This window comes from Lynx rufus, unplaced genomic scaffold, assembly GCF_022079265.1.
Source record: "Lynx rufus isolate CCGP_SWC_20201006 ecotype Redwood Valley unplaced genomic scaffold, mLynRuf1.p SCAF_5, whole genome shotgun sequence".
Lineage (NCBI taxonomy): Eukaryota > Metazoa > Chordata > Mammalia > Carnivora > Felidae > Lynx > Lynx rufus.
This window is the reverse complement of record NW_025814867.1, coordinates 71,275,728-71,331,570: the sequence shown is the minus strand read 5'-3', so window position 1 is coordinate 71,331,570 and position 55,843 is coordinate 71,275,728. Positions and strand designations below refer to the sequence as shown.

Sequence of the window (55,843 nt, the reverse complement as noted above, 5' to 3'; positions counted from 1 at the left end):
GAGTAAAATATTATTTAAAACCATGAAAAATTGTGAACAATTTAAGTGTTCCCCCAGAGGAGAGGGCTTAGATAAATTATGGTATGTGGACAGGATGGAATATGATATAGTCATTAAAGATTGTTTTAGAAAAATACTTACACAGACTTATTCACCAGTATATAAAAATATTTTCATAAATTATGTGTAATACATATATTTTATTTCTGGATGACGATATTACATGTGATTTTTTTTCCTTTGTACTTCTCGGTTTTCACATTTTCTATATTGAGCATGTATTTCTACAATGAGAAAATATAATACATAGTTTATTTTTAAAATTTTTATATGTTTAATTATTTATTTTGAGAGAGAGAGAGGGAGGGAGAGAGTCCTAATGCTGACAGCACAGAGCTTGACATGGGCTCAAACTTACAAACCTACTGTGAGTCATGACCTGACCTAAAATCAAGAGTCAGAGGCTAACCCACTGAGCCACCCAGGCGCCCCACATAGTTTATATTTTTAAATTCTTAATAAAACATATACATGTCTATTACCAATACTGGCTCGTAAGTACTATAATTTACAATGGTGTCAAGGCATTAACCAGAGGGATGAAATTTTAAGGATGAATTTCAAGCATCAACCAGCATGTGGAGGGTGAAAGCCTTTACCACTTTTAAGATCTATTCATATGTTCATTCAACAAATACCTATTTAAGGAGAAATCTTTTAATGGTAAAGTGTGCAACTTGAAATCTGAAGACCATAGTTCAAGTCTAGACTATGCCACTTAATAGCTATGTGAAATCCTTAACTACTAAAATCATTTTTGAGCATAGGGAATCTCAAAGGGAACTTTCACTTTATATTGTTTGAATTTTTAAAATCATCATAGTAAAAATCATGATTAGTTCTGTAAACAATAATTACATGCTTAATGTAATTATTGTATTATATATATATTTAAAAATTTTTTAGTGTTTATTCATTTTTGAGAGAGAGAGAGAGAGAGAGAGAGAGAGAGAGAAGGGCACAGAGAGAGACACAGAATATGAAGAAGGCTGCAGGCTCTGAGCTGTCAGCAGAGTGGGATATGGGGCTCGAACCCACGAACTGTGAGATCATGACCTGAGCCGAAGTCGGATGCTTAACCAACTGGGCCACCCAGGTGCCCCTAATTATTGTATTTTAAAGTAAAAATCACATTGTTATAAATTATATTATAATAAATATTTTAATATAATAAGTAATAAATAATTTAATTCATTGCTCTTCTTTTAATGGAGCAGACTTTGTAAGCAAAGACCAACAGAGTAAACATAAGACAAAAACTGGGGTGCCTGGTGGCTCAGTCTATTAAGTGTCCAACTCTTGATATCCACTCAGGTTGTGATCTTGGGGTCTTAAGATCGAGCCCCATTTGGGCTCCACGGTGAACATGGAACCTGCTCGGGATTCTCTCTCTCTCTCTGCCCCTCCCCTGCTCGTTTTCTCTCTCTCTCTAAAAGTAAATAAATAGTTTTTTAAAAAGAAGAAAAAATATATAAAGGCTAAAACAGATACAGATTAACAAAAACTAAAATGTAATTGTTCCAAAACCTTACAAATTTGACATACCACTGCCAATCTGTTCAAGAATGTAAAAAATGGGTGCCTGGGTGGCTCAGTCAGTTGAATGTTTGACTCATGGTTTTGGCTCAGGTCATGATCCCAGGGTTGTGGGATCAAGCTTGCAATTGGACTCTGCACTGAGGATGGAGCCTGCTTAAGATTCTCAGATTCTCTCTCTCTCTCTCTCTCTCTCCCTCCCTCCTTTGGTCTGCCCCTCCCCTACTTGTGAGCACACTTTCGAGAATGTCAAAAACAAGAGAAGACATAAAGCAAGGGGGAAATAACTCCAGATATATACTATAAATACCAATAAATTTGAAAACTTAAATGAAGTGTAAAATTTCTCGGAAGCCATCAAATACCAAAATTGTCCCAAGGAAAAAAAAGAAAAATTGACTAAGTTAATAAGCATTCAAAAAACTGAAATGGCAATTTCCAGTGTGTGTGTGTTTTTAAAAGCCAGGCCTAGATCATTTTAGAGGTGACTTTTTACCAAATCTTTTAAAAAGAGATTAATCTTATCTCAAACTTTTTTTTTTTTTTCTTTCCTGAGAACAGAAGAGAAGAAACAGCCAACTCACTTAGAAGAATAGAATAACCTTGAGGTGCAGCTGGGTGGCTCAGCTGGTTAAGTGTCCAGTTCTTGATTTCTGCTCAGGTCATGATGTTGTGCTTTGTGGAATTGAGCCCTGGGTAGGGCTCTGCACTGTCAGCAAGGAGCCTGCTTGGGATTCTCTCCCTCTCTCTCTCTCTCTCTCTCTGCCCCTCCCTGGCTTGCCTGTGTGTTCTCTCTCTTTCTCTCTCTCTCTCAAAATAAATAAATAAACTTAAAAAGAAAGAAAGGATAACCTTGATACCACACTGGATAGGCGATATAAGTAAGGAAAATTACACTTAAGCAAGTTCCCTGACAGGAACTGGTTCCCTTTGGGATTTTGGCTGGGGGATGGGCGAGGGAGATGGCGCGGGCGAGGGAGATGGCGCTGGCGAGCGCCTTTGTTCCCCACCAAGCTGAGCTCTGTCGTCCGGGACTCAGCAACTCTCCCTCCCGTTGTCCTCCAGCTTTCCCAGAAAAATTACACTTAAGAACACAGAGGCAAACATTCTCTATGAAACGTTAGCTAGCTGAATCCAACATTAGATTAAAAGCTTTTAGGGTGGCTAGATGGCTCAGTCGGTTCAGATTCTGACTCTTGATTTCTGCTCAGGTCGTGGTCTCTCAGTTTGTGGGATCGAGGCCTGCATCGGGCTCTATGCTGACAGTGTGAAGCCTGCTTGGGATTCTCTCTCCCTCTCTCTCTGCCCCTCCCCCACTCACGCTTTCAGTCTCTCTCAAAATAAACAAAATAAAACAAAGTTTTTGTCTAAATAGGATTTTCCTAGGAATACATAGATAATTCAACATCTGAAAATCAACCAATGTAATTTATATTAGCAGAGTAAGGGAGAAACCTCACATATTTATCTTAATAGGTACAGAAAAAGTCATTGCTTAAGTTTAACACCTACTTATAATAAAAGTTCTTAGAAAACTAAGGAAACTGATAAAACTACCTACCAAAACCTATAGTAGATATACTTTAAATATACTTACTGGGGAAACTTTAGGAGTCTTACATCTAAGACTAGAAACAAACAAACAAAAAGAATGCCTGCTATTGCTACTTCTCCTCATTAATAATGGTGCTCATTAGTAATAATAGTGGAAGTTACTACCAAATTCTGTGATAAGAAAAAAAGAGCTATTAGGGACATTTAATTCCTTAAATTTATGTCATTTATAGCAGATTATATGATTATTTACATTACAAATTAAGCAAAGATAGCTATTAGAACTAAGAAGACAAAAAAAGAGCTATTAGGGACATTTAATTCCTTAAATTTATGTCATTTATAGCAGATTATATGATTATTTACATTACAAATTAAGCAAAGATAGCTATTAGAACTAAGAAGACAAAAACCTGAACAAGGTATTTGTATACAAAATCAATGGTTAAAAAACCAGAAGCCTTCCTATATACCTGTAATAACCAGTTAGAAAATAAACATGTCAAAGCAACCCAAACTGTAAAGAATCCAGGCATTGACTTTACAAAAACTACAAATGACCTTTATGAAAAAATTTAAAAGAACGTTAAAAAGAGACATAAGAGGAGAAATACACAATTTTTACAAAAGGAAAGATTTTAACATTGTAAAGATGTTAATTCCCTCCAAAATGATTTATAATTTTCATGTAATTACAACAAGACTTTAGATGGAATTAGAACTAATCCTAAATTTACATGGAAGAAGAAAAAAGTCCACCAATAACTAAAAAGTTCTCAAAAAGAATAGTAGAGGAGGGGCACTTGGCTGGCTCAGTCAGAAGAGCATGCAACTCTTGATGTCGGGGTTGTGAGTTCAAGCCCCACGTTGAGTTTAGAGATTATTAAAAAAAAAAAAAAAAAAGAGTAGAGGACATAAGTTCACACTACCTGATGTTAAGACATATTGCAAAGCCCTAATATTTTAAGCATCCTGTATCTGTTAAAGCCTGTGATACTGTTGCTAGAACAGAGGAATATAATAAGTACAAAGATTCATATACCAGTCATGCCCATGAGGAGTTGATATATGATAAAATTGATATCATGATCACTGGGGGAAGATGCATTATTTAACAAATAGTATTAGGGAAATTGTCACATTTGAATGAAAAAACAAACAACCTGAATCATACTAACACACAAAGAAACTCAGATGTAGACATGAAGGGTATATCCAGAAAATTATTAGGGGAAAATGTAGGAAAATAATTTTATGACACTGGGGTTAGAGAAGATTCTGTAAACAAAATGCAGAAAGCATAACTTGTAAAGGGAAAATGTAATGGATCTATCTACATTAAAGATTTCTGTTCAACAAAAGACATTAGTAACATAATAATCTGGGAATTTTTTTTGCAGTGTATATAGAAAACAAAGGACTGATATTTACAATTTATAAAGAACTTTTGAAAATCGACCAGGAGAGGCAGTCCACAAAATAAGAAACCAAAATGTCTCATAAGCATACGGACATTTCCAATCTTGTTAGCAATCAGATAATGCAAACTCAAATAGTAATAATGTACTACTTTATGCCCCTACGATCTGCAGAAAATTAAAAAGTGGTATGATACTAATTTTTGGTGAGGATGTAGGGAAATATGGTCTGCTGATGGGAATATAAACTTTAGCTACTCTGGATAATATTTTGGAAGTATTTCAATCACAGGTATACTATGTGTATGTATATAACTCAACCCACCCACAGACCCCCAAAGAAAACCAAAACAAACCCAAAAAACTTCAACACATAAAAGAATGTTATGACAGTCTCGTGCATTAAAAAAATACTTAGAAGTGCAAAAGTCACTCAGTTTGATATTTAACTGAATTGACTTCAGAAAGGTGACAGAGAAGCGTTTTCTACCTTATGTGGTAAATCTCTTTGAGGACAAGAACCGTAGTTTATTTATTCTTATATTCCTGAACTTGATAGTAAATATCCTATAGCTATTTGTCAAACTGAAGAGTAGTGAAATAGACGTTTTTAAGGAGCTGCAGAGTCCATGAACTGTTTGAGAAAAATTTAGTAACATTACATCCACTGTCCATGGTTACAGTCACACAATTATAGTTAGCAAACAGGGATCAAATATCAAAGTCATATGCTTTGGTCCAGTACTCTCTAATATGTCATTTTCTCTCTTTAGGTGTCTGGTATAACATTTTGTGAAAAAAATGGGCACATTAAAAAAATTTTTTTTTAAATATTTATTAATTTTTTGGGACAGAGGAGAGAGACAGAAAGAGAGAGAGAGACAGAGAGAGAGAGAGAGAATGAGTTAGGGAGGGTCAGAAAGAGGGAGGCACGGAATCTGAGCCAGGCTCCAGGCTCTGAGCTGTCAGCACAGAGCCCAACATGGGGCCTGAACTCATGAACTATGAGATCATGACCTGAGCTGAAGTTGGAGGCTTAACCAACTGAGCCACCCAAGTGCCCCCCAAATAGGGCACATTTTATTTTTCTAAAGAAAATTTTTTGAAGTGTAGTGGGGAGTTAGTTTTGTTTATTCTAGCTTAAAAAACATTTGACTAATGGTATTAGAGAACCATTTTTCTAAGCTATAAACAAGAAGCTTAGATCAGGATTTTGTATTCTCAAATTTTAGTCTTTGATGTATCACCTACACTCCTTTTTCCATGCCCATGTATCATTATTATTTACTTCATATTTTTCTTCAAATCAATTTGTTTTTTTCTTAAAAAATCAGTTTTGTCCTAAGTAAAAATATTAATAATCAGATTTGATGTGATAGTTAACATATAATTTACAACCATGAAAATAAAACTTATACCACATACAATTATGTTTATATGTTGTGCACTTTGAGTTTGGATTAGATGACCTCTGAGGTCCCTCCCAGATAGACTAAGATTCTTTCATTCTAGGTTAGTTCCTCTACCTGAGCATTTTAATTATTCAGTAAAGAAAACTGATCAGTGCCATAAGGAACTTAACTATAATCTTGTAACCATAAAGAAGTATTTATTAAGATCTGTGCCATGATATTCTGCTTCATAAAATCCAAGATAGATATGCTGAAATTTATAAATTCAGTACAGCCAAACAGCTGTTAGATTGGAACATATAAAATATTTATAGTGTATAGAAAAAAGTGATGTGGTATATGGTATGAAGGAAGTAACTTATTTTAAGTTAGGGGAATAGAAGAATTAAAGAAAAATTTACTCTCACCTTGTTCATTGGGAAAACTTTACTCTTTTAGACCTTCTGGAGACTCAAATGGAGGTGTGTAAGAGTTGCAAAGATGAGGGTAGTTAACCATAGATTTTGTCTGAGGAATATGTTTCAGAAACAGGAATAAGGCCATAAAAAGAAGAGGCAACCCTAATAAAACGAACAGGGTAGACAGCAGAAGAGAATTTAATGTTCTCAAACTTCAGCCAATCAAAATTCAGAACAGAATGGTGAATGGCCTTTAAATAGAGAATTAAAGAAGAAAAAATTACCCACCAGAAATTACATTTGATGGGTATGATTCCAATTCTTGGTCTCAGGTTACTCTGAAAAAGAAGGGCAACAAAAGTGTCAATTGTTTCAACTATAATGTTTTTTGGTAGTGGACACTATCTGGGTAAGATTAAAAACTAGAAAACTTTTGAGTTTTCATTCAAAACCTACTTTTTATTAAAAATTTCAGGGCATAAGTCATTCAGCTCAATATTTTTAGCAAGAGAAAGCCTATCCAAGTTATATTCATTTGCTTTTTTAAAACCAAAAATAAGTAACAATTTTAAAGGTTTTGGTAACAAAGATTCTTTAAAAAAACTGTGTAAATAGTGGTGCCTGGGTGGCTCAGTCGGTTAATCATCTCACTCTTGATCTCGGCTTAGATCTTGATCTCTTGAGTTCAAGCCCCGTGTTGGAGCATGGAGCCTACTTAAAAAACAAAAACTGTCTAAATAATCATCCTTCTTTAACTGTGGGAATAATACTAGTAGATAATATAATATTCCTATGTAGCAAAGTGAGAAAATTGCTTCTTTTTAGAAGAAATTACTCTTCACAAATGTGATTTATTTTGGGTTTGAGTAGTTACCTGTTTAACACTAAGATTATTAAGGAGAATGAACTTAAGGAAGTGTGGTAACTGATGCTTTAAAATGCAAAGTCTTTATCCAGGAAAATTATTTTTCCATCACTTGTATGGAAGTAGGCTTCAAACAACTGTTACTCTTAAAATTTTTAGTTTTTAAATTTACAAATTGAACATATCACTTCATATAAACGTGAATTACATATCATAACTTTTAGTGATTTTGTTTTTTTGTTTTTTTGAGAGAGCACAAGTGAGCAAGGGGCCAAGGGGAGCAGAGAGAGAGAGAGAGAGAGAGAGAATCCCACAGGGGAAAAAGAGGGAAAAAGAGAGAAAGAGAGAGAAAGAGAGAGAGAGGCGGGACTTACCTGAAGCGGGGTTCATGCTCATCCCATGTGTGTCTCAAACTCATGAACCCGGACATCATGACTTGAGTTGAAGTCAGATGCTTAATGACTGAGCCATCCAGGCACCTGACAACTTTAAGCTTTGTGAATTTATATTATACAATACAAATGTACACATTCTTCTTAGATTTGAATGTTGTCTTAAAAGATTAATTTATGGAAAGTTAAACCAATATAAGGAGTATATGTAAATCCATAACCGAAGTACCATGTCTAAAAATTCTTGTAAATACTCTATCTTTGGTCATCAGAACTGAAAGTTACAGGTAAAGAAATATATATCCCCAAATTTCATTTTAATTTATAGGAATGAGACTGCTAATTGTAGGGTAAACCTGACCAACCAAATTTGCTTCTCCACTGGGATTAACATTTGGCCTTAACTACTTGTTTTCACTTAAATTCTTAACGAGTATTGATATTTGGTAAGCCAATCTACTTTCTGAATGTGGCCATTTGATTTTTTACTTATTTTTAAGGCTTTTTTTTTTTGAGAGAGAGAGAGAGAATGAACATGAGTGGGGGAGAAACAGAGAGAGGAGGGGGGAAGGGGAGACAGAGAATATCCCAAGCAGGCTCCATGCTCAGCCCAACACGAAGCTTGAACTCACAAACTCATGACCTGAGCCAAAATCAAGAGTTGGATGCTTAACTGACTGATCCACTCAGGCACCCCATGGCCATTTGATTTTTATTAGCTTTTTCAAATTATAGCTTGTAGTGCTTTTAGACATAAAAATTCTACTAAAAAACTAATCATAGTAGTTTGGGAAATATATTAAACTTCTTGCAAAAGGTAGTTATACTGACAAAAACAAGCAAAGTAAGGTTAATGGTAAAGTGCCAGGAATTAAGTAACACAGTGCTTTGCAAATCAGATTTAAAAATTAGGGACAGTGTTAGTCTATTGGAAAAAAAAAAAAAACAACCAAAAAATAAAAACTTGTATATATTACACCTGCCAACAACTCAGCAATCACCTAACAGGCTATAGGCCCTGTGAAATGGAGAAACTGGTTAATACGTGATGACACGTATTCAGGAAACCGAAGACAGGTGATTTTAAACGGTAAAACTGGCAAATTTGCAGGCAGGAAGAGAAGCTTTTGAGTAGTGCACAATCACTTCCAAATTTTGGAGTACAGGGGAAATTTGGAATTTCATAAGTAATAACTAATAGTAACGTGAAGACAAAAAAAAAAGCAAGAAAAAAAATGGCCCAACACTACTGCCAAGAATTCTTGATGCCAAGAATTCTATTGTAGTGCTAATAAACATCATTATCAGTTATGTATTCTTAGACTTGAAATGTGGTTCAAGTCACAAAAGAGATCAGTGGAATTGTTTCTGAGGAGAAAAAACCCAGAGTAACGAGAAAAATTTCTTTTTAAGTAGGGTTGTTTTTTTTTTTTTTTTTCAACGTTTATTTATTTTTGGGACAGAGAGAGACAGAGCATGAACGGGGGAGGGGCAGAGAGAGAGGGAGACACAGAATGGGAAACAGGCTCCAGGCTCTGAGCCATCAGCCCAGAGCCCAACGCGGGGCTCGAACTCACGGACTGCGAGATCGTGACCTGGCTGAAGTCGGACGCTTAACCGACTGCGCCACCCAGGCGCCCCGTAAGTAGGGTTGTTTTTACAAAGAAGTTTTTTAAGCTAGAAATATAGACCAGCTATCCAAGCAATTTGTGGTGTCATCAACTTATCTGAAAGCTGAGTCAAAGTAAAAAGTTTTTATTGGACAAACTGTCAGTGAGATGTGGCCTTAAGCTGCAGATTCATCAAAAAGTACAAAATTATATATGGTTCTGAAACTTGGATTAATATTTCCTGAGGTTTCCTTACAATCACTTTGATTACTAATGTGATCAAATGTAAAGCAGTAAAATACAGAACTGAGGAAAAAAAAAAAAACAAAACCAAGGCATTACTTATTTAAAGTTTGTTTCCTGAAAATAAAATTCCTGAAGCTGGATGTATATCAAAAAAGCATAAAAACAGAATTACCAAGAAGGTAGCCGAGTGGCTAAGTCAAGTAGTCATGGAAAACACACCAAGGACAAACCTTAGATCTTAATGTAACATGGTGTAATGGAAACAACACTAGACTAGAAGCCAAATAACTTGGATTCCACTCCTGTCTGCTACAACTGATGTTGTGACCTTGGCCTATTTCTACAATAGAAAACTGGAGGGTTTACACCAAATGGTTTCTAAGATTCCCTGCCTGTTTAAACCACTATGATTTTAAGTCTTCTAAGAAACATTTCTATCAGGTAACCCTACCTGGAATGTTCCAATCAGATGAGTTTCTAGGAATATAACTATACAATATATGACAATTGTAGAGATAAAAATGGTTTTTAAAAAACTTGTTGCTGCCACCATTTTCAAAATAGGCTACATTTCCACGGTTCTTGTAGTGGGAGAACCATATGTTGTAAATTGGTCTCTTCAACTATATCAATATTCCTGAACAAGAATATTGTTAGCAGCAGTGTTTATTGGAGTCCAATGATAGACAAAATTCTATTTTTGTGATACTGCTATTTAAGAAGCTGCTATTGAATTGTAGTTGTTATGTCTCTTCCTCCCATCCTCCAATTCATATGTTGAAGTCCTGAGCCCCAGTACCTCAAAATATGAGCTTATTTGGGGATAAGGTCTTTACTAGGTTAAAATAAGATCATTAGCGTTAGCACTAATCCAGTTATGACTGGTGACCTTATAAAAGGGGAAATTTGGGAGACAGACTTGTACACAAAGAGAACAGCACGTGAATAAAGACCGCCATCTACAAGCCAAGAAGAAAGGCCAGGAACACCTTATCTCTCAGATCTTCATAATTCTATGTTAACACTACAGTGTTAATATACCCACTATAGTGGGTTTTCTGAGTCAATAAATGATTTGACATCGGAAGTTTGGGCTGACTTTGCTGTTGCATAACTTAAAATAAATTGTGAACAGGTTGTGAGTTATAAAATGTTACTTTTTATTGTCAATGCCCTTACCAGTTCCTCCTCACTCCTATCTTAAATTATTTAACTCATGGATAGGGGTTGAAACAGAATAAAATAAAGACTGCCAACAAAACTGGATCTTCGCTTCCTATTGTAACATTTGCCTCCTAGTGTTATTAAAAGAATTACACAGATGGAGAGTCTACTGACAGCCTTGAGGATAATTCCTGATGGGGCATGCAAGAGGGAGAGTCTGGGTTCTTATTAATGGGAGTATCAGTGGACTTAATTGTATGTTACGTTGCATTTTAATGACTTTATATATAAAAAACTGAGCTTGTCTTTAGTTTAAAAAAGTTAATAGCACTCATAGTTACAGAAGGAAAACTGTGGTCTAGTTTCTTTAGTATATCTCTTTCTCATCAATTCATGAAATCAGAGCTTATGTAAGAAACAAGACAACACCAATAGTGGTTAAAACTATGAACTACCTGCATTGAAAATACCACATTTAGGATACCATTATAAATGTAATGAAAAATGGAGCAATGCTAAGAAAATGGGACAATTAAAAAAAATCTTACTTGTTAAAGACGATTCTCATAAGTTGCTTAAAATCATCTATTTTAACATCTCCAAAAGTCAAATTTATTATTTTACATTAATATTATGGCAGTTAAAGAAAATAATCAAGTTGTCTCATGGACTGGAAGGTGACTTATTAATTCCCTCTCATTTCCAAACCTCATCAAACAGTCACTACATTTATGAGGTAAGTCAGCTGCATGCTTAAAATCTAGATGAATTTTAAGATCTTCAATTTGTCCTGTTGAATATTCACAGTATTGACATAAATAAATCCCTTCAGATAAATGTGAATTTAAATGTTTGCAATATTCTAGCATACTTGAAAAGCCTTTCCCACAGTCATCACAAACATGAGGAAAAATTTTAGTATGTTCAATAGCAACATGCCTGTTAACATTTGTATGAAGTCTACTCCGAAAACCACATACTTGACATACAAAGAAGTTTTTACATTTGTCAAAGGTAATTTTGCTTAAGAGGCTATACTGTCCATGTTCTCCATTGTTATACTTATCACTTAACTCAATTAATTTACATGCATGTTCATTTACCACGTGGCTATGCAAGTCTTCTGGATCATTTGTTTCATGTTCACAAAACTGACACAAGTACTGTTCATCACAGCTGTGCTCCTGGAAATGTAGGTAGAGTTCACTGCTTGAGGAGAACTGTACATCACACTGCTCACACCAATAAAGGTGGTCACTAAAATGGGTGTCTGCAATGTGCTGGCTGAGGTTCTCAAAAATCACTGTTTTATAATCACAGTATTTACAAATGTAGGGATCCTCTTCATGCAGTTTGGCGTGCTCGATCAGAAGCACGTTGGTAGAGAAACTTTCCTTGCATACTCGACATACATTTGAATCAGTACGCTTATGCTTCAGGATCATATGCTGCTTTAAGTCAGAAAAATATTTGCTGTTGAACTCACAAAGTTCACATTTATAGAGGCCACTGCTATTAGCTCTCAGTAAAGGCCACTTCTGCTGGGCAGTCACATTCAAAGCTTGGCTCTTGTCAAGAATTTTGCAAAGTTTAGATGGCGGCTCCTCATCAGTTTGGTCTTGGAGACTCTCAGAGGAATTGTTTTCTGTTTCTATATCATAATCTTCAGAAATTGCATGCACTTCTGCAGCAATTGGAACATCTTCAGCGGTGTGAACTTCTATAGGACTCTCTTCTTGAGTTTGTTGGTTGACTGATTCAGGTGAGTCACACTCTTCATCACAAATTTCAATATCAGCAGATTTTTCTGAAAAAATGTAATAAGTCTATTATTATCATTAAATAAGACCTATTAAATAAATAATTGGTACAAAATTTATTTTACACATTTTATTAATGTATATAAAATAAATAAATGCGATTAACTAGTTTCCCTAACCTGTAGAAAAGGCAGTGTGGTCTAGAATTCTAAGTACAGGACTGGGAACCAGGTAGTTCTGATTTCTATTTCTGGCCTTGATCCCATCTGTAAATTTTGGCAGGTCATTTGATGTCTCTGTATCAGAATCATCATCTGTAGAAAGAGATTTGGAAAAATACTTATTATTTATACCAAAGTATTAAATATTAATTATTACTAAAGCACTAAGCGTTTTCAATATAATTTTGAATTCTGATAGGAACTAAAGGACTTAGATTTAGCCAGGAAAAGAGATGTTATCCATATACCACAGATACCCAAAAAATCTGTCCAATCAAGCAACTGCTTTTGCTTCCATGCGCCCCATTTGTACTACAATCTACTTTTTAAAGTTACTTAGGAATTTTAAGTTTAAATTTCTGACTTTGAATAAACCTTTATTCCCTTAGCCCAGCCCCAATGTTTTAAAGTTAGCATGGGGAAACTGAAATACAGGTCAATAGAAAAAGCTGGGCTTCAACATCATGTCAGTGTTGTTTTTAATAGACTTTAAATTTTTAGAAGTTCTCAGAAAAAAATTTGAGAAGATTGTACGCAGAATTCCCACATAACCTGAATTCAGTTTCTCTATTCTCTTACAAAAAGATGGTACATTTGTTCCAATTAATAACCAATACTGATAAGATGGTATTAACTAAAGTCCATACTTATCCAGATTTCCTTAGTTTTTACCTAATGTCCTTTTTCTGTTCCAAGATCCTAAGATTCCACATTACATTCAGTTGTCATCTCTCTCTAGGCCTCTGTTAGCTGTGGCAGTTTCTCAGACTTTCCTTGTTTTTGATGATCATGACAGTTTTGAGGAGTACAAGTCAGGTATTTTGTAGGATGTCCCATTAATGAAATGTTGTTTTTTTCATGATTAGACTGGGATTATGGGTTACTGGAGGTAGACCAGAGAGGCAAACTACCATTTTTACCACATCATATAAAGGGTACACACTATTAACATGATTTATTACTATAGACTGATTACCTGGTTGAAGTAGTATTTAGCAGGTTTCTCTGCTGTAAAGTCACTCTTTTACTTTGGAAGGAAGTCCCTGCTTGCAGTCCTTACTTAAGGAGTGGGAAGTCATGCTCCACCTCCTTGAGGGAGGAGTGTTTATATAAATAACTTGGAATTCTTCTGTATAGATTGCTTTCTTACATGAGGGTGCCTGGGTGGCTTGGTCGGTTGAGCATCCGACTCTTGATTTCAGCTCAGGTCATGAACTCATGGTTCCTGAGTTTGAGCCCTACATCAGGCTCTGTGCTGACAGTGCAGAGCCTGCTTGGGATTCTCTCCCCCTCCCCATGCATGCTCTCTTTCTCTTTTAAAATAAATAAATAAACTTAAAAAAAAAAGATTTCTTTCTTATTTACTTAGTCATATCAGTATGAACTCATGTGTATTTATTTTATACTTTGGGTTATAATTCTTTTTTTTTTTTTTTTCCTCTCTAATTGTTTCAGCTTTGGCTGCTGGGAGCTCTTTCAGTCAGCCCGTGTTTCTTTGACATACCTGTATTGTGTGTGTATGTGTGTTTTGAGTACCTCCTTATTTTCTGGCACTACAAAATGCTCCAGTCTCATATATTTCCTGCTTCAGAACGAGAATCAGCCATTTCTCTAAGTACCAGTTCTTTTTACTGGAGAATGGTTTTAGAAACCAAAATCTGGGCACTGGTGTGCTCACTCCTACTGGGGTGTCATTTCTTTTAGGCCCTCTCAGCTAACAGACCAAAAATGTGTGTACACTGCCAGATATACAGAGACATATCTATAAATATCTCTGTATGTAACCATCTATGTCTCTATTAAGCCAAACAGGAGTTCACACAGATGTCTCCAACGCCTCATGTTTTTTAAAAATTTATGTTTCTGTGTCTATGAGAGGAGTTCAAGGAAACTGGCAGTTTTGATGGTTGCAAAGAAAGAACAAATGCAAGTTGTTGTCATTTACCCAATGCTCTAGAAAAGCCTTAATAGAAGATGCAACATTGAAAAACACTAAATCACTCATCCTGTTTCTTCCTTCCATTAGCCCTCTAGACTACAGCTAAGTGGAAGAACTGTATGTAATACTATTCTTAACCTTTCTTCATAAATCTTCCCAACTCTGGATTGTCTCACTTTGCCATCAACTCCTAGCCACCTAAAATGGACTTAGGAGAATGTGCTTTTTATTTATAGGTCTGAAATAACATTAAAAATAAAAAATTCACATACTTGTTTTCTTACAAAAAATTGTTTCCTTACATTTAAACAAATTTAAACACTTGCCCACTTAGAAATCATCATTTTCACCCACATTTTCAAAGAAATACAAATACATAAAAGCAACTTAAAGAATATTTTGGAAAATATTAGATATACCTTTGTTGTCAAAATATTTTAAGTCTGGTTGTCTCATAGAACAAACACTGTAACAATGATCAGAAAAAATTCCATTGAATCCATCTGCAATTCTGCTTATTCCAGAGGAATCTGAACACAAGAGCAAAATTTTACAAATTCCAGGTAAACATACATACACTTAACAGCCATCCCATTATCCAACATATTTTCATATTTGAAATTTTCATATTTGTAATAAAGTATTAACATTTCCCTTAATTCTGAAAGCTTCTACATTTCAGACCTGATACTGAACTGAGCTTTGAAAGAACCACAAATTACACAATTTACAATATAACACCTTGAAGCACACAAAAATAGACTTGCCTTACAGTCAGAATTCCACAAATTATAAATATGTGATAATGTATTAACTGCAAAAAACATTGAATTAACTACCAAGATCTGCCATATAGTGAAGACAAAACCCAAGGCATAGGGGAAATGGTCTGAGGATCAGTTAGGGCTTCTGAAGAGTCATTTCAAGTCTTGTCTGGGATGAGCTGGCAAGCGCTGAACTAGATTTAATCTCCTCAGATATGAAGAATGTGTAGCTTGGGTGGGTTAACAGGTATGCTAGAGACTGTCTCAAATACATGTGGTCACAAAGACTTCTCTTCTTAAGACCTCTCTTGCTGCCAAGACAGCAGAGCCAACCTCAACCAAAAGATCTAAAATAATACAATCAAAATGGAAGTTCACATTTCTGAAAATAATGTACAGGATAAAACATTTTTTTCCGTAATCATGCAAAATATCTCCCACCAAGGTTAATGTTGTGCCTTAAGAACAAGTCTGGGAATCACACAGACAAATCTCAATTATGCTGTATAAGCATGCAACCTTGGGTATCTAATTTTAAGTATCTATCAACCATTAAATTGTATTAAATAATGTTTGTAAAGTTCCGATGTGTGCCTAGCACATGGTAGACAATGAACAATGTATATTCAGAGAATTTAAAGTTTTCTCTTACCTGAAAACGGACCCAGATATTTAACTGTTATTTGATCCATTTATGAGAAAATGGGTAAGAATACAATTGTATGGGAATTAATCCATGGCCCAACTTTAAAAGTCTACTGACCTGAGTAACGAGAAGGGTGTAATGTCTTCCTTTTTCTTTTTTTAGGATATTCATTCATATCTTTTCAATCTGAAAATGGAAAAATTTAACAAAAGTATCAAAAATAAAAACTGTTAATATTTTATAAAAATTCCACCTAACCAAAGAATTTATTGGCAATAAGAAATGTGTGTGCCACTTGAAAACCTATTTCCTAAGAGAAATGTTAAATAATGCTTCCATTTGTATTTTGGATTTATTTTTCTGATCAAGTTTAAAAGTAGGACACCAATATCTGCGGTTTTTTTTTTTTTTTTTTCTCTTGGCGAGGTTGAGAAATCCATTTCAAATGTTGATGTAATTGTGAATACTGGACAATTACAATAAGCCGTACTCTTAGCTTTTATTTAAAAAAAATTGCTCTTATGGTACCATGTTAAGAATAAAACAAGTCCATTTCTTACAACTGAGAATATTTTGATACACTTTTCAATCTAAAGGTGGATATAATGCCTTCAAAAAATACTGTCACAAATCTTTATCTCCTGACTTTCAAAAAATATACTCATCACATAGAAGCTCAGAATACAATTTTCAAGAAAAAATCCTTTTCTTACTTGTAAGGTCACATTCAACACTCTACTGAGAACAAAACAGGTAGCAATCATTTAATGATTAATCATTTACTCAAACAATTAATCAAATCATCATTAAGTGATTGAATTTCCACAGACTGTTACAAAATTGACTAATTGGTTTTGCCACATTCCACTTACTTGGTATAATTCTTAATACTGTGGTGAGGAGAAATGAATTACAGGGAAGTTTTCACAGATGGTAAAAAAATAGCCTGTAGCAAAATACACAACAGAAGTCATATAAGCAAAAATGTAGTTCACTTCTGAGACTCAAGAATACAATGGCACCAGGTCTTTAATTAACTGGAAAATTATATGGAAATAATTCAAGTATAAATAAGCTTTTGGATATACTGTATAAACACTAAAAATTGATAAATATATATGTGTCATATTTCTCTGAAATAAACTTACCTTCTAAAGCTATAGCTATATTTTAACACCAAAACAGGAATATAAATCAGCCTACTTTATTCAGCCATAATGAAAGCAAATAGAATGAAAGCAAACCAAATCAGACTTCAAACTGTTTCAGTCCTTATAGATTATCCAACAATATAAGAACAACGACCACTTACTGAGCACCAATCACGTAACAGGTTGTGCACCTACTTTATCTTATTTAATCCTATAACATGATAAATGTACAACAGTCTCTCAAAATTATTTACCCCTTGTTATTGATGAGGAAACTGAAGCATAGTAAGATTAAATAAAGACAATTCTTAATAACTGGTAGAGTTGGAATTTGAATAAAGATCAAATTTTAAAGCACATGCTTTGAAAACAAATAGGGAAATAAAGAGATCACCCCAATTCAAGTAACAGATTAGTGTCAGAATCAGAACTACCTCTTCCATTTCAGGTTAGTGTTCCTTCACTGTAGAAATGGGCAAGTAAGGAATGTCAGAAAAAGATATTGAAGTTTTCTCCGCCAGCTTTACATGCTGCTTTTCTTACCATCAAAGCAATATATATAGCAGGTAGAACTTGGTACCATTAGTGAGACCATCTCATTTCTAATGATAAGTGTACATACTGTCTGCTGCTTCACTAGGTTCTGGGTGTATTAATTAGCACTACAGGTGATGTGATAACACAGTATTAAGACAGTGCTTTTTAGTTTACTGAACATTTCTCGATCTTATTTTACTGATGAGGAAACAGATTCAGGGAAAGTCAAGTCATCTAAGTTGCAGAACCAGAGATGAAAAAGCATGCCTTCTGAGTTCTGAACAACTAACTCTGTGTAAGTAATTTTCATTGCTAATCACTATTACCAGTAAGTTACATCTTGGTTCCAGTTCTTACTTAGCCACCAACGGGAGGAAGGGAAGGAAATCACCCAAAGAAACAGACAACAGTGAGATTTATAGAAATATCTATCTATTATATCTATCTATCTATCATGCCTCACCTACCACAAATAGCATTCCTTGAACCCTTCCCAGTCAAGTGCCTTAAAAAATAAAAAATTTCCTTGGGGCGCCTGGGTGGCGCAGTCGGTTAAGCGTCCGACTTCAGCCAGGTCACGATCTTGCGGTCCGTGAGTTCGAGCCCCGCGTCGGGCTCTGGGCTGATGGCTCAGAGCCTGGAGCCTGTTTCCGATTCTGTGTCTCCCTCTCTCTCTGCCCCTCCCCCGTTCATGCTCTGTCTCTCTCTGTCCCAAAAATAAAATAAAAACTTTGAAAAAAAAAAAAATAAATAAAAAATTTCCGATTATGTAATAAACTAAAATTTCAAGACTTATTCCTAATACCTCTTCTGTATGCTTCTAAAATTTAAAAAGCCCAGAGCATCACACTTCATGTCTTAAATGCTCTAAAACTGTCAGCCAAACATTATAGTATCTTCTTGCAATTTCAGAATACACTTCAAATTCTTTCCAACCAGAAGAATAAAAAAGTAAGGAAAGGAAACCAAGCATAGCATTAAAATTGATGTTGCAAGCTGGCATGGATTCAGGTGAGAGGAAGAGGATCATCTTGATCAGGAAAGGTCTGACTCCTACTCAGGGCTGAACAATATCCAAACATTTATCAGACCCCCCCCCCCCCCCCCCCGCTTTGGCAGGATGCTAAGATGCCTACTCAAGACCAAAAATGCTATCCATCCTTCATTTCAGCAAATATTCTTATGGACTTTTTGTATACATAACTACCCTGATGAAGAAGTTTGGCTTTTTACTCAGAGATGTCACATAAACATTTGCTCACTAGTCTTCCTCTCATGGGTAAGATTCTGAATCACATGCAACTTATCATTCACTCCCTCTTCTCCACTTAAACTGCACATGTAATACATGTCACTGCAGGAAAATTAAGAAAAGGTTTAGAAACCAAGTTAATTAAATCACCTAGAATCTATTCACCCAGAAAAACCATTAGCATTTTGGGGTATAGACATCTAGGCATTTCCCTATGTTAAGATATATATAAACATTTTACATTTTTGTAAAAATGTATATGTTTCATGTTTGACACATGAAACAATTTTTTTTAAAAGCAACTTACAAAATACATATCAGCCTCTTTCCACCTGTCATTTTTTTTCAATAAGAATGTACAAAACACCACATTAACAGGCAGTTAGTACCTGTATCAAAAATATCAACATTTAAGGCCTTTCACTCAGTGTAAATATTCTCTAGCAGATACAAAAATAAGGCAAGTATTTACAATCAAAAGCTCTATTTTTACAACAGCATTTTAACAGCAAGTTCTTTTCTAGCCTCATTTCAAAATAAGTATATAAACTCCAGATGTTAAAAGAACTGAAACATAAAAATGTTTCGGGAGAGTCTTTGAACTAGAACCAACTGTGTGCCCAACTTGAGTGTCAGTCTTTCCTGAAATACAAATTTTTATCTCTTTGTAAAGAGAGAAACTGCTTCAAATTACTTGCGTCCCAGGTTATGCTGAAAAAGAAAACCAAAGGGGTGTATAAGCACCCTAACGAGGGGCCGAGGCCACCGCCCGGAGACTGGAGCGCCAGAACCAACGCCTGCTTTCTGCGGCTGTGGCTCGGGGCGAACAAGGGATGCGCCGCCAGAGGGTCTCGAAGCCGCCCCGCACGACCGGGGGCGGGAGCCCAGCCGCCGTAGGACACGACTGTCGGAGGGGCCGCGCAGGAGCGTCCGGGACCCAGCCGCCTCCACGCCCGTGCCACGCGCCAGGCCCACAGGGGCCGGGTGACCAGCGGGGACTCCCAAACCCCGGCCCCAAAGGCGCCATAAGGAAAAGAGCCGCAGGGGGCCTAGGCGTCCTCCCCGGGAGGGGGAACTGCCTTCGGGATGGGGGAGGGGCCGGCATCCCGCCATAAAACGGAGACAGGGTTTCAGTTTAAAAGACGCCGTCCGGTCTTCCATGTCCTCTCGCGTGGGAGGCTGCGCCCGCACACCGCCGGCCCGCTCTTCCCTCACACTCACCGGGACCCCAGGGCCTGTCCGGCCAGCCCAGGCGCAGCTTCGAGGCGGCGGCGGCCAAGGCGCCCGAGCGCGGGAGGAGGGGCCGCGCCACTGTGGCCCTCGCGCTCCCGGGCGCTCCTGCAGGGCAGCCCCTCTCCCTCCCGCGCGCCTCACGCCCTGCCAGCCAGGCCCCAGGCCCAGGCTTGGCTGCCGCACTCACCGCCTCGCTCCGCGCCTGCGCCGCGCACCTCAGGGGCCCGCCGACTAGGCGGGGAGGTGACTAGGTGAGAGTGAGAGGGGGGAGGGCTGGGGGGGGGGGATCCGGCTGCGAGGCCACGCCGCACTCCAGACCTGGGAGGGACCACCGGCCTTTAGCCCCGGGGGTGGCCCATCGGCCCGCGCCCCCTGCTGGCACCTCTGCGCCGCCGCAGGCTGCTTCCGGACGGGGTACCGCCCCTCCCATGCGGAGCGGGTGATTCCACTCCCTAGAATTGCTCCCGACGAGGCCACCAAGGGGACTCCCCCCGCCCCGGGCGGGCTTTCAGCCCTTTCTCCCGCCCCTAGAGAAGTGGGAGAAGCGCAGCTTGCCAGCGGCCCCTTTCCCACCCAGCTCCTCCAGGGGGCGTGCTAGAGTGGTCTGGGACGGGTTAGGCGTGGCAAATGGCATTTCAACCCCCAGAGTGGCAGATGCTTGCTGCGTATGTAAAGGGAGACGGCAGAGTCACGGTTTTACCGAGGCCCCTTCAAAGAACTACGCAGGGCTGTGATGCTGTTTACCAGGGCAAGAAGGTGAAAATCTTGAAGATCGATGAGTCGTTACTAGGCTTCAGTGGGAAGCCTTGATTCAAGAAATCCCGGTGGAATGAATGTGAAATAATAGGGGATTGGATTTGATTATTTAATTCTTTTCCCGACTGTGAGCTTCTAGGAGCAGATGTAGAGAGGATTAAATTGAACAAACATAAGTAAATTTGTGAACACGGTTTCATAAATGATCTCTGTATAAGTGTGGTCATATGTTTAATCTTTAATAGTAAATTGAAGTTGTCAGTCCCAATTTACAAATTAGAAAAGCAAAGGACTAGACACTAGATTTTATTCATTTTTGTAACCTCAGCACCCGGGTTACAATAATTGTTGAGTAGATAAATAAGGCCCATGTGGATTATCACATGCTCAAGGTCACTCGGATAGTTAGGGCTGCAATCTGTGTCTTTTCATCCATGGCCATTGTGCTTTTTCTGATTACCATTGCTACCCAACCAAACGCTGGAGAGTAATAATCACAGACCTTACTCCGATCCCTCCAGCTGTATCCCAGAAGATAAAGCCTTATTTTAAAGAGACAGTTTGTGAGGCTCAATTTTTATGACCTCAACTTTTAAGTGTATGCTCAGCCCAAATAAGTGAATGTTTACGAATGCAGCCATGGCCTGAATAAAGTAAGAAGAGATTTAGTGGTATCTTTTAATCCTAGTGTAGTTAGTACCTGCCACCGAATAGGGAATGGACACGTTTGTTGAATTTATGAAGAACAGTATGCCTCCTTCTCTCCTCTGGCTGGGCTGTTTCCGGATGTGACACAGTGGAAGCCACAAGGGGGTGGTATGGGACCATTTTAAGTTACTGTTTTGCTCACGCTTAGCCTTGTGCCAAACGAAATCATTACATTTTAGGCTGAAGTTTTATTTCAAAACATTTTGCAGTAAGAGAAAACCCCACCCCCCCACTTCAGCGCATTACTTAAACAAACAAACCCACATGATTTTCCCTTAACCAGAGAAGTAAATAAGAGCATCACAATGTTTACATGTCCTTTAGCATAATCACAAGGCAGAGGCTACTTGATGTTCTTTGATTAGGTGGAGTATGTTTTCCAGTTTCATTTTTTGCCTCTCCCTTTTCCAATCCTTCCTCTTAAAGGGAGGGTGTGGCGGCAGGGATGAAACCCTCAGATCTCAAAAAAGTACCAAGTTGTAGAGTTTGCGATCTATAATTTTGACTAAAGGGCTATTGAATCATCCTTTCTTCCAACTTTTTAAAATCACATTTGTAGCACAGCTTAATTTTTTCCTGATTAGAAAAGGCATACATCTTTATTCCATAATAGAGACATTAGAAAGCTATGAGTAACAAAAGGAAAAGGTATCATAATCCTACAACCAGAGCTAACTAATGGTAACATTTTGCTCAAGAGCTGTACATTTTTAAAAAATCTATATCCATCTAGAATTTGTTTTAAAAATTTGGATATTATTGTTTATGTTATTCTATAACAGCTTTTCCCCCCACTCAAATATGGCATGGATATTTTTTATGCTATTAATGTTAATGGCACCTTGGAATTCTACTATAAGCAACCATACAGTTAAATAGTGGATGGTTAGGTTGTTTCTATTTTAAAAAATGCTTGCCAATTTGCTAAGTAAAATACAGTATTCCATTTTAATTTATATATATATTTTTTGTGAACTTGAATGTTTTCTCGTGTTTATTGGCCATTTATATTTCTCTTGAGAATTTGCAGTTGGTATTCTTTGTCCATTTTTTTATAGGCTATTTATCTTTTTAAAGAAAATGGAAATTTTTAGCCTTTTACCTGAGATATATATTGCATATATTTCTTTCTAGTTTGTTGTTTGCTTTTCAATTTTGTTAATGGTGCAAATGTTTTAAACTTTTGTGAAATCGTGTCTATTAATCTTTTCCTTTACAGATTCTATTATTGGCCTTATGCTGAAATAAACTTTTCTTCTATCCAATATCTAGTTGCATTTTTTACTTTAGCTATTTAGTTTGTAATTTATTTTGGGGTGTGAGATGAAGAGAACTCTCTCACCCTCTTTCTGTCATAATACTTTTTTCACATTTATCTCCATCTTGGATAGCAGACTGAAATTAAATTTGTAAGAGTAGCTTCATCTGATGCTCAATTAACTTCTTAAGGCATTGGTTTTCAAACTTTAACTGCATCAGAATCACTAGCAGGTCTTGTCATACTGTAAGTTTCTGTGCACTAGCCCCAGTTTCTCATTGGATAAATCTGGGCTGGAGCTGAGTGCTGCTGATGTTGTTGACCTTAGGATCATGCTTTGAGAGCCACTATCCTAAGGCTTTCCCCACCCAACCCCATCCTAGCAAATAGGCTTTTCACTCTTCCACAGACAGGCTCTAGCTTTTCTTGCCTGTGTGGTTCAGCATGTTTTTTCTACCAGCAATTTCTTTACCTTGTTTCTGTCTGTAAGATCAAGCTCACAGTTTATCTATTCTGTGAAATCTTTGACTTTCCCTAGCAGGGATATCTTATCACTCTTCAGAGACTCAACAGTATTTGGTACATTGGTCCAATTACACCAGAGATGCATTTACTGTGAAGGAAACAATGCTTAAGCCTCAAGTCCCCTCAATTGCACGAGCCTCTTCCAAAATGAGGTATTTGTAATTTTATATTCTTGTGTAATTTTGTATTTAAATTAAATCACATTTTGTATTTATAATTTTATATTCTTTTTCTTAATTTGGCTCCCCCAATTTGCATAAACTTCCTTTCTCACAAACATTGGCTTCACCCCTGTTTATCATATTGTTTCTCCACAGACTTTGAATTCTGGTTGTATTATATTCCAGTCTGCTCCATCTCCCTGCTTAGCAGTGTCTTGCATAGACCCTTATTCATTTTTAATTAAAAAAAGTGTTTTATTTTTGTATGTTAACTAGCTTGGATCTAAATTAAAAAATAAAGTAAATGTTTTCTTTTTTAAAAAATATTTATTTATGGGGTGCCTGGGTGGCTCAGTCGGTTAAGCATCTGACGTTGGCTCAGGTCATGATCTCAGTTTGTGGGTTTGAGCCCCGCATTGGGCTGAATGCTGACACCTCAAAGCCTAGGGCCTGCTTTGGATTGTGTCTCCTTCTCTCTCTGCCTCTCCTCTGCTCATGCTCTGTCTCTCAAAAATAAATAAATGTTAAAAAAATTTTTTTTAAATATTTATTTATTTTTGAGAGAGTAGGGAGGGCCAGAGAGAGAGGGAGACAGAGAATCCGAAGCAGGCTCTGCACCATCAATGCAGAGCCCAATGTGGGGCATGAACCCATGAACTGTGAGATCATGACCTGAGCAGAAGTCAAATGCTTAACCGACTAAGCCACCCGGTGCCCAACTCATTCATTTTTTAGGTAAAATATTCACTGCACATATACCTTTGGTCCAGCACTATACTAGGTACTAGGGATACAGTGTGATCCGGATAGACATATGCTTGCCTTGCTGCTCTTTATAGTACAGTAGGGAAGATAGGCAATTAGATGGCACTAGAATGTGATGACTAAACTTATATAAAGTAAGTGAAAAATGTTATGGGGCCATATGACAGGTTGCCTTACTTGGTCTAAAAGGATGGGGCAGGTAGAGAATCTAGGTATTCAACTTATTGTCCTGGCCACCTAGCTTGCTGATGCTAGTGCAGACCTGACCGAGTGACATACTTATGACTCAGACATGAGGCAGCTGTATGCCATAGCCTAGTGTCAGGGACCTTACATCCCCAATAGAGACAACTGGACTCCATAATTTTGAACCACTGAGACAGAGGTCCTCTAAACAGCCAGCCCAGTGCTTTTTTTGTGTAAGTTTATTTATTTTTGAGAGACAGAGAGAATGCTAGTGTGAGAGGGGCAGAGAGAGAGGGAAACACAGAATCCAAAGCAGGTTCCAGGCTCTGAGCTGCCAGCACAGAGCCCGACCCAGGGCCTGAATTCACCAACCACGAGATCATGACCTGAGCCGAAGTTGGACACTCAACTGACTGAGCCATCCAGGCGCCCCAGCCCAATGCTTTCAAAACCAGCAACCAGATGTACGTAGTCAGCCCACTCACACTCTGCTTCCTTAAAATGGAACAGAGACAGTCTTTTAGCTTTAAAAGACACTCCATCTTCCCTTCCCTGAACCTTATCACTGACAGTCTACCTAGACTGTATTCTGGATCAAGTTCTCTGCTTGGCTATCAAACTTTTCCACTCAGTGCTGAATCTTCAACTGCTATTAGTCTTTATTTTTTCTTTAATGGAATGAACAAATTAATGAATGATAAAATCTGACTAGACTTCCTTATTATAATATTAATAATAACTTGTATACTGTACAGCACTTTTTATTTTCTAGAGTACTGACCTTACGGCATCTGGGAATGAAGGTCAAGAGTTGTATCCATTTGATAGATTTAAACTCAGACATATATACCTGCAAAGATCTGAAGACTGAACCATATTAAGGGAGATTGAGATTAATAGATGACAAAGAGGAAGCATTTTCCCAGTAAATAGGTATATTTGTTGTCCCTAGGAAGAAAACTCATTGATTGTATAGATTTGCGGAAGGTCTTACTATTGTTGCACAATATCCAATGTCTGGTGCTCTCTGCTTTCAGGCATACAGGAGATTATACTCCCTGCCCTGTTTAAAGTTAGGTAGAACCACATGATGTGCATTGGCCATTGAGATGTCTGTACAAGTGTTATGTGTTACTTCTAGGTGGAAGCATTTCATTTCTAGCACTTGCTTCCCTAGTCTCCCCTTCCTCTGACTGAAGAGCTATCAGCACTCATAACAGACATGACATGAACAAGAAATTTTGTTGTATGAAATTGATAAGCTTTGGGATTGTTATTGAAGAATCACTAATTCATCAATAATCACTGACTGATATACGGGCTGAATTTATACATTCCCTTCATTGTGGTCTGAGGCGAAAGAACAGAATCTATTAAAATCTGTATTCCATTAGAGTGTCTTTGGACTTTAAGTTCAATTATTTATTCAATTAACAAGCATTTATGAAAGCCTACCATTTGTAAGATAACTATAGTAGCCACTGTGGAGGGGAAAAAACAAAACTATGTTTTTGATTACTTTTATGGCAGTCTTACCAGGTCACACTGAAAATCCATGTAAATCTATTAGAACTATAATTTTCTTGTAGTATTTTCATGTAGCACTTCTCACATTTCACACCAAGTGGTGCCATATACCAAATGATAACCATGGGGGCTGCTTTTGATGATTGGGAATATCCAGATGACTTACCTATTTCAAACTTTGACTAGCCCAAAATGAATAGCATTGTTTTCCTTGTTGGCAATGGGAGTCAAAAAGCTGAAGGCATAATTATTCATTATGAATGCTAATCACCATAAAATACCACTTCTGGGAGGGGGTGGATAGGAGCTCTGTGGCATCTTCCCAAGTGGACAGTATGCTTTGTGAAGGTAAGAAATGAGTCTGCCTTGTTGAATGTAGATCCTGAAGCCTAGCACAATGTTGACACAGAGTAATCACTTAATATTTATTGTGTGAATGAAGGAAAAAAGGAAAGGATGTCTGAAATCTGTACCACAGGTAAATATTGGTAAAATGTTTAGCTCATTTTGTGTGTTCAAACTATGTTTAATAGTAAAAATTTACTTAGTCCCATTCCTTCTCACTTTAAGCTTTCCTCCAAAATGTGTTTTGAAATGTGAAATTCATTCTGAAATAGAAAAATTGATATGGATCCTTAAGAGAGGGTAACATCGAAGCAAGTTTAGCTTAGTGACTCCATGAAATGTAATAACATTGGTATCATTGAAGTCCCAGAAGAAGAAGAGAGAGAAAATGGAGTTTATTTGAGGAAATTATAGCTGAAAACTTCCCTAATCTGGGGAAGGAAACAGACTTCCAAATCCAGGAGGCAGAGAGAACTGCCATCAAAATCAACAAAACCAGGCCAACACCAAGACATATTGTAATCAAAATTGCAAAATACAGAGATAAAAAAAAATCCTAAAAGCAGCAAGGCAAAAGAAGTCCCTAACTTATAAGGGAAGAAGCACATGTCTACTCGGAAACGTGGCAGGCCAGAAGGAAGTGGCATGATATATTCAATGTGCCGAATGGGAAAAATATGCAGCCAAGAACACTTTATTCAGCATGGCTATCATTCAGAATAGGAGAGATAAAGAGTTTTCCAGGCAAAAACTGAAGGAGTTCATGACCACTAAATCAGCCCTGCAAGAAATATTATAGGGGACTCTTTAAGTGGGAAAGAAAGACCCAAAGCAACAAAGACTAGAAAGGAACTGAGAAAATCTCCAGAAACATTGACTTTACTGGTAATACGATGGCACTAAATTTATATCTAGCAAGAATCAGTCTGAATGTAAATGGACTAAATGCCCCAATTGAAAGACATAGGGTATCAGAATGGATAAAAAAGCAAGAAAGATGTATCTATATGCTGCCTGCAAGAGACTCATTTTCAACCTAAAGACACCTGTAGATTGAAAGTGGGGGGATGGAGAACAATTTATCATGCTAATGGATGTCAAAAGAAAGCTGGAGTAGCCATACTTATATCAGATAAACTAGATTTAAAATTTGTTTTTTAACGTTTATTTATTTTTGAGACAGAGAGAGAGAGAGCATGAACAGAGGAGGGTCAGAGAAAGAGGGAGACACAGAATCTGAAACAGGCTCTAGGCTCTGAGCTGTCAGCAGAGCCTGACGCAGGGCTCGAACCCACGGACCGTGAGATCATGACCTGAGCAGAAGTCAGACGCTTAACTGACTGAGCCACCCAGGCGCCCCAAGATAAACTAGATTTTAAACCAAAGACTGTAACAAGAGATGAAGAAGACCACTTTATCATAATAAAGGTATTTATCCAACAAGAAGACCTAACGATTGTAAATATTTATGCCTCCAACTTGGAATAGCTAAATATGTAAAATGATTAATAAACAAATAAATTAATTGATAATAATACAATAATAGTAGGGGACTATAATACCCCACCTATATCAATGGACAGATAATCTAAGCAGAAAACCAACAAGGAAACAATGACTTTGAATGACACACTGGACCAGATGGACTTAACAGATATTCAGAGCATTTCATCCTAACGCAGCAAAATACACATTCTTTTCATGTGCACATGGGATATTCTGCAGAATAGATCACATACTGGGTCACAAACCAGACCTCAACAAATACAGAAAGATTGAGATCATACCATGCATATTTTCCAACCACAATGAAATTTTGAAGTCAAAACCACACACACAAAAAAAAAGTTTGGAAAGACCACAAATACATGGAGGTTGAAGAACATCCTACTAAAGAATGAATGCGTTAACCAGAAAACTAAAGAAGAAATAAAAAAAAAATACATAGAAGCAAATAAATATGAAATCATGACAAGTCTAAAACCTTTGAGATGCAGCAAAAGCAGTCATAAGAGGGAAGTATATAGCAATACAGGTCTACCTGAAGAAGCAAGAAAAATCTGAAATATACAACCTAACCTTACACTTAAAAGAAATAGAAAAAGAACAGCAAATGAAGCCTAAAGCCAGCAGAAGAAGGGAAATAATAAATATTACAGCAGAAAAAGATGATATATAAATTAAAAAAAAACCCAAAAAACCGAGTAGAACAGATCAATGAAACTAGGAGCTGGTTCTTTGAAAAAATTAATAAAGTTGATAACCCCCTATCCAGACTTATCAAAAAGAAAAGAGAAAGGACCCAAATAAATAAAATCATGAATGAGACAGAAGAGATGACAACCAATACTACAGAAATACAAACAATTAGAATATTATAAAAAATTATAATGCTAATAGTAATCTGGAAGAAATGGATAAAGCTAGAAACATATAAACTACCAAAACTGAAACAGGAAGACATAGGAAATTTGAACAGACTGAAAACCAGCAAAGAAGTTGAATCAATAGTAAAAAATCTCCCAACAAACAAAAGTCCAGTGGCAATCTGGAAGAAATGGATAAAGCTAGAAACATATAAACTACCAAAACTGAAACAGGAAGAAATAGGAAATTTGAACAGACTGAAAACCAGCAAAGAAGTTGAATCAATAATAAAAAATCTCCCAACAAACAAAAGTCCAGGGCCAGATGGCTTCCTAGGGGAATTCTATCAAACATTTAAAAGAGTTAATACCCATTCTTCTTAAACTGTCCTGAAAAATAGAAATGGAAGGAAAACTTCCCAAATTATTCTACAGTGCCAGCATTACCTTGATTTAAAAACCATACAAAGACTGCACTAAAAAGGAGAATTACAGGCCAATATCCATGATGAAAATGGATGTAAAAATTCTCAACAAAATACTGGCATATCAAATCCAACAGTACATTAAAAGAATCATTCACCAAAATCAAATGGGGTTTATTCCTAGGTTGCAAGGGTGGTTCAATATTCACAAATCAATAGACGTGATACACCACATTAACAAAAGAAAAGAACCACAGGATCCTGTCAATAGATCCAGAAAGCATCTAACAAAGTACAGCATTCATTTTCCCCCCAACATTTTGTATCTTTAATAACATACACAATGGTTACCAACCATATTCATAATGAAAGTTATTCATAAAATATACCTAAAAATAACATTTTCCCACTTTTTGGTGTGAAAATGTTGAGAATGTCCCAGTGGGGGGTGGGGGTGGGTTGAGTAGGAAGATGGGGTTGGAATAGGGGGCCCTTGATTCCCTACAGCCTGAACCCCCATATCCCCTCCCTCCACCTGGGCTCCAGCACAACTCTTCAGCAGGAATAGAGAGACCAGAGGGTCTATATGACTCCATGGCTGGGACAAATCTCTGGGTTATGATATAGTGTTCCACTTAAGTGAGGTCATGACAGAGTAGGGGGTGGGGAAAGGATCAAAGAAAAGTGGGTGGGGAAAGAAACCAAAAGCCAAACAATCCTCTTTCCCTTATTCTTTACCCCCATGTCTTTCAGCAAGAAGACCTGGGAGTGGACAAGGGTGTGTACTGGTTGTGGGAAGGGGATGTTAAGGCAACAGACTTCCTGACCTCACTTGCTGCCCTAGTTTCTGGCCTTCAACCTTTGCATCTGGAGAGCCAGGGCTGGGGGAGGGGCGGGAAGTGGGGAAGGTCTAGGGGATCTGGAGGAGGGTCTTGCTTTGCCCTTTCCCCTCGTAAAATTCAGGCTCCCCTGCCACTTTCTTGGCTCAGAGAGAGGCCTGGGGATTCTAAAAATGAGAGGGAATGATAAGAGAGATAAACCATTAAGAACTATATAAATATGCATCTTAAATAGGCCAAAGAAATTAATTGTAGAGAACCTCTGATATAAACAGGGCAGAAAGGAAGTGAGGGAACGGAGGGTGGCTCCTGTCCTCGGGGAATCATGGGAATGGGGAAGGAGAAGAAAGTGGCGAGGAGAGAGAAAGAGGCTCCTCCCCTCATCCACCACTTTCTCCTCAGCTCCTCTCAAATAACATCCAGGAGAGCAGGTTATCTACCCCACTTCTCTCTCTGCAAATGTCAGATGGTTCTGAGCAGGCCCCACAAGATAGGAGGAAGCTGCTCCCTTGGGAAGAGCAGGGGTGGGACGGGGCCAGGTTGGGGATGAAGGAGGGAAGGAGGGGCAGTTGGGCTGGCTGGTCCCTGCCCCCTTTATCCTGGTTGCTCCTTACTTACCTGAGCCTCCACAGAGATCCCTCATTGAGCCTGGGGGTGAGCAAGGCATGTGCCAATGTTAAACAAAAGTTAAAAGGATGAGAGGGTAGAGAATTACTAGCATGTATAGCTGAGCCAGCTCACCTTCTCACTGTCATGGAGAAGCCCTTTGGGGGTTAGCCCTCCCCCCCTCCACCCTCACCCAGAGAAGCTGTGCGTGCGCTGGGCTGTGGGTCCCATCAGATGGTGGAGGTTTTGTCTGTCCCATCTGTGGTGGGAAAGGGAGGAAGGGAGGAAGATCAGGAACTGGTGGGAGGCCCAAGATAAGGTAGCCTGTCATCCCAGTCAGGTCCTCCCTGGAGGCTGGGCTCCCCTGGGGACCCCTCAGGATCCTCTGAGTTGCTCAGTTCAGAAGTGGAAATGATCCTGGGTAGGTGGGAGCTGGGTCAGGGAAAGAGGAAATGCTCACCACCCAAGGTGTGTTCTGTCATGGTCAGACAAAAAGACTTCAGAGTGATCAGGCCCAGGGACCATGAGAATGGCCTGGGGTGAGAAATGGACAGGGAGAGAATGGGTGCTCTGCACAGAGCTGCGGCTCTGGCTAGACATGTTGTTGCTGCCTCTGGAGTTGGCAAACCACAGGTTCTGTGGGCTCTGACTCCCAAGGCTGGGGCTAGTGTGGGCATGTCGGGGAAAGACGCCCCCAATGCCTGAAGGGCTCAGATGGCCCATCCTGCCAGGCGGGAAGGCCTGGGGAGGCATGGGGAACCACCGCTGGGTCCCCCCCGGCCATCCCTATCCACACAGACCCAGGTACAGGAAGCGAGTTGGAGCCGAATGCCCAGCCTTTCTGCTGCTGGTAGTTCTGCATCTCTAATGTGGCTTTGTGTGGGACCATCCCGAGGAACTTCAGCACTTGCTGTTTCTAAGACAGCAGCTGTTTCTTCTGCATCTCCGTGAATGCCTCATGAGTCAGGCACTTTTCAGTGAGCTGGAGGTAACTGGTGATGTTCTCCTGGTCTGGTCGGGACACCAAGAGCCGGGTGCACACTTTGCCCATCACTGGTATAAACTGGCTGGGGATGTCTCCATTGCCAATGGGAGCCTTCGCTGGCTCACTGCCATCAGTGGGAGCTGGAGTATAGCTCTTTTTATTCTTGATAAAAGCCCTCAACAAAGTAGGGATAGAGAGAACATACCTCAACATCATAAAGGCCATATACAAAAGACCCACAGCTAATACAATCCTCAATGGGGAAAAACTGAGAGTTTATCCTCTATGGTCGAAAACAAGGCAGGGATGTCCACTCTCACCACTGTTATTTAACATAGTCTTGAAATTCCTAGCCCCAGAAATGAGACAACAAAAAGAAATATAAGGCATGGATATATAAAGCATGGAAATATAAAGCATGGAAGAAGTCAAACTTGACTATTTGCAGATGACATGATACTCTATCTAGAGAACCCAAAAGACTCCACCAAAAACCAACCAGAACTTGGGCACCTGCGTGGCTCAGTTGGATAAGCGTCCAGCTTCGGCTCAGGTCATAATCTCATGGTTCGTTGGTTTGAGCCCCGCGTCAGGCTCTGTGTTGACCACTCAGAGCCTGGATCTTGCTTCGTATTCTGTGTATCCCTCCCCCTCTCTCTCTCTGCCCCTCTCTCTCAAAAATAAATAAACATTAAAAAAAAAACCCATCCAGAACTGATATACGATTTTAGCGAAGTCATTGTACAGAAATCTGTTGCATTTCTATATACCAATAATGAAACAGCAGACAGAGACATCAAGGAATTGATCCCTTTTACAATTGTAATTACAATTACAATTCTAAAACCTATATAAGACATCTAGCAATAAACCTAACCAAAGAGGTAAAAGATCTATATACTCTGAAAACTATAGAAAACTTATGAAAGAGATTGAAGAGGACACAAATAAACGGAAAAACATTCCATGCTCATGGATTGGAAGAACAAACATTGTTAAAGTGTCTATACTACCCAAAGCAATCTACACATTTAATAAAATCCTTATCAAAATATCACCAGCATTTTTCACAGAGCTGGAATAAACAATCCTAAAATTTATATGTAACCACAAAAGACCCCAAATAGCAAAAGCAATCTTGAAAAAGCAAAACAAAGCTGGAGGCATCACAATTCCGGACCTCAAGCTATATTACAAAGCTGAAGTGATCAAGACAGTACGGTACGGGCACAAAAACAAATACATAGGTCAGTGGGACATAATGGAAAATTCAGAAATGGACCCACAACTCTATAGTCAACTGACCTTTGGCAAAGCAGGAAAGATTATCCAATGGAAAAAGGTCAGTCTCTTTAACAAATGGTGTTGGGAACAACTGGACAGCAACGTACATAAGAATGACACTGGATCACTTTCTTACACCATACGCAAAAATAGATTCAAAATGGTGAAACACCTAAATGTGAGACAGAAAATCATCAAAATCCTAGAGGAAAACACAGGCAGCAACTGCTTTGGCATGAGCCATAGCAACTTACGAGACATGTCTCTCGAGGCAAGGGCAATGAAAGCAAACATTAACTGTTGGGACTTCATCAAGATAAAAAGCTTCTGCACTTTCACTTTTTTTTTCAGAGAAAAAAAGTCAGAGAAAAGACAAATACCATATGATTTCACTTATACGTGGAATTTAAGAAACAAAATAGATGAAAATAGGGGAAAGGGAAAAAAAGAGACTCATCTATAGAGAACAAACTGAGTGTTGCTAGAGGGAAGGTGGGTGGAAGTGAATGATGGGTATTAAGGAGGGCACTTGTGCTGAGCACTGGGTGTTATATGTAAGTGATGAAAAACTAAATTCTACTCCTGAAACTAATATTACACTATATGCTAAATAACTAGAATTTAAATAAAAACTTGAAACATTAAAAAAAAGAATTTTTAAAGAGATTACGTCATTGATTTGTTCATAAAAATGATGGGGTTTGATATATTCAAAGGTTAGTTTATTTGGATGAGAATCTCACTTAAATTTATTTTTTCCATTTCTTTTAAAGATTTTTTTTGATGTTTATTTTTGAGAGAGACAGACAGAATGTGAGTGGGTTGGGGCAGAGAGACAGGGAGGCACAGAATCTGAAGCAGGCTGCAGGCTCTGAGCTGTCAGCACAGAGCCCAACGCGGGGCTCGAACTCATGAGCTGTGAGATCATGACCTGAGTTGAAGTTGGACGCTCAACTGACTGAGCCACCCAGGTGCCCCTATTTTCTCCATTTCTAAAAAATGTTTATTTATTTATTTTGAGAGAGATAGAACTAGCAGGGGAGGTGCAGAGAGAGTGGGAGACAGATAATTCCAACTGTGAGATTGTGACCTGAGCTGAAATCAAGAGTAGGTTGTTTAACTGAGCCACCCAGGACACCCTATTTTTTCTATTTTTTTTTTTAAATTTTAAATGTTTACTTATTTATTTTGAGAGAAAGGGGGAACACAAGTGGGGAAGGGCAGAGAGAGAGAGAGAGAGAGAGAGAGAGAGGTAGAGAGGGAGAGAATCCCAAGCAGGCTCCATGCTCTCAGTGCAGAGCCCAATGTGGGGCTTGATCTCACAAACTGTGAGATCGTGACCTAAGCCAAAGTCGGATGCTTAACTAAGTGAGTTATCTAGGCGCCCCTACTTTTTCCATTTTTAATCTGCATGCTCTTTGGGTATTTTTCATAGCTTTTATAAACTTTTTCAAATGTACATTACAGAGAATAATCAATGAACCCTCATATACTCAGCATACCATTTTCAGTAATTATCAAGCCACACTTTGCTTGCTTTATCTTTTCTTTTTCCTTTTGCTCTCCCACCCTCCCTTACTTCCTTTTATCCTTTCTCACTTGTCTCAAGCATTTTAAGAAGATCATAGGTCATTTCAGTCCTATGTAATTTTCTATAGAATATGGACATTTTCACACCTAATAAAAAGAACATTAATCCCTCAGTATCATCAAAGACACAAATTTCTGTTCTCCTAAATATCGTTTTTCAGTTGGTTTGTTCAAAAACAAGATCCAATAAAGCCCATAATGAAAACTAGTTGTCATGTTTATATAGTCTCAATTAAGTCAGAGAAATCCCCTTCCCACATTTTTCATATCATTGATTTATGAAAGATAAATTTTTTACTTTCATATATTCAAATTTTGTTACAAACAGATCTCCAAAGATTTGTACTTTAAGGAATATTTCCAGCTCTTAGTCTTTGCCAGTTTACAAAAAGCAGGCAGAATTTCAAAACACAATAACCAGTCTTATGGGGTGGGGATGTGGAGAGGGAATTACTCTGTTTCTATTAATTTATTTGGCTTCATGATATTAAGCTGAGAGGGAAATCTCATTTTTCAAGGAGAAACTAAACATTATTGAGCGCAGCATAATTCATTCTGTCACATTTTCCTAGCTTATCACTATTAACCCTTCTTCCTTCTCTGGTTGCTTCATTTTTACATCTATAAGGACCTCTGAAAATTAAAGGTTAAATGCAAATCAAGATAAATTGAGACTGAGATTTTCAGTTCCCTATCTTGCCTTCTTCCTTATGAACTAAATCCTGACTTGATGTGAGGCCAAATGTATTTTCCAGACTTCCTTGAAGGTAGAGGTAGTATTAAAATAGGTCTGGCCAATAAGAAGTAAGCACAGTTGGTTGTGAGGAGGAATCAAGGAAACCTTTTAAAAAATGGAGACAAAACAGTTCACAGAGAAAGAAATAGAGATGGCCCTTAAATATATGAAAAAAATGCTCAAATTAATCCATAATAATATAAATACAGATTAAAGCTATCCTGAGCTATCATTTCTCACTGTCAGATTGACATAAATCCAAAAAAATTGAAAATGAACTCTTTCAGAGAGGTTTATGGGGAAACAGGTGATTTCATGAATGCAAAATGATACAACACCTGGGGGAAAATCTGGACAATACTAGCAAAATTACAGATAAATTTGCCATTCGATTGATACATCCCACTTCTCGAAATTTACACTTAAAACATACCAGCACAAATATGAAGTCACACATGCACAAGATGTGTGTGTGTGTGTGTGTGTGTGTGTGTGCATGCGTGCATGTGTGTGTTAGCCTCTTCCTGAGTTTCTTAAATCAAGCAAAAATCATAACGTTATCTAATGTGGTGCACACTGTGTGTAAAGGAAATACATAAGATGACTCTTTTTAAAAAGTGGAGAGGGCAAAGGGACCTAAATGAAATAAGGTTTCTACATTTCCCATGAAGTGGTAAAACATTCATACCAGTAAGCTATGGTAACTTGCATATGTATATTCTAATAAAAGAACAAATACTAAGAAATCCATACAATGTAATATACTAAAAGAATACTTCAAATCAATCAAGATGGAATCCTATGTGTCTAATCCACAGGAAGGTAGGAAAAGACAAACAGGAATGAAATACAGAGGAAACAAACAGAAAACAAATAATAAAATGATGCTTAAGCCCTTACATATCAATAGTTACTTTAAATGTGAGTGGTTTAAATATATCATTAAAAGATTGGCAGTATGGATTAAAATTTTTTTTGATCTAGTGTGAGGATGAGCAAAATGGGTGAAAGGGAGATGGAGATATAAGCTTCCAGTTATGGAATAAATAAGTCAAGGGGATAAAAGGCACAGCACAGGAAATATAGTCAGTTGTATTGCAATAGTGTTGTATGGTGACAGAAGGTAGCTACACTTGTGGTGAGCATAGCATAATGCATAGAGATGTCGAATCATTATGTTGTGCATGTGAAACTAATGTAACATTGTGTGTCAACTATACTAAAATAAAATAAAATAAAATTTTATCCAACAGTATGCTGCTTATAAGAAACTTACTTCAAATTCAAAGGCATACGCATAGGCTGAAACTGAAAGAGAAAGTAAAATGACCAAAAAAAGATGTATTTGATTATTTTGGTAAACTTTTGCTAACATTATTTAGTGACATTTTGTTCCAAATTTTTATGAAGAGTGCAAATTCAAAATTGTTTTTATTTTCTGCCAAAGTCTTTGATCCATTTTTAAATTATTTTTTCCAGCTTTGTTGAGAGATAATTGATATATAATATTCTGTAAGGTTAATGTGTACAACATGATGATTTGCTATATGTATATGTCACAAAATGGCTGCCACAAGATGGTTAGCTAACACATCTATCACCTCACATAGTTACCATTTTATTTTTTGCATGTAGCAAGCATTTTTAAGATCTACTCTCTTAGCAACTTTCAAGTATACAATACAGTATTGTTAACTGTAGTCACCATGCTGTACATTACATCACCAGAACTTATTTATCAGTGAAAATTTATTTTATCAGTGAAAATTTTATCAGTGAAAATTTTATCAGTGAAAATTTGTACTCTTTGACCGCCTTCACCTACTTCCCTCATCACCTCCCCACTGGTCCCTGGAAAGCACCAATTTATTCTCCATTTCTAGAAGTCTGTTTTTTTGTTTTTTTTGTTTTTTTTAGATTCCACATACAAGTGAGATCATACAGTATTTATCTTTGTCTGTCTAACTTACTTTGCATAACACATTCAAAGGTCATCCATGTTGTCACAATAGCAGAAGTTCCTTCTTTTTTATGGCTGAATAATATTCCATTGTGTATATATGCCACAGATTCTTTATCCATCATCCATGGATGGACACTTAAGTTGTTTCTATGTCTTGGCTTTTGTAAATAATGCTGCAGTGAACATAGTACTGTAAATATCTCTTCAAGACAGTGATTTCATTTCTTTCAGATGTATACAAAGAAGTGGAATTGTTGGATGATATGATAGCTCTATTTTTAACTTTTTGAGGAACCTCCATAGTGTTTTTATAGTGGCTGCACCAATTTATATTCCCATGAGCAGTGTACAAGTGTTCCCATTTTTGTAAATACATGTAGCACTTGTTATCTTTTTTTTTGATAATAGCTATTCTAACAGGTGCAAAGTTATAGCTCTTTGTGATTTTGACTTACACTTCACTGATAATTAGTGATGTTGAGCACCTTTTCATATACTTTTTGGCCACTGTATATCTTTCTTTTGGAAAAATGTCTGTTCAGGTCTTTTGTCCATTTTCAAATCAGATTGTTTTTTTTTTCTATTGAGATGAGTTCCATATATATTTTGTAATATTAACCCCTTATTAGATAGAAGGGTTTGTAAAGATTTTCTCCCATTACATAGGTTTCCTTCCCATTTTGTTGGTATTTTCTTTTACTGTGCAGAAGTTTTTTAGTTTGATGTATTCCCACTTGTTTATTTTTGCTTTTATTGCTTAGTTTTGGTGTCATATAAAAAAATTGTCAAGATCAATGTGAAAGACTTTGCTACCTATGTTTTCTTCTAGTTTTATGGTTTCAGGGCTTACATTAAAGTTTTAATCCATTTAAAGTTAACTTTTGTGAGTGATGTAAAAAAGAGGTTTAGTTTCATTCTTTTGAATGTGAATATCCAGTTTTCCCAGCACCATGTATCAAAGAGACTATTTTTTCCCTAGTGAGTATTCTTAGCTACCTTGTCAAATATTAGTTGATTATAAATGCATTGGCTTATTTCTGGGTTCTCAGTTGTGTTCTATTGGTCTTTGTGTCTGTTTTTATGCCAGTATCTGGTTTTTGTTTACATTTTCTTGAACTGCCATATTTTTTTTTGTTTTTATTTTTAATTCCAATTAGTTAACATATGGTTTTATGTTAGTTTCAGGTGTACAATATAGTGATTCAACACTTCCACATATTATCCTATGCTCATCATGACAAGTGCACTCCTTAATCCCCAACACCTATTTAACCTATCTTCTCACCCTCTCCCCTCTGGTAACTATCAGTTTATTCTCTATAATTAAGAGTCTGTTTCTTGATTTGTTTTTCTCTTTCCCCCCTTTTTTTTCCCTCCTTGGCTTGTTTTGTTTCTTAAATTCCACATATGAATGAAATCATATGGTATTTTTCTTTCTCTGACTGACTTATTTTGCTTAGCATTATACTCTCTAGCTCCAGCCACATCATTGAAAATGGCAGGATTTCATTATTTTTTATGGCTGAATAATATTCCATGGTGTATACCACATCTTCTTTATCCATTCATCAATTGATGGACACGTGGGTTGCTTCCATATTTTGGCTATTGTGAATAATGCTGCCATAAATATATAGGTGTATGTATCATTTGAATTACTGTTCTTGTATTCTTTGGATAAATACCCAGTAGGGAGATTTCTAGATCATGAGGTAGTTCTATTTTTAACTTTTTGAGGAACCTCCATACTGTTTTCCAGAGTGGCTGTACCAGGTTACATTCCCATCAACAGGGCACAAGTGTTCCTTTTTTCTCCATAGCCTCGCCAAAACGGTTGCTTCCTGGGTTGTTGATTTTAGCCATTCTGACAGGTGTGAAGTGATATCGCATTGTAGTTTTGATTTGCATTTCCCTGATGATAAATGATGATGAACATCTTTTCAGGTGTCTTTTGGCAATCTGGATGTCTTCTGTGGAGAAATGTCTGTTCATGTCTCCTGCCCATTTTTAAGTTGGATTATTTGTTTTCTGGGTGTTGAGTTTGATAAGTTCTTTATATGTCAGTAACAGTTTGATTACTATAGCTTTATGATATACCTTGAAATCAGGAAGCATAATGCCTCCAGCTTTGTTCTTCTCTCTGAAGATTTCTGTGGGTATTCAAGGCCTTCCTCCATACAAATTTAGGATTTTTTTTGATTTCTGTAAAAAATTGCCATTAGAATTTTCATAGGGATTGCATTGAGTCTATAGATGTAATAGATGGTTTAGGCAGTATAGACACTTTAACAATATTTTTCTGGTCCATGAGCACGAGTTATCTTTCCACTGATTTGTATCTTCTTTAATTTTTTTCATCAATGTCTTATAGTTTTCAGTGATCAGATTTTTTCATCTTCTTGGTTAAGTTTATTACTGTTTTATTATTTTTGATGCTATTGTGGATGGGATTGTTTTCCTTGTTTTTTCGGATTTTTCATTGTTAGTGTATAGTCTGATTAAATGTTTGTCAATTTTATCTTTTCAAAGAACCAACTCTTAACTCTCGTTAATCTTTTCTATTATTTTATTATTCTCTATCTCATTTATTTCTGCTCTAATGTTTAGTATTTCTTTCCTTATGCTAATTTTGGGCTTAGTTTGTTCTTTTTATGGTGTCTTGAGGCACAATGTTAGGTTGTTTGAGATCTTTTTCTTTTCTTTTTTTTAAAGTAGTCTTCATGCCCAAGGTGGGGTTTGAAATCACAATCTTGGGATCAGAATTTGCGGGGGGTGCCTTCGTGGCTCAGCTGGTTAAGCATCTGACTTCAGCTGAGGTCATGATCTTGTGGTTCACGAGTTTGAGCCCTGTGTCAGGCTCTGTGCTGACAGCTCAGAGCCTGGAGCCTGCTTTGGGTTATGTGTCTCCCTCCCTCTCTGCCCCTTCCCCACTCATGCTCTGTCTCTCTTTTTCAAAAATAAATAAACATTAAAAAAAAAAAAAGAGTTGGATGCTCTACTGACTGAGCCAGACAGGTGCTCCAAGATTTTCCTTTTCCTTAATGTAGGTATTTATAGCTATAAACTTTTATCTTAGATTTGTTCTTGTTGCATCCCATAAGTTTTGGTATGTTGTGTTTCTATTTTTGTCTCAAGATATTTTTTAATCTCTTTTGATTTCTTCTTTGATCTACTGGTTGTTCAGGAATGTGTTGTTTAATATCAACATATTTGTGAATTTTCCAGCTTTCCTCCTGTTATGATTTCTAGTTTCATACCATTGTGGTCAGAAAAGATACTTCATGTAATTTTTATCTTCTTAAATTTGTTGAGACTTGTTTTGTGACCCAATATATGGTCTATCCTAGAAGATGTTCCACTTGCACTTTGGAAACGTGTATTCTGCTGCTTTGGAATGAATGTTCTGTATATGTCTGCTAGGTCCATTTGGTCTATAGTGCTGTTCAAATCTGCAGTCTCCTTTTTGATTCTCTGTCTGATCTATCCATTGTTTAGAGTGGGGTGTTAAAGTCCCAACTGTTACTGCATTGCTGTTTATTTCTCATTTTTGTTCAGTTAGTATTTGCTATATATATTTAGGTGCACTGATGGGTACAAGAATATTTACAAATGTTATATCTTCTTTATGAATTGACCACTTTATCATTATATAGTGACCATCTTTGTCTCTTTTGACCATTTTAAAATTTTATTATTATTATTATTATTGTTATTATTATTATTTTTGAGAGAGAGAGGAGAGACAGAGTGCCAATGTGTGCATGAGCAGGGCAGGGGGAGAGGGAGAGAGAATCATAAGCAGGTCCCACACCCAGCATGGAGCCTGTTGAGTGGCTCAATCTCATGACCATGAGATTATGATCTAAGCTGATATCAAGAGTCGGATGCTCAACCAACTGAGCCACCCAGGCCCAGGCACCTCCTTTCCATTTTGTAACTTAAAGTCTCTTTTAGTAAAGTCTAGCTCTTCTTTTTTTTGGTCAATATTTGCTTGGAATAAATATCGTTTTCCATCCCTTCACTCTAGCCTACATGTGACCTTAAAACTATAGTGAATCTCTTGTAGGCAACATATCATTAGATCTATTTTTCTTAATTCACTCATCCATTCTATGTTTTTTGATTAGAGAATTTAATCCATTTATGTTAAAGTAATTATTGATAGTTAAGGACTTATTATTTCTATATTGTTAATTGTTTTCTGGCTGTTTTGTGGACCCTTTGTTCATTGCTTCCTCTCTTCTGCCTTCCTTTGTGATTTGATGAGTTTTGGTGGCAATATGCTTTGACTTCTTTGTCACAACGTTTTGTGTATCTAAGATAAGTTTTTTCTTTGTGGTTACCATGAGGCTTACATAAAATATACAATTATAGCATCCTCTTTTAAACTGATAGCAATAATTTGTAGAATGCATATTATGTGCCTGTGTTTTGCTACTTGGGAAGGCAAAGTTGAATAAAAGAAAGCCCCCGCCCATGAAAACCTGATAGTCTCTTGGGTTAGACAAATATTCTCTGGGCTGGTGAGCCCACGGTGAAAGGGCTTCTTGGAAAATTGGCTGGAATTAGCCATGTGGTAAAGAGGGGAGAATTTATTGGCCAGAGAGAATGCACATACAAAGGAAATGAGAAACAACGTGTTTTGGCATTTCTGGAAGAAAGGGTTACATTTGAAGGTGGATGCGTTCTCACACTGGAGAAATGGAACAGTGACCAAGTATGGGAGGGTTTTGTTTATCTAACCAAGAAGCTTAGAGTTTATCCTGTAGCCAGTAGGAACCTATTGATAAACAGTAGCATAAACTTCAGATTTGCATTTTACCAAGAACAGTATGGAATAGGAGTTGCTTCCCTGGAGGTAGAGAGAAGAGTTAATAGCTATGGCAATGTTCTAGGTGACCAATGATAAAGACTCTGAAACAGGGTAGTAGCATTAGGGATGGAGGAATCAACACAGATTCAAGAAATATTTAGGAGGTAAAATTGTCACAACTTGGTGACAATAGGATGTTTGGAGGTGAGGAAGAAGAAACAGCACAGACAGAATTCCCAGTGTCTGCCTTGTGTGACTAATTGAATGATAGATTAACTGGCTTAAGCAAGGGGGAGGGAAGCAAACCTGGTGGCAAAAGAGGATGAATTAAGTTTTCGTCCGGTTGAATTTGACATACAATTGGAGTTTGGTAGGCAGGTCTAACACTTTGTAGAAGGACTAGGTCTGAAGATATACATATGTGGTCAGGATTCAGTGCCATAGCTTACATGGCTAGCATGGCAGATGCTGTGTCAGATTTGTTCATTCATTGACTCCTGTCTCAGTATACTTTCTTCCTTTAACACTGGCAAGAACCCATTGCAAGTGATAGAAATCCAATACAAAGCATCTTCAGCCCTAGAGTATTGGTCCACAACAAGCGGGAGAGAGAGAATACAACCTCAGAGAGAGGTCAACAATATTTTAGAATCTGGAAGGTAGATGCACAAGGGTTAGTTAATTTAGCAGACCACAGAGAGCTCTGCGTTCTGTCAACATTCACCAGGTGGAGCACACCAGAAACACACCTGGAGTTAAACAAAGTTATGTTTATTTAGTTTTCTGCAGCAAGAGAGAACACATGCCAGAGGAATCTTGGAAGCATCTCAGTAAGGAAGAATTGGGAAGGAATTCTTACAGGATTGGTCTGTGCTGCATGATTCTAAAGGGGGATTAGGAAAGAAGTGTGCCATCGCTGGATGGGATGTAGTTGAGAAATAGGGGAATTTCAGCAATTGGATATCTCAGAAATCTTTGTTCAGGAAACTGAAGGAACAAAACCAGACTGGGCATGTCACTGATAGCAAAGCACCAGTCCCAAGAAAAGATTGTTAGTCATTTTGGCAGCTGTGGTATAGCTCTGTATAGAAATACTGTCTATGTGACCTTGTCCTGTCCACTGGAAACATTGTTTATGTTCTTTTAGGAATATCACAGTATGATTACCACCAGGGCTGATTTTCATTTTCTCAAATCCAACTGCCTATAAGAGGGTAACTCCAAGAAGCAAGCCAATTTTCACAGCAGTATCCTGGAAAGACTTGAAATGATACAGCAGGCATAGGAATGAGTGAGACTGAACATTTGAGAAAGTCTACATGAAAATTAAAGTCTACTTAAGAAAGGAGTTAGGACTTGTTATGGACTGAATATTTCTGTCTACTACTGTCCCCCCTTCCCCCTCCCCCCCCCGCCAAATTCATATGTTGAAATCCTAACCAATAATATAATGTTATTAGTAGGTGGCACCTTTGGGAGGTGATTAGGTCATCAGGATGGAACCTTCATGTTTGGGACTAGGGCCCTTATAGAGACCCTAGAGAGTTCCTTTGTCAATTCCACCATTCAAGGACACAGTGAAAGGATAGCTGTCTCTGAACCAGGAAGCAGGCTCTCAACAGACACCAAATCTGCCCATGTCTTTTTAAAAATTTTTTTTTAAGTTTATCTATTTGTTTTGAGAGAGACAGAGACAGTGAGAGTGGAGGAGGGGCAGAGGAGAGAGGGAGACTGAGAATCCCAAGCAGGCTCTGCACTGTCAGCTCCGAACCTGATGCGGGGCTTGAACTCACAAAACCATGAGATATGTCCTGAGCCCAAACCAAGAGTCAGGTGCTTAACTGACTGAGCCACCCAGGTGCCCCTCTCATTTCTTGATCTTAGACTTCCCAGCTTCCAGAACTGTGAGAAATAGGGGCGCCTGGGTGGCGCAGTTGGTTAAGCATCCGACTTCAGCCAGGTCACAATCTCACGGTCCGTGAGTTCGAGCCCCGCGTCAGGCTCTGGGCTGATGGCTCAGAGCCTGGAGCCTGTTTCCGATTCTGTGTCTCCCTCTCTCTCTGCCCCTCCCCCGTTCATGCTCTGTCTCTGTCTGTCCCCAAAATAAATAAAAACGTTGAAGAAAAAAAAAAATTAAAAAAAAAAAAGAACTGTGAGAAATAAATATTTGTTGTTTAAGCACTCAGTCTATAGGGGTGCCTGGGTGGCTCAGTCGGTTAAGCATCTGACTTTGGCTCAGGTTGTGATCTCAAAGCTTGTGAGTTTGAGCCCCGCATTGGGCTCTGTGCTGACAGCTCAGAGCCTGGAGCCTGCTTCAGATTCTGTGTGTGTCTCGCTCTCTGCCCCTCCCCCACTCATGCTCTGTCTCTGTCTCTCTCAAAAAGTAAATAAATATTAAAAAAAATTTAAACACTCAGTCTATGTATTTTTGTTATAGCAGCCAGAACAAATTAAGAAAGGCTCTAGAACTTTTTTTCTCTACATACCTAGGCTCCAATTCACTACCTCAATAGAAGATGGAGAGTTTACTCTGTAGAGAGGTTGAATTAGAGAGACTAGTTTTGGGAATATGAGAAATAGCAAAGGGGAGGGAGATTCTACTGGAAGTGAGGGAAAGTTTACACAATTAATAGTTAGACTCTGGCCTCCCGCCCCAGCTCAGTTGTCAGAAGACTAATTTTTGGGATTAGAAATGGGAAGATTCTTCTCTCGGGATGCCAGTTGTTCCAAAGAAAAAGCTTACAGATACGGCAGCAGGGAAAGTGGGCCCCAAAAGAAATAGCTGGGTCCTAGCCTGATCACCCTATAGTGAAGCCCACATTTAGTTTCTAACTGGCTTTTTTTGTGCCTTACTCTTAAACATGGACAGCACCTGACGACCATGAGAGACTTGAGAAAAGTATTTAATATGGATGAGAAAATAAAACAAACATTTAAAACATCTAGAGGAGAAGAAGCAATCCGAGGAGAAGATATTGAATCCATGAGATAAGAAAACGGTACTTTAAACATGAATATTCAGTGGTCAAGAAAGAGGGTGTTTTTTTTATACTAAAAATACATTAGCTAATCTAAAAATTAAATTAATAGAAGCCTTGGAAGATAGACTTCTCCTTCACAGTAGGAAAAAAAAGGTCTGAATTAGGAGAGAAAGTATAAGGAAAGTACCAGAACCAATTTTCAAATAAAAGAGTTCCCAAAAGACAGAACATAGAAAAGACAAGAGGAAATAATCAAGGGAAAAAATACAAGAAAATTTCTCAGAACAGAAGCACAGGAGTCTCCAGATTGAAAGAGCCCACTGAGGGCCCAGCAAATTGAATGAACAACAACAACAAAAATCCCACACAAAGACAAAAAATCGTGAGATTTTCAAATGTTAGGGTTAAAAAGAAGGTTCTAAAACTCTAGGGATGAGAGGGGAAGTGATCATATACAAAGGAGAGGAAAGCTGGACCACCATAAGGCAATGCCTTCAAAATTGCAAGGGAAAATTAAATCCAATCTAGAATTCTTTTTTTTTTTTTAGTGTTTATTTATTTTTGACAGAGAGAGAGAGAGAGAGAGAGAGAGCATGAGCAGGGGAGGGGCAGAGAGAGGGAGACACAGAATCCGAAGCAGGCTCCAGGCTCCAAGATGTCAGTACAGAGCCTGATTTGGGGCTTGAACTTGCGAGCCAGGAGATCATGACCTGAGCCAAAGTCAGAGGCTTAACAGACTGAGACACCCAGGTGCCCCTAGTGGTGCTCCTTTCTTGGCAGAAATTATTCTTCACTATTTATCGCTAAAATCTTGTTAGAAATGCAGAATTCAAACCCCAGAATCTGAGATTCATTGTGCCAGAATCTAACTTAGTTACCTTGGCGCATATATATATATATATATATATATATATATATATATATTTATTTTTTTTTTTAGCGCTCCAGGTAACTAGGTTGTTAACTAATGGTCTGAGCAAATCATAATTGTATTCCTACTTATTTAATATTTGTGACTCAGTTAACAGAATCAGTGTTTCTCAAAAATTTGTATTCATATAGATCACCTGGGGGGGGTCTTTTTTTTTTTTTCAACTTTTTATTTCAAAATAGTTGTAGATTCACAGGAAGCTGCAAAGACAATAGAGAGAGCATCTGGGTACCCTTCACTCAGTTTCCCCTAATGGTTACATTTTGTGTAACTATAGTGCAGTAGCAAAACCAGGAAATCCATATCGGTACAAATATAGAACTATTCCATAACCACAAAATTCTGGCTTATATTATCCCTTTACAATCACATGTACTCCTTTTTCTCCACTTACCATTTAACCTCTGACAAGTAATCTGTGTTCCATCTCTATTTTCTGTCAGGTTGAGAAATGTTATATAAATGGAGTCCACAATATGTGGCCTCTTGAGATTGGCTTTCCTCACTCTGCATAAATGCCCTTGAGACCTATACAAACTGTTGCGTGAAGCGATAGTTTTTTCCTTTTCCTTTTTATCTTGAAATAATTATAGATTCACAGAGGATTGCAAAAACAGTACAGAGAACCCCTGTTTTCCACAATGGTACCATCTTAGATAACTATAGCACAATGTCAAAAGCAGGAAACTGACATTGGTACAATCCACAGATCTTATTCAGATTTTATCAGTTTTATGTGCACTCGTTTGTATGTCTATGTAGTTTTATGCAATTTTAACATGTGTAGATTCATAGAACCAACACCATAATCAAGATTCAGAACTACTCGATCACCACTCAGATCCTTGTGTTACCCCTTTAGGGTCCCCATCCCCCTTCCCTCTTCTTCTCCATCTCTAACCACTGGCAACCATTAATCTGTTCTCCATCTTTATAATTTTGTCATTTCAAGAATGTCATATCAATGGATTCATGCACCTATAACCTTTTCAGATTGGCTTTTTTCCCCCACATAGTGTAATGCCCTTGAGATCCATTAACTTGTTGCTTGTATCAATAGATTTTTCTTTTTTTCTTGAGGAATGGTATTCCATAGTTTGTTTGTTTCAGGACATTTTGCTTGTTTCCATTTTGGGGCTATTACAAAGGAATCTACCATGAACAATCATGTACAAAAAGTATGCATGTGTGTGTATGTGTGTGTTTAAAAAGCCCAGCCTCCAGACTAAGTAAATCAGGATCTCAAGGGTAAAGCCTGACATCAGTTTTTTTTTTTTTCCAACGTTTTTTTTATTTATTTTGGGGACAGAGAGAGACAGAGCATGAGCGGGGGAGGGGCAGAGAGAGAGGGAGACACAGAATCGGAAACAGGCTCTGGGCTCCGAGCCATCAGCCCAGAGCCTGACGCGGGGCTCGAACTCACGGACCGCGAGATCGTGACCTGGCTGAAGTCGGCCGCTTAACCGACTGCGCCACCCAGGCGCCCCGTGACATCAGTTTTTTAAAAGTTTCCTTGAGAATTCTCATGTGCATCAAAGATTTCTAAAACTTAATTTAGAACCTAAAATCAAAAGCCTTAAAACGTTAAATTTTAGAAATCTGTAAATTCTGCAGAATCATTTATTAGCGACAGTATCATTATTATGAAACTGCGAGATGCTAGGCATTGTACTTATTTAAACCTCTTAACCCTGTGTGGTGTATATTTTACTCTCCCTTTACATATGAGGAGGCTGAGAGGTGGGTGAAATGGGTAATTGTGGTAAAAAGGTAAAAACATCCTTAAAATTTTTTTTTTCAATGTTTATTTATTTTTGAGAGAGAGAGAGACAGGGCATGAGTGGGGGAGGGGCAGAGAGTGAGAGGGAGACAGAGAATCTGAAACAGGCTCCAGCCTCTGAGCTGTCAGTACCGAGCCCAATTCCGGGCTGGAATTCACGGACTGTGAGATCATGTCCTGAGCCAAAGTCAGACGCTTAACGGACTGTCCTTTTATAAAATAAGTAAGTCCTGGGAATGTAATGTACAGCATAGCAACTATATATGATTATAATATATAGTATGTATATAATAATATATATAGTATAATGTAATATAGTATGATTATTATATGAATATAATGTAGTATAGATTATATATTATATTGTATATATTATATAATCTATAATATAATATAGATTATATGTAATATAATACCGTATTGTATATTTGAAATTGCTAAGAGAGTAGATCTTAAAATTTCTTATCACAAGAAAAAAATTGTGACTCTGTGGCAATGGATGTTAACTAAACTAATTATTAAGGTAATCATTTTGCAATATATACAGATGTGAAATCATTATGTTGTACACCTGAGCCTAATATATGTCAATTATTTCTTAAAAGAAAAAAATCATTCCTTAGAGATATCTGTTAAGCATCCTATATTATAAATTAATTGTAGTTCAAGAGAGAAAACTTTCAAGAAAGGGGTATTCTTTTCTCCTTTTAACTCAAGAAAATATCTTAGGATAGAACTTCAAAGAACCTTACAGGAAAAAAAATCCCACAATTTATAAATTATAAAGAAAAAAGGATTTGTTTTCAAAACGGTATCTTACACAATTAGGAGCCAAGTGAACTTAATTACCATGCAAATGATTCAGAAAGGCAAATTAACTGTAGTAGGATACTTTGGTCTATATCTGAATTTTGATTCCCTATATCCATACAACTCAGTGAAATGTGAACAAAGAAAAAGGAAATGATCTGTATCTCGGGATAGCCACATTCATTGACCAAGCTACCTTACTAAAGTGTGTGGACCAGAAGGAAGTGAGGGAGAGAGACTCCAAAATCTCTTCAAGTAGAAGTTTTGAGAAGACTGTCCTAGTGCTTCACAATACCACATGCCAGGGATACCAAACGTCAGCATAGAATGTTCACTGAATTATTTGATTATTGGCTAATTGTCAGATGGCCTGAGAGAGAGAGAGAGAGAGAGAGAGGAAGAGAGAAAATGATGGCTTCAGCCTTTGCCTGTGAAGTTCACAGTTTGAGCCTGCCAGATCTTCCCTTCCTGACTGCATGTCTTGCAGATTTTGGATTTGCTTAGATGGCCCTCATAATCAAAGAAGCTAATTCCTTGTGAACACACACACACACACACACACACACACACAGAGAGAGAGAGAGAGAGAGAGAGAGAGAGGGAGAGAGAGAGAGAGAGAAGATTGAAGGGTTGGGGCTGAAGACATAAATTTTGGGAGTCATGATTGTAGAGATGCTTATCTCACAAAATTGGTTGGGATCACCAATAGAGAGTACATAGAGAGAACATGAAGGGAAATGATTGAGTCCTGAATGGCCCAACATTTAGAGCTCCAACAGAGCAGGGAAGCCAAAAAGAACATGGAAAAGGAGTGGTCCCTGAGGTAAGAGAGAATGAGAGAACTGTCATGTCACAGAAGCCCCTAGAAGACGGTGTTTCAAGAAAGGAGAGGCCAAATGAGTCTAATACTGGTGAACTGTGGAGTAAAGTAAGGTGGCCATTGGATTTGATAATGACAATGACTCAGTGTTTGTATAATACATTTTGGAACACTTTTGTGAAAACTAGAATGTCAGTTTTTTCTTACATGAGTCATTGGGAGGTTGTTATGGTCATTATTATCTTTCTTTTTTTTTAACGTTTATTTATTTTTGAGACAGAGAGAGACAGAGCATGAACAGGGGAGAGGCAGAGAGAGAGGGAGACACACAATCGGAAGCAGGCTCCAGGCTCTGAGCCATCAGCCCAGAGCCCGATGCGGGGCTCAAACTCACGGACCGTGAGATCGTGACCTGAGCTAAAGTCGGACTCTTAACCGACTGAGCCACCCAGGCACCCCTATCTTTCTTTTCTTAATGAGGAACCTAGGTTCAGATTTCAGGGAATGGCTCAAGCTTAAAGTAGCTAGTTATGGCAGACCTGGGTGAGAACCAGATTTCTTCATTCCAGATAGGTTCTCTGATTCTAAATCCTGGTTGGCATAGGAATCACCTGTGGAGCTTTCTAAAAATGGAGCTACTCTGAGCCTACTACAAATATGTCTCAACAAGGAACTCTGGGGAATGAGCTTTAAAAAGAAAGAAATACAACCCAGTGAGAAGTTCTAATGAGTGGCCAGGATTGAGGGTCACTCAGTTTGTAGTGTGTTCTGAGCAACCTTACAATTAGACTTCCTAGGATTAAAGTCTATGCAGTGTTTGCTTAACCTAGTTCACAAAGATCAGCTGAACTGTCTTTGAGCTTCCTCAGGGTGGAAATGCTAATTAACCCAACATGTTAATGCCTCAGTTCAATCTGCTAAGGTGTTTTTCTTATAATTAGTCTCCTGCTTCTGAGTGGAGAAAGCATTTCCCCAAAGACACTTCTTTCCTTTGCAATTGAACTTCCAAATTAAACTTAGTTGTCTCATCAGGTGAATTTCCATGACCAGGTCCTCAAGAATCATTTTGGGGTAGAGATGCGACTGATGGGAACGTGTGGAGATAATGATCTATTGTAAGTTCATGAAATAAGAATGGTGTCCAAAACAGTATTTTTACCTATTACAAAAGAGAAAAATGTGCTTTATAGGTAATTTAAAACAAGGACTCAAATTTATTAAATTCTGAGGTAATTTTTCTAAAATTTTAGCAACGTATGTTCACTCACTGGGCATTTCCAGCCTTTCCTTCCTTCCCTCTTTCTTTTCTTTTCTTTTCTTTCTTTCTTTTCTTTTCTTTCTTTCTTTCTTTCTTTCTTTCTTTCTTTCGCACAAGCAGGGGAAGGGCAGAGAGAGAGAGGGAGAGAGAGAATTCCAAGCAGGCTCTGTACTGTCAGTGCAGAGTCCAATGCAGGGCTCTAATTCAGGAGCCATGAGATCATGACCTGAGCCAAAATCAAGAGTTGGACATTTAACTGACTGAGCCACCCAGGCACCCCCATTTCCAGCCCTTCTGTAAGAAGAGGTCCTGCTGTACCTCTTCTTTTTCCTGGGAGTGGTCAGTCCACCCTAAAGCAACCTCAGGACTAATCCTCAGACATGGCCCCTCAGGAGGACCGTTTTGCATTTGCCTTTCATTTATTATTCGACAATGTATTTTTCCACCTCTTCCTCTAAGGACTTAATACACATTAGAATCACCTGTGAGTTTTTTTAAAAAAATGATGCCTATGCCCCTACCTCAAGGAGTTTGATTTCCTTAGCTGCTGCTTCTATAACTGTATGTTTGGACTTGTACAGTAGCCTCCCCACCTTTAGTCTGTTAGCAAACTAATATATACTACATATTACTGACAGGTAAATCTTTCTAAAACCTAAATTGATGTGTTTAAAAGATTAAAGGTAAAAAATGATCTTCTGCCTCTCCTCACCATGCACAAAAATTAACTCAAAACAGATCAAAGATTTAACTGGAGGAGCTGAAAGTATAAAATTCTTAGATGAAAACCTAAGTATGAACTTTGTGACCTTGGATTAGACAATGATTTCTTAGACTTGACACCAAAAGCACAAGGAATAAAAGAAAAAATAGATAAGTTGGGCATTATTAAAATTAAAAACTCCTGTACCTCAAAGGACACCCCCATTTCCCACAGACTGGGAAAAAATTTCCAAATATATATCTGATAAGAGATTTGTACCTAGACATATAAAGAGCTATTACAACCTAATACAAAGATAAATAACCCAATTTAAAATAGGCAAAGGAAGAGGCATTTCCCGAAAGATAGGTGATGGCCAACAAGCAGACAAAAAGATGCTCAACATCACTAGTCATCAGGCAAATGCAAATGAAAATCACAATGAAATAACACTTTGCACCCAGTAGGATGGCTATAATAAAAAAGTTAGATAATGACAAGTGTTGGTGATAAGATGGGAAAATTGGAACCCTTGTTCATTGGTGGGAATATACAATAGTGCAATAGCTTTGGAAAATAGTCTAGCAGTTCCTCAAAAAGTTCAACATGGAACCATATGACCCAGCAATTCCACTCCTGGGTATTTATACCCAAGAGAATTGAAGACATGTATCCACACAAAAACTTGTATGCAAATCTTCAGAGCAGCATTATTTATAATAGCCAAAAGGTGGAAACAATCCAAATGTCCATCAACTGATGAATGGATAAATAAAATCTGATATATCCACACAATGGAATGTTATTCATCAATAAAAAGAAATGAAGTACTGATAACATGCTGCAACATGGATGAACTTTGAAAATATACCAAGTGAAAGAAGTCAGTTCCAAATGACCATATTATGACATGACTCCATTGATATGAACTGACCCAAATAGGCACATCTATAGAGACAGACAGTATATTAGTGGTTATCCAGGGTTGGAGGGAGAAGAGGTAGTGGGGAGTGATGGTTAGGGGTAGGGGGTTTCCTTTTAGGTAATGAAATGTTCTCAAATTGACTGTAACAATAGATACCCAACTCTATGAAGATACTAAAAGCCACTGGACTATACACTTAAAGAAATTACCTTCTAAATTGAAGAAGATATAAAGAAATGGAAAAACATTCCGTGCTCATGGATTGGAAGAATAAATATTGTCAAAATGTCAATACTACCCAAAGCTATCTACACATTCAATGCAATCCTAATCAAAATTGGACCAGCATTCTTCTCAAAACTAGAACAAGCAATCCTAAAATTCATATGGAACCACAAAAGGCCCCGAATAGCCAAAGTAATTTTGAAGAAGAAGACCAAAGCAGGAGGCATCACAATCCCAGACTTTAGCCTCTACTACAAAGCTGTCATCATCAAGACAGCATGGTATTGGCACAAAAACAGACACATAGACCAATGGAATAGAATAGAAACCCCAGAACTAGACCCACAAATGTATGGCCAACTCATCTTTGACAAAGCAGGAAAGAACATCCAATGGAAAAAAGACAGTCTCTTTAACAAATGGTGCTGGGAGAACTGGACAGCAACATGCAGAAGATTGAAACTAGACCACTTTCTCACACCATTCACAAAAATAAACTCAAAATGGATAAAGGACCTGAATGTGAGACAGGAAACCATCAAAACCCTAGAAGAGAAAGTAGGAAAAGACCTTTCTGACCTCAGCCACAGCAATTTCTTACTTGACACATCCCCAAAGGCAAGGGAATTAAAAGCAAAAATGAACTACTGGGACCTTATGAAGATAAAAAGCTTCTGCACAGCAAAGGAAACAACCAACAAAACTAAAAGGCAACCAACGGAATGGGAAAAGATATTTGCAAATGACATATTGGACAAAGGGCTAGTATCCAAAATCTACAAAGAGCTCACCAAACTCCACACCTGAAAAACAAATAACCCAGTGAAGAAATGGGCAGAAAACATGAATAGACACTTCTCTAAAGAAGACATCCGGATGGCCAACAGGCACATGAAAAGATGTTCAACGTCGCTCCTCATCAGGGAAATACAAATCAAAACCACACTCAGATATCACCTCACGCCAGTCAGAGGGGCCAAAATGAACAAATCAGGAGACTATAGATGCTGGAGAGGATGTGGAGAAACGGGAACCCTCTTGCACTGTTGGTGGGAATGCAAATTGGTGCAGCCACTCTGGAAAACAGTGTGGAGGTTCCTCAAAAAATTAAAAATAGACCTACCCTATGACCCAGCAGTAGCACTGCTAGGAATTTACCCAAGGGATACAGGAGTGCTGATGCATAGGGGCACTTGTACCCCAATGTTTATAAGAACACATTCAACAATAGCCAAATTATGGAAAGAGCCTAAATGTCCATCAACTGATGAATGGATAAAGAAGTTGTGGTTTATATATACAATGGAATACTACTTGGCAATGAGAAAGAATGAAATCTGGCCTTTTGTAGCAATGTGGATGGAACTGGAGAGTGTGATGCTAAGTGAAATAAGCCATACAGAGAAAGACAGATACCATATGTTTTCACTCTTATGTGGATCCTGAGAAACTTAACAGAAACCCATGGGGAGGGGAAGGAAAAAAAAAAGAGGTTAGAGTGGAAGAGAGCCAAAGCATAAGAGACTCTTAAAAACTGAGAACAAACTGAGGGTTGATGGGGGGTGGGAGGGAGGGGAGGGTGCGTGATGAGTATTGAGGAGGGCACCTTTTGGGATGAGCACTGGGTTTGTATGGAAACCAATTTGACAATAAACTTCATATATGGAAAAAAAAAAAGAAATTACCTTCTGAGTTTTTTGAACACCTTAGCCTGATTTTCACTGTTATCTAGGGTTAGGGCTTCTGCTCTGTTCAAACTTTAGCTTTATCTCCTTTTATCCTCCATCTGTGCTAGGTGACAGCCAAACTGGACTTCTCCAAATTTCTCCAACAGGTCTTGTGCTCTGCTTTCTTCTCGTAATGTACCTCCTTTCCCCCTCTGTGTGTCGTGCCATATCCTCAAAAGTCCAAGTGAGGTGCCTTCTCCTCCATCTCTGCCCATCTCAATCCCCATGCTATGTTTGCTCAGTCTGCTATGTGCTTAGTTTTGATAGAAGATGGAGGAAAACCTTGCCTCTCCTCCTCCACCTTCTTATTCCCCAGGGTGTCTCTTTCATTCTCTCTTCTTAATTATTGCAAAACATGTGAAAAATGTAGTCAAAACTACTTTTGGGGGAGGAGTGGAAGAGTTCAAAGTACACTTGTATTTTTCATTTTGCTTAAGTTGTTTGTAAAAATGTTCATATGTTCCTATGCTAGAGTGCATGGAGACGCTGACCATCAAGGTCAGGTTGCTCCAACCAGAACATACCTAGAGTGAGAGAAAGCTGGGAGTGAGTCAAGATTCCAGATGTCCGCTTACAAAAGCTCCCCTTTCTCTGGAGGGAGTGGGATGGCAGGCACATTGAGTAGTTCCTCAGCTGGGGGTCCTCCCACACCATCTGCTGCTGACCTTGTGTGACAGCCCATGTGCCTGGTTGCAGGAGGCCATGGGCAGCTCCCAGACACAAGAGGGGAACAGGAGGACTACCCCTCGATAGCTTTGCCTAGAGTGTCCCTCTCTTCCTTTACTCAGGATGCAGAGGGTATTTTCCAGGTGGCGATAATAAAGTACAAGAGGAACCTAATGATTTGTCTTTAATCACATGTGTTAGTTGTGAAATTAGAAATTTAAGAGGGGAAGCAGGAACACAAAACCCTACTCCGGAATCAGAAAGAAAACTTGAAGAGTGTCGGGTGTGCAATTTTAAGGTCCCAGATTTTTACAGAAACTTGAGAATTCAAGAATTGTTTTGGTTGAATTTACCTTTCCATTCTAAATGTCCCTAAATTAAGATTTTGGAAAATTATAGAAGTTTCTGGTTAAGGTAATTTAAAGTGAAGTTTGCCTTACACTCCAAAGCATTATAGTTTTTTTCTCATTGAAAATTGCTTGAGTAATAGTTGGTGTGGTAAGAAATTCCAGTACTAAGGAAGCAAATATCTGGTTTGTATGTACAGCATTTAGCTGATCATCTCTTTGTGTTTTCTAAACGAAAAAGCACTATACCATGAGTAAAAAGGCGTGGGCTATGGGGTCAGACAAGTCTAGGTTCTAGCCTACTGGGTGTTTTCCCTTGGGTAAATTGCTTAATCTATCTGAGTCTGTTTCTACAACTGCTGACCTCCTGAAAGGATTGTTTATGAGGATTAAACAAGATAATAATGATTAATGATTTAGCATACAGTGTTTGGAACTTGGATAAGTTTCAGCAATTGGGAACTAACAAGAGAAGTGCATATACATGTTCTTTTTTACTCAATTATAAGCCCTTTCAGGACAGCAACCAGTTTTTACCCCCGCAATGCCTAACAGAGTTGAGACTCAATAAAGTTTGTTGAATGAATGAGTGACTGAGCAAGTGAGTGAGTGAGTGGAGTGGTCTTTATTGAAGTCCCTGATATAAATAAGTAATGAAACTTTCAGTGGTGCGA

At 38.0% G+C, this 55,843-nt stretch overlaps 1 protein-coding gene and 1 pseudogene across 2 annotated transcripts; both read right to left on the bottom strand.

Annotated features, from left to right (window-relative positions):
• Positions 1 to 9,374: 9,374 nt before the first annotated feature.
• ZNF639 (zinc finger protein 639) lies at positions 9,375 to 20,577 on the bottom strand. Of its 2 annotated transcripts, none has more exons than XM_047099846.1 (6): positions 20,346 to 20,577; positions 16,858 to 16,931; positions 16,103 to 16,171; positions 14,995 to 15,105; positions 12,595 to 12,729; positions 9,375 to 12,462 (listed from the first exon to the last, which is right to left on the bottom strand). In XM_047099846.1, the coding sequence occupies exons 3-6, from the start codon at positions 16,158 to 16,160 to the stop codon at positions 11,309 to 11,311; spliced, it is 1,458 nt and encodes a 485-aa protein (XP_046955802.1). In that variant the 5' UTR covers positions 16,161 to 16,171; positions 16,858 to 16,931; positions 20,346 to 20,577; the 3' UTR covers positions 9,375 to 11,308. The 2 variants fall into 2 exon arrangements, with proteins under 2 accessions (XP_046955802.1, XP_046955803.1); XM_047099847.1 differs by lacking the exon at positions 20,346 to 20,577 and adding an exon at positions 20,147 to 20,337.
• On the bottom strand, positions 20,390 to 54,838 carry LOC124527196 (protein Smaug homolog 2-like; annotated as a pseudogene).
• Between the last annotated feature and the right edge of the window lie 1,005 nt (positions 54,839 to 55,843).

Bases quoted from the DNA above. Each gene is read 5' to 3' on its own strand.
- ZNF639 (XM_047099846.1), bottom strand. From the start codon at position 16,160: ATGAATGAATATCCTAAAAAAAGAAAAAGGAAGACATTACACCCTTCT. The intron at 15,106-16,102 runs GTCAGTAGACTT...TCTTGTGTTCAG, and splicing joins ACACCCTTCTCGTTACTCAG to ATTCCTCTGGAATAAGCAGA. The intron at 12,463-12,594 runs GTTAGGGAAACT...ACATTTTTTCAG, and splicing joins CCACACTGCCTTTTCTACAG to AAAAATCTGCTGATATTGAA.